Genomic DNA, 60,948 nt, shown 5'->3' with positions numbered 1-60,948 from the left:
CCTCCATTTCTGTGCCTCCCTTTATCATCCCAAAGACAGATAAACGAGACAAAGAGAAAACAAAAGAACTTCAAAGAAAAAGCATCTTGTTTCTATTTCCTGGAGTGTTTTTCTTTCTTTCTTTTTTTCTTTCTTTCTTTTTTTTTTTTGGGTCGGTCGTGGGGCCTGAACTCTGGGCCTGGGCGCTGTCCCTCAGCTCTTCAGCTCAAGGCTAGCACCCTACTACTTGAGCCACAGCGCCACTTCCAGCTTTTTTCTTATGTGGTACTGAGGAATCGAACCCAGGGCCTTGAGCATGCAAGGCAAGTGCTCTACCACTGAGCCACCTTCCCAACCCTGGAGTGGTTTTATTTCTAAAAAAGATAAATTATCAAGCCCAGATTGCTGATGCCTGTAATTTTAGTTATTTGAGAGGGTTGAGATTAGGAAAATCAAGGTTTGAGGCCATACTGGACTGAAAAGTCCATTAGATTCTTGTTTGCAATTAACCAGCAAAAAATGAGAAGTAGATGATACCTGTAATTTTAGCTACTTGTGAGGGCTGAGATTAGGAAATCGAGGTTTGAGCCCAGACTGGCCAGAAAAGTCCATTAAATTCTTGTCTGCAATTAATCAGTAAAAAGTCAGAAGTAGATATATGGTTCAAGTGATAGAAGACCAGCCTTCAGTGAAAAAGCCAAGCAAGAGCTTGAGGCCCTGCGTTCAAGCCTACGTGTGCATGTATACACACGTGCACATAAACAGTCGGTACAGGTTGAAAACTATTACTTATTTATTTTTATTTAATTTGAAGTTTAATTCAGAAAATAAAAATTCAGAAATTTTTAGTTTTTATTTTTATTATTTTTATTTATTTATTTATTTTCTTTTTTGGGTCCAGTCGTGGGGCCTGAACTCTGGGCCAGGGCGCTGTCCCTCAGCTCTTCAGCTCAAGGCTAGCGCTCTACTACTTGAGCCACAGCGCCACTTCTGGCTTTTTTCTTTTTGCTTATGTGGTGCTGAGGAATCGAACCCAGGGCCTCAGGCATGCAAGGCAAGCGCTCTACCACCGAGCCAACTTCCCAGCTCTTTATTTTTATTTTTATTGCCAGTCCTGGGGCTTAAACTCAGGTCCTGGGCACTGTCCCTGAGCTTCTTTTGCTCAAGGCTACCACTCTACCACTTGAGCCATAGTACTACTTGTGGCTTATTTCTGTGTATGTGGTACTGAGGAATCGAACCCAGGGCTTCATGCATGCTACGCAAGCACTCTACCACTAAGCCACATTCATAGCCCTCATTTTTGTTTTAAATATGTTGTTATTTTTTAAAAAGTCAGCAGTAGTAATAGGAGCATTCAAACAATGAATTTAGAGCTTAGACAATTAAACAGGAATATATAATGAGGTATACAATCACAAATAAACATATCCTATGTTGTAGTTATAGAAGCAATCCCAATTTCAGAGAGGCAAGGTGAAATACAAAAGATTGATTTTTTTTGTTCCTGATATTAAAATTTTTCCTTGATCTCTTTCTATGTCACCTTTGGTTTCTGTACAGACTATGGAAAGAAAAGTCTGAAAAGCTTGGACAAGCACTATTTGGAGAAGGAATAACATCCTCTCCTTGTAAGGATATTCAGGTGATCTCATTATGAAATCTTCTCTTTAGTAAAATCCATCCCCCTCATTGCTCATTTTCTATATGAATCTATTATTTTACTGCTGACTTTACACACCTTTTTTTCTTGTCGGTCATGGGTCTTGAGCTCTGGGTATGGGTGCTATCCCTGAGCTCTTCAGCTCAAGGCAAGTGTTCTACCACTTGAGCCACAGTGCTACTTCTGGTTTTCTAGTGGTTAATTGGAGATAAATCTCATGGACTTTCCTACCTGGGCTGGCTTTGAATCGTGATCCTCAGATCTCAACCTCCTGAGTAGTTAAGATTACAGAGGTGAACCCTAAGTACCCAGCTTTGTTTTCACCTTTTTAACAGAGGCTTCACAAGTACAGATATTTTTTTCGGTGAAATCTAGTTATCAAGTGTTCCTTTTCTATTATATATTGAATTCTTGTTATCAAATCCAAGGTTTCATACAGCATTAGGCCCTGGAAATTTCCTTCCTTCCTTCCTTCCTTCCTTCTTTCCTTCCTTCTTCCTTCTTTCCCTTCCTCCCTGCCTCTCTCTTCCTTCCTTCCTTCCTTCCTTTCTTTCATTCTTTCTTTTATTCTTTCTTTTGTTCTTTCGTTCTTTCATTCTTCCCTCCTTCATTCCTTCTCTCCTTCCCTCCTTCCCTCCCTCCCTCTCTCCCTTCCTTCCTTCCTTCCCTCCCTCCCTCCTTCCCTCCTTCTTTCCTTCCTTCCTTCCTGCCTCTCTCCCTTCCTTCCTTCCTTCCTTCCTTCCTTCCTTCTTTCCTTCCTTCCTTTCTTCTTCTTCTTCTTCTTCTTCTTCTTTTTCTTTCTTTCTTTCTTTCTTTCTTTCTTCCTTCCTTCCTTCCTTTCTTCCTTCTTCTCTCCTTCCCTCCCTCCCTCCCTCCCTCCCTCCCTCCCTCCCTCCCTGCCTCTCTCTCTCCCTCCCTCCCTTCCTCCCTTCCTTCCTTCCTTCCTTCCTTCCTTCCTTCCTTCCTTCCTTCCTTCCTTCCTTCCTTCCTTCCTTCCTTCCTTCCTTCCTTCCTTCCTTCCTTCCCCCCTCTCTCTTCTGTTCCTGAGGCTTGAACTCAGGGCCTGGACTCTATCCCTGAGCCTCTCTATATTTAAGGCTAGCACTCTACCGCTCCTGCCACAGTGCCACTTCCAGCTTTTTCTATATATGTGGTACTGAGGAATTGAATCCAAGGCTCATGCATGCTAGGCAAGCACTCTACCACTAAGCCACATTCCCAGCCCCTTAGAGATTTTATTTTTATATTTTCTGTTGGTTGTAGGGCTTGAACTCTGGGTCTGGGCACTGTCCCTCAGCTCTTCAGCTCAAGGCTAGTGCTCTACCACTTGAGCCACAGCGCCACTTCTGGTTTTCTGGTGGTTTATTGGAGGTAAGAGTCTCACAGGCTGGCTCAGTGGTAGAGTGCTTACCATGCATGAGGCCCTCAGTTTTATTCCTCAGCACCACATAAGCAGAAAAATCCAGAAGTGGCACTGTGGCTCAAGTGGTAGAGCACTCGCCTTGAGCTGAAGAGCCCAGGGACAGTTCCCAGGCCCAGAGTTCAGGCCCCACAACCGACAAAAAGAAAAAAAAGAGTCTCACTGTCTTTCCTGCCCTGGCTGGCTTTGAACTGTGATCCTCAGATCTCAGCCTCCTGAATAGCTAGGATTATAGGAGTGAGCCACTGGTATCTGGCCCCCTGGATATTTTCTATTAATTTTTTAGTTATTTTACATTTTTATTATATTTATAAAGTATCCTCTTTATAGTATAAACTTTTCTCCACAATTTTTGTTGCCAGTTCTGGGGCCTGAACACATGGCTTGGGCATTGTCTCTGAGCTTCTTTTGCTCAAGGCTAGCATTCTACTACTTGAGCCAAGGTGACACTTATGGTGTTTTCTATTTATGTAGTACTGAGGAATCAAATCCAGGGCTTCATGCATACTAGGCAAGCACTTTACCATTAAGCCAAATTCCCAGCTCTTTTTCTCTACATTTTATAATATATATTTTTTCTGTACTTTAAGTCCATTGCCTGTATTTTAGTATTTTTGTGTGTGATGAGATTTATGCTCAAATTAATTTTTCTTTTATGCCTGTAATTTTTTTTTTTTTGTCGGTCGTGGGGCTTGATCTCTGGGCCTGGGCGCTGTCCCTCAGCTCTTCAGCTCAAGGCGAGCGCTCTACCACTTGAGCTACAGCGCCACTTCTAGTTTTCTGGTGGTTTATTGGAGATAGGAGTCTCACAGTCTCTCCTGCCTGGGCTGGCTTTGAACCGCGATCCTTAGATCTCAGCCTCCTGAGTAGCTAGGATTACAGGCGTGAGCCACCAGCACCTGGCTTATGCCTATAATTTTTCACAGGCACAATAATTGTTTCATCACCATTGTTTGAAAAAAACTATCTTGTACTGAACAGCTTTTGCACCTTTGTAAAAATAAATCACTCAGGCATAACTGCATGCATCTATTTCTGAGTTTATATTGATCTTTTACAATGATTTGTGTATACTGCCTTATGTTTTTTTGTTGTTGTTGTTTGTTTGCCAGTACTGGGGCTTGAACTCAGGGCCTGGGCACTGTCTCTGAGCTTCTTTTGCTCTACCACTTGAGCCACAGCACCACTTCCAGCCTTTTCTGTTTATGTGGTACTGAGGAAATGAACCCAGCGCTTCATGTGTGAGAGACAAGCACTTTAACACTAAGACACATTCCTGGCCCCTTACAGTTTTTTCTTTATAGTTTTCTTTTATAGTTTTGTTTTTGGCAGTCATAGGGCCTGAACTCAGGGCCTAGGCACTGTCCCTTAACTTGTTTGCTCAAGGCTAGTGCTTTACCACTTGAGTCACAGCATCACTTCTAGTTTTCTGGTGGTATAGATAAGAATCTCATGGACTTTCCTACTGGGCTGTCTTCGAACCGTGATCCTCAGATCTCAGCCTTCTGAGTAGCTAGGATCACAGGCATGAACCATCAGCTTCTAGCCTTATAGTTTTCTTTTCTTTTTTTTTTTTTTTTGAGTCCGGTTGTGAGGCCTGAACTCTGGGCCTGGGAGTTGTCCCTCAGCCCTTCAGCTCAAGGCTAGTGCTCTACCACTTGAGCCACAGTGCCACTTCCGGCTTTTTTCTTATGTGGTGCTGAGGAATCGAACCCAGGGCCTCAAGCATGCAAGGCAAGCGCTCTACCACTGAGCCACCTTCCCAGCTATAGTTTTCTTTTAACAGAACATAAATATGTACAAAAATTAATGTCAAATCTTGTGATCTGGAAAAATAAAACAAAAAACTGTAAGCTGCTTTTTTTTTTTTTTTGTGCTGGTCCTGGGGCTTAAAATCAGGACCTGGGCACTGTCCCTCAGCTTTTGGTTCAAGGCTAGCACAAGCTGACTTTTTGAGGACAGGAATAAAACCAAATTACCAATATCACTGGTAGATTTTGTATTTGTATCTGACATAACATACAGTTCCATTTAAAAGTACTTTTATATTTTTGCCAGTCCTGGGGCTTGAACTCAGCATGGACACTATCCCTGAGCTGCTTTTGCTCAAGGCTAGCACTCTACCACTTGAGCCACAGCACCACTGAAAGGATCCGTCACATCCATCCCAGGGGACCACACAGAGGCAGGCAGGCACAGGAGAAAGATTATTACAAGGTTTATTAGAGGAGCCATATTTCCCCCAGGAGAGGGAGCACATGGCAACCTTCACTATCTAGGTCTGAGAGGTAGAAAGTGAGGTAGATGGGAGTTCAGGTAGTTCAGGTGGGTCTTGGTGGAGAGAGGGAGGGGCCAGCTGTATGGCAGGAACTCCAGGGCTGGGAGGAGCTCAGGTCTGGGTGGAGCTGAGGACCAAAGGTGGGCATAATACTAACAAGCACTTATGGCTTTCTGTTTATGTGGTACTGAGGAATCGAATCCAGGGCTTCATGCATGCTAGGCAAGCACTCTATCACTGAGCCACATTCCCAGCCATTAAAAGTACTTTTAATAGCTCTAATAGATTTTAATAGATTTAATAAATTAATAGATAGGAAGTGTATATGATTTTTTTGGGGGGTCCGGTTTTGGGGCCTGAACTCTGGGCCTGGGCGCTGTCCCTCAGCTCTTCAGCTCAAGGCTAGCCCTCTACCACTTGAGCCACAGCGCCACTTCCGGCTTTTTTTCTTTTTGCTTATGTGGTACTGGGGAATCGAACCCAGGGCCTCAGGCATGCAAGGCAAGCACTCTACCACTGAGCCACCTTCCCAGCTCCCATGTATAGGATTTTTGACCTGAATTTTATTAAAAAGTTGAATTCAAATATATTCAAGATGATGTTTATATTGCTTGGTATGAAATGCTTGCTAAATGTAGTAGAAAGATGATTGACATCAAGAACTTGGGCTAGGCATTGTTGGCTCACAACTGTAATTCTAGTTACTCAAGAGGCTGAGATCTGAGGATCATGGTTCAAAGACTGCCTGGACAGGAAAGTCTGTGAGACTCTTATATCCAACTTATTAGCAAAAGGCAGAAGTGGAAGAGGTGGAGGAGTAGAGAACTAACCTTGAGTGAAAAAGCCCAGTGAGAGTATGAGTTCCTTAGTTCAAACCCTATACTCTCTCTCTCTCTCTTTCTTTTTTTTTTTTTTTTTTGGGTCCGGTAGTGGGGCCTGAACTCTGGGCCTTGGCGCTGTCCCTCAGCTCTTCAGCTCAAGGCTAGTGCTCTACCACTTGAGCCACAGCACCACTTCCGGCTTTTTTCTTTTTGCTTATGTGGTGCTGAGGAATCGAACCCAGGGCCTTGAGCATGCAAGGCAAGCGCTCTACCACTGAGCCACCTTCCCAGCCCTCTCTCTCTCTCTTTCACACACACACACACACACACACACACACACACACACACACACACACACACACACACACACACACACACACACACACACACACACACCATACTCTGATAGAAAGACTCTGAGTAGCTGAGGAAGCGCATGGGATAAAGCTTGAGATTTGAGGGGGTGCAGCTAGAGACATAGCTAGTAAAGGGTTAGAAGGTAAGCAAAATACTATGGAATTGAGTCGTGGCAGCATTGTTGTGTATCTTCACCTGCAGTGACAAACTAAAGCCTCAGGATACCCTGGAACTAGACTTCACCACTGCTGTTTTACAGATGAAAAAGCTAAATCTCAGGGTAAGTCATATATGACAAAGGTGATATAGCTGGGCACCAGTGGCTCACGCCTGTAATCCTAGCTACTCAGGAGGCTGAGATCTGAGGATCACGGTTCAAAGCCAGCCTGGGCAGGAAAGTCTGTGAGACTCATCTCCAATAAACCACTAGAAAACCAGAAGTGAACTTAGAGCCCGGGTGTTATTCCTAAGCCTCTTTGTGCTCAAGGGTAGTGTTCTACCACTTGAGCCACAGTGCCACTTCCAGTTTTTGATCATCAGATCTCACCCTCTTGAGTAACTAGGATTACAGGTGTGAGCCACTAACGCCAGGCCCGAGAACTTTTTAACTAGGAAGTTATGCTGGGTTTGAAATCTACCTTGTGATTTTCAAATTGCTTTCTGCTGGGTCTTAGAGTACTGGACATGTCTTGTGTTTACCATGGAGGCTAAAGGAAAGGCTGAGTGTGTGAGGAAGAGTTTAATCAGGGCATTTCTACTTTTAATGTATTTTATGTGGAGACATGGATGATGAGGACAAAAAGGAAACACCAGGTAGGAATAGAATGACTCCCCACACCCTGAATTGTCTCTTTTTAGCAAAAGGGAAGAATTTATTTATTTATTTTTGCTGGTCCTGGACCTCGAACTCAAGGACTGGGTACTGTCCCTGAGCCTTTGTGCTCAAAACTAGCTCTCTGCCACCTAAGCCACAGTTCTACTTCTGGTTTTCTGGTGGCTAATTGAAAATGTTGTCTCATGGACTTTCCTGACAAGGCTGGGTTTAAGCTGTGATCCTTAGATCTCAGCCTCCTGAGTAGCTAGGATTACACATGTGAGCCACCAATGCCTGGTTTATTTTGTATCTTTAAAATTATGTTTTGCTGGGGGCTGGGAAGGTGGCTCAGTGGTAGAGCGCTTGCCTTGCATGCTCGAGGCCCTGGGTTCAATTCCTCAGCACCACATAAGCAAAAGAAAAAAACAGGAAGTGGCACTGTGGCTCAAGTGGTAAAGCGCTAGCCTTGAGCTGAAGAGCTGAGGGACAGCACCCAGGCCCAGAGTTCAGGCCCCATGACTGGACCCCCCCCCCCCGAAAAAAAAAGAATGGCCAATAGACACATGCTCAACTTCTCTAGCCACAAAAGAAATGCAAATCAAAACAACGTTGAGATTCTACCAACCATGTTGGTACAAATGACTGAAAAAAATGTGCTGGGTCTCTACCAAAGTCCTTGAGCTCAAAATGACCTTCTAGTGAATTAGAGCTTTAAACACTAAAATATAGAAAAAAATGGAATGAGGAGACAAGATACAAGCTCCACAAACTAAAAGGAAATGATTGTTTAATCACACTGTCAGAAAATAAAGGCAAATGGAGGGACAAAGAGTAAACAAAACAGCAGTGGTGACTGGGCGCTGGTGGCTCACGCCTGTAATCCTAGTTACTCAGGAGGCTGAGATCTGAGGATCACAGTTCAAATCCAGCCCCGGCAGGAAAGTCTGTGAAACTTCTCTCCAATAAAAAAAAGCACCAGAAAAACCGGAAGTGGCTTTGTGGCTGAAGTGGTAGAGCACTAGCCTTGAGCTGAAGAGCTGAGGGACAGTGCCCAGGCCCAGAGTTCAAGTCCCATGACTGACAAAAAACAAAACAAAACAAAACAGCAGTGGTACTTACTGGACACTGTTGGAAATGAACTATACAGTTTGTGTCTGGGGATGGGAGGGGAAAACTGAGAGAGAATGAGGGAAGGGGTGACATTGTCCAAAAAAAGAAATGTATGCTTTATCTGACTTATATAACTGTAATCCCTCTGTACATCACCTTCATAATAACAATAAAAATTAAAAAGAAAAGTAAGGCAAATAGGCACTGGTGGTTCACACCTGCAATCCCTGGTACTCTGGAGGCTAAGATTTGAGGATTGTGGTTTGAAGCTAGTTCAGACAGGAAAATGTGTAAGAATCTTATCTCCAGTTAACTACTGAAGAAAGCCAGAAGTGGAAAGATGGTTCAAGTGGCAGAGCGCTAGCCTTGAGCAAAAAGCTCAGGGAGAGCACCTAGAACCTGAGTTCAAGGCCCAGAACTTGCATGAAGCGAAAAAAAAATAAAGTAAGCCAACTTTTTTTTTTACACTAGAGTTAAAATTTTTTAAATTTATTAATTTTTTTTTTTTTTTTTTTGTCGGTCGTGGGGCTTGAACTCTGGGCCTGGGCGCTGTCCCTCAGCTCTTCAGCTCAAGGCGAGCGCTCTACCACTTGAGCTACAGCGCCACTTCCGGTTTTCTGGTGGTTTATTGGAGATAGGAGTCTCACGGTCTCTCCTGCCCGGGCTGGCTTTGAACCGCGATCCTCAGATCTCAGCCTCCTGAGTAGCTAGGATTACAGGCGTGAGCCACCAGCGCCCGGCTTAAATTTATTAATATTTTTGATTGGTCATGGGGCCTGAACTCTGGGCCTGTGCACTGTCCCTCAGCTCTTCAGCTCAAGGCTAGTGCTCTACCACTTCAACCACAGTGCTACTTCTGGCTTTATTTGCTTATTTGGTGCTGAGGAATCGAGCCTAGGGCCTCATGCATGCAAGGCAAGCACTCTACCACCGAGCCACCTTCCCAGCCCCAAGTAAAGCCAACTTCTAAACCTTTTTGCATGGCAAATGGAATAAATCACAACATTCAAATGCAATGGATATGCAAAGACAAACGATTTGGGATGTAGGTGATGATTTTTTCTTTATTTCTTCCATTTCTAGAGCCTTTATGCAAATCATCTGAAGAAAGGCAAACCAGCCCATAAGAGAAATGGGCAAGGGCTGGGAAGGTGGCTCAGTGGTAGAGCGTTTGCCTTGCATGCTCGAGGCCCTGGGTTCGATTCCTCAGCGCCACATAAGAAAAAAGCCGGAAGTGGTGCTGTGGCTCAAGTGGTAGGGTGCTAGCCTTGAGCTGAAGAGCTGAGGGACAGCGCCCAGGCCCAGAGTTCAGGCCCCATGACCGGACCCCCCCCCCAAAAAAAAAGAGAAACGGACAAGTCTACTGTCTGTTTTATAGAAAAATTGAATGCAAATGGCTAAGAAGCTTATACTCATCACAGTTATATTTAAAGTGGTTCAAACTAGGGCTAGAGTGTGAATGGTGGTGTGCGTCTGGCATATCTACAAGTATATTAGAGCAATGTCTCAGGATGACTAAGGTGTAGGAGACCCACATGGTGTAAGAGTAAATTACTAGGGCCGTGTGTTGGTGGTGTACACATAAAATCTTAGCTACTCAGGAGACTTAGACCTGAGGAAGTTTGAAGCCAGGCCAGGCAGGAGAGTCCATGAGGTTCTTATCTCCAATGAACCACCAGAAAACAGCAAATGGCGCTGTGGCTTAAAGTGGTAGAACACTAGCCTTAAGCAAAAGAGCTTAGGAAGAGCTCCTAGGCCCTGAGTTCAAGCCCCATGACTGACAAAATAAAGATGCTTTCACTTAGTAACCCTACTTCTAGAAATTCATGCTTCAGATAAACCTACTAGGGATTGCCAATAGGCATTTCCTGTGATTACTTGTGAACGAGCAAGCTCCTGGCAAGGATTGGGTAGTGGAGAGCTCCCTGTGAATCCTTGTGAATGAACTAAAATCATGTTGTCACAGGACAGTGTGTACAGAACTATAGAATAATAACTGTCACAAAATGAAATCTCTTCTTTCCTCTGCTTCCTTCTCCCCCTCTCCTTCTTTGCCCTGTACCATTCTCTCTGTGGCATTGTGGCACCATGGCATTTGTGGCACTGGGACCTCATGCATGCGAGGCAAGCAGTCTACCAAGGGAACCTACATCCCAGCCTGTTGATTCGCTTCTCTGTTCATCATGAACCAGTTTAGCTTATGGAACTGTAGAAATCCAAAGTTGTGCTGTGTATCCATGTTCTTAGCTCTCTGTCCATCCCTCCCTCCCTCCCTCCTCCTTCCACTCTTCCCTCCCTCTGGCCCCCCCCCCCCATCAGTATCTGGGTTTAACTCAGGACCTTGTGCTCTCTTGGCTTATCTGCTTGGCTGATGCTCTACCACTTGAGTCATACCTCAAGCCCTGCTTTAAGCCTTTTTTGCTGGTCATGGGGCTTGAACTCAGAGCCTGGACTCTGTCCCTGAGCTTTTTTTTTTTTTTTTTTTTGTCGGTCGTGGGGCTTGAACTCTGGGCCTGGGCACTGTCCCTCAGCTCTTCAGCTCAAGGCTAGCGCTCTACCACTTGAGCCACAGTGCCACTTCCGGTTTTCTGGTGGTTTATTGGAGATAGGAGTCTCACGGTCTCTCCTGCCCGGGCTGGCTTTGAACCGCGATCCTCAGATCTCAGCCTCCTGAGTAGCTAGGATTACAGGCGTGAGCCACCGGCGCCCGGATGGTCTTTTCTTCTTTGAAAGCCCATGGCTTCGGGATCCTCAGATCTGAGATTCCTAGGTAGCTAGGATTACAGACATGAGCCACTGGCTCTCACTGTGCCAGTTTTTTTTTTTTTTTTTTTTTTTGAGATGGAATTTCAGAGACTTTTCTACCAGGGCTGAGCATGAAACTTGAGCCTCTGAATCTCAGTTTTCTGAGTAGCAAAGAATACAGGTGTGAGCCACCTGTGCCTGACTCCATCTCCTTTTTAAATGTCAGTGCTCGGGGCTGGGAAGGTGGCTCAGTGGTAGAGTGTTTGCCTTGCATGCACGAGGCCCTGGGTTTGATTCCTCAGCACCACATAAAACAGAGAAAACCAGAAGTGGTGCTGTGGCTCAAACTGAAGAGCTGAGGGACAGTGCCCAGTCCTAGAGTTCAAGCCCCACGACTGACCGAAAAAAAAAAAGTCACTGTATATATCTCTTGCCTATGGAAATACATTGTTTTAGGGGATTTGTTGGTTTGTTTTTTCTTTTTGCTGGTTCTGGGCCTTGAACTCAGGGCTTGAGCTCTGTTCTTGAACCTCTCTGTGCTCAAAGCTAGCACGCTACCACTTGAACCACAGCGCCACTTCTGGCTTTTTCTGTGTATGTGGTACTGAGGAATGGAACCCAGCGCTTCATGCATGCTAGGCAGGTACTCTACCACTAAGTCACATTCCCAGCCAGTTTTGGGGGATTTGAGATGCTAAATTCCTAGGCCCGTGACTATGACACTTACTTTTGGTCTGATCACACACTATGGGGCTCCATTTTCTCTGTCTTTGAGGTTCCCCCAACTCATCTCCTTACCATGGAAACACTGTAGTTTTCTTTTTCTTTTTCTTTTTTTTTTTTGTCGGTTGTGGGGCTTGAACTCTGGGCCTGGGCGCTGTCCTTCAGCTCTTCAGCTCAAGGCGAGTACTCTACCACTTGAGCTACAGCGCCACTTCCGGTTTTCTGGTGGTTTATTGGAGATAGGAGTCTCACAGTCTTTCCTGCCCGGGCTGGCTTTGAACCGTGATCCTCAGATCTCAGCCTCCTGAGTAGCTAGGATTACAGGCCTGAGCCACCAGCGCCCAGCTGTAGTTTTCTTAATCCCAGAATTAATACATGTTTGTAAGAACCCCATACAATGTGGAAGATGAAATATAGGAAGTAAGGTTTTCCCTGTAATACATCCCTATTTTATTTTAATTAATCAATTAATTAATATATTGTTAGTCATGGGACTTGAACTCAAGGCCAGGGCACTGTCCCTGAGCACTTTTGTTCAAGGGTAGTACTCTAGCACTTTGACCTATAGCTTCCTTTCTGGTTTTCTGTTGGTTCATTAGAGATAAGAGTCTCATGGACTTTCCTGCCTGGGCTGGCTTTGAACTGCCATCTTGTACATCTCAGCCTCCTTAGTAGCTAGGATTATAGGTGTGAGCCACTACCAAAGCCTGGCTCCTCCCAGTAATGGATTCTTTTTATGTATATATAATTTTTTAGTGTAAATAGTATTATATATATATATTTCTATAATCTGCACTTTTATATTTGCTGAGGAATTTATAATGGGCTTCTTTCAAGTTCATTAGATAGATACATACTATATATTAATGCATACATATACAATATAGCTTATATCCATATTGAAAGGAAGAGAAGAGAGAAGAGGGAGAAGAGGGGGAGAAACAATAAAAGTGAGAGAATGCTTATACTTTTTTTTTTTTTTTTGTCGGTCGTGGGGCTTGAACTCTGGGCTTGGGCGCTGTCCCTCAGCTCTTCGGTTCAAGGCGAGTGCTCTACCACTTGAGCCACAGCGCCACTTCTGGTTTTCTAGTGGTTTATTTGAGATAAGAGTCTCACTGACTTTCCTTCCTCGGGCTGGCTTTGAACTGCGATCCTCAGATCTCTGGTGCCCAGCTGCTTGTACTTTTTTAACAGCTTCTTGCATTCTACTGTTTGTATAGAACATAATTTTTTTGTGCTGGTCTTGGGGCTTGAACTCAGTGCCTGGCTATGCCACTAATTTTTTGTTTTTGCTAAAGGCTACCCCTGTACCACTTGAATGACAGCTCAACTTCTGGCTTTTTGGTAGTTAATTTGAGATAAGTATCTCATGGATTTTCTTGCTTGGGCTGGTTTCAAACCTTGATTCTAGATCTCAGCCTTCTGAATAGCTAGGATTACAGGCATGAGCCATTGGTGCCTGGCTTAGATCATAATTTTTAAAACATCCCATCATGATCTGCTGTTCTCAGTTTTGTTTTTGTATTGTTTTTATTGTGAAAATACTGTACAGAGGGGTTACAATTACATGGGCAAGGTAATGAGTACATTTCTTATCAAGCATTGTTGCCTCCTCCTTTGTTTCTCCTTCCTATCCATTCCCATCTCCACCGCCCTCCTCCATTCCCCCCCCCCCATGTTTTTTTTTTTTTTTTAATACTGCCTACGGACTGTCTTTCAGGTCCCTGAGGGTTATGATAGAATAGGATTAAAAATAGTTTGTATCACACAGGGTTGTTGAGAAGATAAAAGATGCTTGTAAACTTCTTAGAGTACTGCTTAATATCTAATAGGCACTCAATACATGATAGTCATTATTGAATAATCATCTGTATATTCTTTTGTTTTTTTTGGGTCTGGTCATGGGCCTGAACTCTGGGCCTCGGCGCTGTCCCTCAGCTCTTCAGTTCAAGGCTAGCGCTATACCACTTGAGCCACAGCACCACTTCTGGCTTTTTTCTTTTTGCTTATGTGGTGCTGAGGAATTGAACCCAGGCCTCATGCATGCAAGGCAAGCACTCTACCCCTGAGCCACCTTCCCAGCCCCGAATTGTAAATTTTTGTGCTGGTATCAGGGCTTGAATTCAGGGCCTCATTCTCTTGCTCAGTTTTATTGCTCAAGGTTGGCACTGTACCACTTGAGCCACAGCTCCATTTCTGGCTTTTTGATGGTTAATTGGAGATGAGTCTCATGAATTTCCTTGCCTGGACTGTATTTGAACCATGATCCTCAGATTTCAACTTCCTGAGTAGGTAGGTACAATTACAGGTGTGAGCCACAGGTACCCAGTGTACTTAACTCTGTCTCTCTGTGTGTGTGTACACATTTTATTAAGAGCATTTTCAAGTTCAGTGAAAAGTGGAAAATAAATTCTGTGGTGAATGTTCCTATAATCCACAGTCTTGGTTTGAAGGCAAGCATTTTCTCATTTGATTTATTAGATAACTCTCTACCTGTCCATCCCAATACTGTTCAGTTCAATCCATGATTGAATGTTCCTGTGTTTCCTGCAAATTGGCACCTGGATCCAACAGTTTGATCTGATTTCAGAATTGGTTTCTTTGACAAAATAAGGTTATAGTGTGTTCTTTCACTAGGAGGCACATGATGTCTTTCTATCTCTCTTATTTTGTTGTGAGACCTGCACTGAGAAATCTGGGGGTGCACATCAACAGGGAAACAAAGCTGTTTCCTTTGCAGTGTCTCTCTAGCACCCTCTACTGACAAAATCTTATTCCAGTTTATATTCCTCAGATTTTTCAAAGCGCTAGAGTTTGGAGAGAAGAGGCAATATCAGTTACAGGTACACTGATCAGATAAGGAAGACCTTGTAAGTATCTCCAAATATCTCTCTGGGTGAAGCTCTCTTCCCTCTGTCCCACAATTCTAGTGTTCTTGGCCTCCCTGAAAGTTGAACTTGGTCTTCTCAACTCAGAGACACCACAGGGCTCTGCCTGGATACTTGCTTTGGTGCCTACCCTAAATTCTGTGATGGAAGCTAGAGACAATATTAAGACTCTCTTTTTCTTTTTACCATTCCTGGGGCTTGAACTCAGGGCCTGGGCACCGTCCCTGAGCTTCTTTTGCTCCTAACACTCTACCACTTGAGCCACAGTGACCACTTCTGGCTTTTTCTGTTTATATGGTACTGAGGAATTGAACTCTGGGCTTCATGCATGCTAGGCAAGCACTCTACCACTAAGCCACATTCCCAGCCCTCTTTTTCTTTTACTAGGTGCTTACTCTATTGTATTCTTTATTCACTAATACTAAAAATTGTGGCTTTTCCCCTCAAGACTGGTGCTCTACCATTTGAGCCATGCCCACACTTCCAGCTTTTTGCTGGTTAATTGCAGATAAGAGTCTTAAGGATATGTCTGCCTAAGCTGGTCTCATGATATTCTCATGTTTGCAGGACAAAGTTCCACTGTTCTGTTTCGTCAAAAAATAATTAATTTAGCCTGGCACAGGTGGCTCACACCTGTAATCCTAGCTACTCAGAAGGCTGAGATCTGAGGATCATGGTCAAAGTCAGCTTGGGCAGGAAAGTCCGTGAGACGCTTATCTCCAGTTAACCACCAGAAAAAGTGGAAGTGGTGCTGTGGCTGAAGTGATTGAGTGCTTGCCTTGAGCTGAAGAGCTCAGGGAGTGCGCCCAGGCCCGGAGTTCAAGTCCCATGACTGACAAAAAAATAATTTAGTGATAGAGTCTCAATATAGCTCACTCTGGCCTCAAATTCATGTTCCTCCCATGTCTTAAGTATAGCCCTTTTATTTTATTTTAACTTCAATTTTTGGTTTTTAATTGACAACAACTATGAATGTTTATGTTGTACAGTATAATGTTTTCATATGTGTACATTCTGGAATGGCTAAAGCAAGTTACCTTGCTTTCTTTTTGTATGCATTAAACTGGTAGGACAGGCAAAGTCACACCTGTCCTACCAGTTTAACTTTTCAGAACCTCTTTGTTTCCAATATGTCTTTCAAGGAAGTGGTGCTGTGTGTCAAGTGGTAGAGTGCTAACCTTGAGCTGAAGAGCTGAGGTATAGCACCCAGGCCCAGAGTTCAAGCCCTATGACTGACCAAAAAAAAAAACCCTCAAGCCCCCAAATATGTCTTTCAAATATGTTGATGATATTAACACATTGTTGTTTTGTTTTATGATATCTTTTTTTTTGATGGTGCTGGGATTTGTACTCAAAATCTCATGCTTACTCACTGGAGCAATGCCCCAGCCATTTTCTTTTTGTTAGTTTTGCGATATGATCTTGTATATTGTCTGCCCTCTGGGGCTGGCCTTGACTTATAATCCTCCTATCTATGCCTCTCTCTTTTTTTTTAAGCTGGAGTACAGATATGACCTCTGTACCCAACTTGTGGGTTGAGATGAGGTCTTCCTGACTGTTTATTCAGCTTACCCTTGAATCTGGTCTTGAACAGTGCTCTACTTGTTTGCTGCCTCCTGAGAATAGGGATTTCGGGCATGCACCCCCACATCCTGCTTTTGGTCTCCATTCTATTGAATTCTTTTGTGCTTTCTTTGGTATTTGTTTATTCTTCATTGTATTGATTCTTCTATACTATACTACATTGATTTTTTTATAAAATATGAAATCAAATTTGAACAAGTGGGTATCTCAACGTTTTATTGGCAATGTTTTTCATAACAGTTCATAAAAAGATGTTGTATAATTCACAGCATTTTAGACCCCATGAAATAGGATCTTTTTAAAAAGTAGGATTAAAATTTTTTTTTTTTTGGGTCCAGTCATGGGGCCTGAACTCTGGGCCTGGGCACTGTCCCTCAGCTCTTCAGCTCAAGGCTAGTGCTCTACCACTTGAGCCACAGAGCCACTTCTGGCTTTTTTTCTTTTTGCTTATGTGATGCTGGAGAATCGAACCCAGGGCCTCAGGCATGCAAGGCAAGCGCTCTACCACTGAACCACCTTCCCAGCCCCTAAAAAAATTTTTTTTTACATGGTTGGTGTCTCTGTATGTTTGTTGCTGTAATTCTTCTACTATTTAAGAGTGTTCATATCTGAATTACCTCTTTAGATAGATTCACACAGTTTCATTATTAGATATTCTGTTATGGAGTTTTAGAAGATCTTATTTATTTTGGCGGTGCGGGGGGATGGGGAGTCGGGGAGACAGGGCTTCACTGTGTAGCACAGTTGTGCCTCAAACTCCCCACATGATCCTCATTGGCTTCAATCCTCCTGCCTCCAATGCCCAATGACCTGAGCACTGTTCCTGAGCACTGTTCCTAAGCTTCTTTTGCTCAAAGCTAGCACTCTACCACTTAAGCCATAGTGCCACTTCTGGCTTTTTCTGTTTATGTGATACTGAGGAATCAAACCCAGTGCTTCATGCATGCTAGGCAAGCACTCTACCACCGAGCCACCTTCCCAGACAATTAGCCCTATTTAAAAAATACATCAAATATACTGAATTTAAAATTTTATCTGTAGCCAAGTACTGGTGGCTCATGCCTGTAATCCTAGCTACTCAAGAGGCTGAGATCTGAGCTTCCTGGTTTAAAGCCAGCCTGGGTAGGAAAGTCTGAGATTCTTATCTCCAATTAACTAACAAAAAGCCAGATGTGGAGAAGTGGCTCAACTGGTAGAGGGCTAGCCTTGAGTGAAAAAATTAAAGAAAGGGCAGGACATAGGTTGTGAGTTCAAGCCCTAATACCACCCACCCTCTCAAAAAAAAAACACCTTTTTTGTTATCTAAAATAGCATAGATGCCCTTCCTATAGCTCCCTCTGCTGGTTGCTTATGGTGCCATTTTTTTTGTTTTCTTTTTCTTTTTGCCAGTCCTGGTGCTGTCAGGTGGTACTCAGGAATCAAACCTGAGACTTCAGGCATACTGGGCAAGCACTCTACCACTAAGCCATATTCCCAACCCCATTTTTTTTTCTTATATGTTTCATTACATGCCCATTGCCCTATAAAATTATAGACTATCTTTTGAGTTCTAGGGTCAAAATGCTTTTCTGTAAAGAGGACTTTCACTTCTCAGAATGTCTTTGGAAAAGATAATATTGGAATATTGAAAATATCTTCATGAGTTAAAATCCCTCGAGTTACCAGGTGATAGGAATGTAGCCTTTACACTGGTGTTAGGGTTGGTTTATGGCCACAACTTTTTTTTTGTTTGCCAGTCCTGGGGCTTGAATTCTGGGCCTGGGCACTGTCTCTGAGCTTCTTTTATTCAAGGCTAGCACTCTACCACTTGAACCACAGCTGTTTATGTGGTACTGAGGAATCAAACCCAGGGCTTGATGCATGCTAGACAAGCATTCTAACACTAAGCCACATTCCTAGCCTACAACTTTTTAATATGCACTTTATTTTCTCTCCTTGGTTAGTATAGCATCCAGACACTCTTTGCTGGCACAAGGCTAATTTGTGTCTGGGTCCCCTTTACTGAATGCATTAGCATAGTGCAGGACCTGCACTTCACTTGCTGTGCAGAAGGTCTCATATTAGCCATTCCACTGGGCATGCCTGGGTGAAGATGAAATAGAATAATGCACCTAAGTGTTCATTATAGAGAGCCTTCCATAAATGCTAACTAACAAGTCACCCAGGCCTTTAGTCCTTAGAAAATAGGGAGAGCCAGTGCTGGTGCTCATGCCTATACTGTAATCTTAGCTGCTCAGGAGGCTGAGATCTGGATCCTGGCACAAAGCCAGACCAGGAAAATTCAAGAGACATTTATCTCTAATTAACCACTGCCCCTCAACCTGGAAATGGAGCTTTGGATCAAGCCTTAAGCAAAAAAGCTAAGGAAGAGCTAAAGGCCCTGAGTTCAAACTTCAGTCCTAGCACATCCATATCTGGAAGGGCATGCCATACTATGCTAGACAGTAGGCAAAGTACTATTGCCAGTTGATGTAGTCTTATGGCCCCCTGTAAAATAAATACTATTATGATGTCTACATTATGGGAAAGATGCCTGGTGCATACTGAGAGGTTACCTTCTCACGGCACGGTCTCACAAGTTTAATTGGCACATAACTAAGCTTTGAACTTGGCCAGTCTCACTTCAGCATCCGTATCATTAACCACTGTGCTGCACTATTCGTTCTCAGCATTTATCATGGATATACTTCATAAACCTACTAGCTGTATATTATTTCTGTTTTGGCATGCCATGATTTATTTAACTTAACAAATAGACATTTTTATTTTATTTTATTTTTTTTTTGGGTCCGGTCATGGGGCCTGAACTCTGGGCCTGGGTGCTGTCCCTCAGCTCTTCAGCTCAAGGCCAGCACTCTACCATCTGAGCCACAGCGCCACTTCCGGCTTTTTCTTTTTGCTTATGTGGTGCTGAGGAATTGAACCCAGGGCCTTGAGCATGCAAGGCAAGCGCTCTACCAATGAGCCACCTTCCCAGCCCCAACAAATAGACATTTTTTGCCTGTTTGTAATTTTGCAGTTTGAAACAGTGTTTTATTTATTTATTTATTTTTTGTAATTTTTTTTTTATTGTAAAGATATTATACTGAAACAGTGTTTTAGCAAGCAGGATTAGCCTGTGTGGCAACCTAGGTTTGATTCAGTCCACAAGGTCACCTGTCATTTTTTTCTTCGTGGTTGGAGCTCTACCACTCAAGCCGTGCCTGTAGCCCAGTGTTTTGCTTGGTAAATGGGAGATTGTTAGGTATTTAAATGTGCTAGGTTTAATTAGTGGCTGGTAAAGAGAACACCACAGATACCACAGAGCGCTTTCAGGCAGGGAGAGAAGTTTATTTTACTGAACTGCTCCCCCCCCCCCCCCCATGGCCTCCACATGCAAGGTAGAGATCACATGGTGGGAAGAAGGGGCAGGCTCAGGTCGGTGAGGACACACTGGATGCAGATGTGACAACAGGGTCTGGGACCATCCCCTTGATCAATGTGACCTCCTGGTGTGCCAATTACCTAGGTGATACAGTTACTGGGCCCAGACTTAGGCAAGAGGAGGGAGGATCCTGCCTCACCTTCCCAGGTTGAGCCTTGCAGAGATGAAATCTCAAGAATTTGTGTATCTACTCAGCTTCAAACTGTGATCCTCAGATCTTAGCCTCCCGAGTGAGTAGATAGGGTTAATCCTCTCCCCTTTCCCCCCTTTTTTTATTCTGACTGCAGTAAATGATGATCAAACTGGTGGGTTTATTTGTACTCATTTTCTTTCTTTCTTTTTTTTTTTTGGGTCCGGTCGTGGGGCCTGAACTCTGGGCCTGGGTGCTATCCCTCAGTTCTTCAGCTCAAGGCTAGCGCTCTACCACTTGAGCCACAGTGCCACTTCCGGCTTTTTTCTTTTTGCTTATGTGGTGCTGAGGAATGGAACCCAGGTTCTCAGGCATGCAAGGCAAGTGCTCTACCCAGCCCCTATTTGTACTCATTTTCTGAGGACTGAAGGCCTAGATGACATATTATCTAACATTTGTTAAAGCACTTGACTAAATCCTTTATATGCATTATTGTATTCAATCTCAGCAATTCATTCAATGGCCTCTTTGGAAAAATGAAGAAACAGAGGCTTAAAGTGGTTTAAGAAACTTGTGGGCCGGGCGCCAGTGGCTCACACCTGTAATCCTAGCTACTCAGGAGGCTGAGATCTGAGGATCGCAGTTCAAAACTAGCCCGAGCAGGAAAGTCTGTGAGACTTTTATCCCCAATAAACCACTAGAAAACTGGAAGTGGTGCTGTGGCTCAAGCGGTAGAGTGCTCGCCTTCAGCTGAAGAGCTGAGAGACAGCGCCCAGGCCCAGAGTTCAAGCCCCTCGACTGACCAAAAAAAAGAAAAAAGAAAAGAAAAAAAGAAACTTGTGTGTGTTCATAGAGTCAGGAAAAGTCTGTGGGCAAAATTTATATTCTTTTTTATTTTTTTGTCAGGCATGGGACCTGAACTCTGGGCCTGGACGCTGTCCCTCAGCTCTTTAGCTCCAGGCAAGTGCTCTACCGCTTGAACAACAACACCACTTCTGGTTTTCTAGTGATTATTGGAGATAAGAATCTCACGGACTTTCCTGCCAGGCTAGATTTGAACTGTGATCCTCAGATCTCAGCCTCCTGAGTAGCTAGGATTACAGATGGGAGCCACCAGCGCCTGGTTAAATTTATGTTCTTAACTCTTCTATTTGTTTGCTGGACCTGGAGTAAGAAAACAAGATATCAGGCTGGGAATGTAGCTTTGTGGTAGAATGCTTGCCTAGCATGTATGAAGTCCTGGGTTCAATTCCTCAGTACCACATAAATAGAAAAAGTCAGAAGTAGTGCTATGGCTCAAGTGGGAGAGCATTAGCCTTGAACAAAAGAAGTTCAGGGACAGTTCCCAGGCCCTGAGTTCCTGCCCCAAGACTGGCAAAAAAAAGAAAAGATAGCAGTAACTGGATAGCTTAAAAAACATAAATGAATTTGGGCTGTGAAGGTCACTCAGTGGTAGAGTGCTTGCTTTGCATGCATGAAGCCCTGGGTTGAATTTCTCAGCGCCAAATAAGCAGAAAAAGCCAGAAGTGGCTCTGTGGCACAAGTGGTAGAGCACTAGCCTTGAGCTGAAGAGCTGAGGGACAGCGTCCAGGCCCAGAGTTCAGGCCCCATGACCAACCAACCAACCAACTAATAAATGTATGTATGTATGTATTTGCAGTACTGATGTTTGAACTGAGGGCTTTGAGCTTGCTCAGCTGGCATCCTACCACTTAATCATTCCTTCAGTAATGTTTTTTTTGTGCTGGTTATGGGAATTGAACTCTGGGCCTGAGCACTGTTCCTGAGCTTTTGTGCTGAAGGCTAGTGGTCTATCACTTTGAGCCACTTTGAGCCTGTCATGGGGCTTTTTTTTTTCTGCTGCTGAGTAGCTTTAATGGTTTTTAATACAACATCTTGGTACTCTACACGATCAGTGAAATTTCTCTAGTAATGAACTATAGAAATGATCCCTGAAAGTATAGTCTTTGCCATGGGGCTTTAACTCAGGGCCTGGGCACTGTTTGAGCTTCTTTTTTTGGGGGGGGGGGTCCAGTCATGGGGCCTGAACTCTGGGCCTGGACTCTGTCCCTCAGCTCTTCAGCTCAAGGCTAGTGCTCTACCACTTGAGCCACAGTGCCACTTCCAGCTTTTTTCTTTTTGCTTATGTGGTGCTGAGGAATTGAACCCAGGGCCTCAGGCATGCAAGGCAAGTGCTCTACCACTGAGCCACCTTCCCAGCCTCTGTCTGAGCTTCTTTTGCACAAAGCTAGCGCTCTCTACCACTTGAGCCACAACGCCACTTCAGGCTTTTTTTCTGTTTATATGGTACTAGGGAGTCAAACCATGGCTTCATGTATGCTAGGCAAGCACTCTAGTACTGAGCCACATCTCCAGTTCCACAACACCTTTTATGGCTTTTTAAAGTAGTTAATTGGCTATAAGAGTCTCACAGACATTCCTGCCTAGGCTGGCTTTGAATCTCTATCCTTAGAATTCAGCCTCCTGAATAGCTTGAATTATAGGTATGGGCCTCCAATGTCAGGCTTGTTTCCTAATTTTGACATGCACTCTCAGCAACGTTTCCCAGGCTATCTTTAAACTGAAACCGTCTGGATCTCAGTCTCTTGTATACCTAAGGTTACAGATGTTAGCCACCAGTGTCTGGTCTTTTTAAAATCTTTAACCCAGAGCTTTACATTTGCTAGGTAAGCATTCCACCACTTGAGCTATGCCTGCAGACCTTTTTGCCCTGGTAATGTTTGAGATGAGGCCTTGCTTTTTGTCTGGGCTGACCTACTATGATCCTTCTATTTATGCTTTCTGGTACAGCTGGGATGGCAGGAATGTCCCACCATGTCCCTTTTTTTTTCCCTTCTCTTGAGGTAGATATGACAATCTTTTTTTTTTTTCTAGGTTTGTGTGGAACCTTCCATCTTTCTGACCTTAGTCTCCCACAGAGGTAGATAACAGGCATACTATGTTTTATCCAGCTATTGGCTGAGATGGAAGGTGATCTTCCAAATCATTTGCACAGATTGGGTTTGAACTGTGATCCTTTCAATATCTACCTTCCAAGTGTCTGGTATTACATACATGAGCCACCATCTGTAGGCCGAAATATTTTTTTTTTCGGTCTGGAAGCTAGAAATCTCAAATCAAAGTATTATCGGTATTGGTTTCCACTGAAGACTGAGGGATATTCTGTAGCAAGGTTGTCTTCTAGTCTCAGCTGGTAGTTAGCATCATTGGAATCCATTGGTTTGCAGCTGCACCACTCACATCTCTGCCTCTGTGATTATCAGGCATTTTCCCTGTGGGTGTTTTTCTTTGTCTTTGGTCATAAAACACTTGTCAGATTAGATTAACGCCCTCCCTACCTATCAGATCTTAACAGGATTCTTTGCAGAGATGTTTTTCTGTCTTATAGGCAGTTTCTGAGAGTTTGGCCATCAACACATTGTTTTAGGATACATAGTCCAACCCTGAAGAAATGTTATTAGGAAAGTGGCCCCAAAGTTCGTGGGAAAATAGTTATGTAATGTCCCTTAAGCACGACCACAACAGAAGTCAGTCAAGACTGTTCTGTCTTTTGCACTAGAGCAGTGCTTTTCGTTGTGGTCTGGAGCTAGGAATTTCTTACACATACAGAATGTCAGGCTTCAGCAATCTGCTTTCTCAACGTTTGCCTTTCAGCACAATGGTTAGTTGATAATTTGTGAGTTTTGTTTTGTGTTCAGGGCCTCACAGTCTTGGCTTTTTTGCTCAAGGCTAGCGCTTTAGTACTTGAGCCACAGTTTCACTTAACACCATTTCATTTTGTCAGTTGTGGTGCTTGATGTCAGCGCCTGGGTTCTGTCCCTGAGCTCTTTTGCTCTAGGCTAGTGTTGTACCACTTTGAGTCATACTATAGCACCACTTCTGGATTTTTGGTGGTTAATTGGAGGTAAGAGTCTCAGGGACTTTCTTGCTCAGGCTGGCCTTGAATTACAATCCTCAGTTCCCTGATGTCTCCTGAGTGGCTAGGATTCGATATGAGCTACCAGTGCTGGTAACCTCCAGGTTTTTTTTTTTTTTTTGTGGTAAATTGAAGATCCTCACTGAATTTCCTGACTGGGTGGGATTGAACTATGGTCCTCAGATGTAAACCTCTTGAGTAGCTAGGATTACTGGTATAGATTGTTGATACCCAGTTTATAAGTGTTGGTTGATGGATGTGATAGTCTTACTGACTGGTGAAAACGTGGTAGCGGAAGTAATATGGGTACTTGGTAGGTTGCAGGAGCTGTAGGAACCATGGGAAGGTGTGGTAGGCTTGGAAAGGGAGGAGAAAATGAGTGTAAAGTTTTTATTTTTATTTTTTAACCCAAGTGGGCCACAAGAGCTCCATGAACAATCTTGTTGTGCCATCTGCAGGTGGACAGGGTTATCTGCAAGTGTTTCGATACATCTTGATGGTCAGCTCCATTGGCTGCTGAAGAGGGGTGCATGGAAGGTAGTTGGTAGTCCATGGAGGCAGAGGATCTATGGGAGTGGGAAGTAGGGTGGACAGGGAAGAAGAAGTGGCTGGAAAGAGAGGGAGGGGCCACAGAAGTTCCATTGACATATTGTGCCCTCTGCTGGTGGATGCTGGTATGTACAAACAATATTATTTTCTGTCGTGATGGCCGCAAGTGGAACAAGGAAGCAGGGGAGGTGAGATGGAGGGCTATTGAGCTGTTCTTCTGATGGAGCTAAGGAAGGGGCTGGTAGGGCCAGGGATGGCCTGATGCAAATGGTCCTTGAGTTCCCATCTAGGATCTGCATGTTTTATTTGCAGGATACATCCATTTTGTTGGGGGAGGTGTATTACGAAGTGCCGCGTTTGCTTGCCGCGTCACCGGAAGTGTGTCCGGGTTCCCCTCCACCGCCCCCCACTCCCCTGGCCAGATGCACACTGTCCAGCAGACGTTTCTCTTTCTGCTCCCTGATTGACTCAGAAGTCCTTGAGAGGCTAGTGATTTGGTTGTTAGTGAAAATCCCATTTCTCCTACCCACCGTGGTCCTCACTGGAACCCCTGTTTGCTGGGGGCGGGGGCGGGGGGAGCATCTTGCATAGAAGTCCTGTCGCCATTTCATTTCACCTATAAGAAGCCTTGGGATCGATTTTGACATGGCATCTTGGAGAGTTTGGTCAGACCTGATGCTCAGCCATGATGAGGTTTTGCTAGATCTGAGTATTACACTTACGACAGTATTTCTTCATCGCCAGTTAGTGAGTGATGTGGAAGATATGCCAACACTCCCATGATGGCGGCATCAAAGAAGAACCCACACTCTGCACCACGCACAGGTAGGATTCATTTCTGTGCTTTGCCTCGGTGGTATTCACTGTTACGCTTGAAGGTAGAGTCCAGTGGGTCTTGGAAAGGAGACATGGGAGAGAGGAAGGTAAGGAAGTTGTGTTGCTTCCTGAAGATAGAGCAGGTTTAGTACCCTCTTGTCTCTTACAAAAAGTGTCGACTAAATGTCAGGATTAGCTAATGTTTGGAACTAATATTTGAATACCTAACAACAATTAGCATTCCCTAAATCCCTGGACAGATTGGAAAGAACCTGGATGATTTACCTTTTAAGACCCTGCACAATGTACTATATACCAGATCTCTATAATAAACAGACCAATGAATTGCGAATGGAAATTCTACATTGAGTGGAAGATTGGACAGGTAACCTTTAAACTTCCAACTGGAGGTTTCTTTTGAAGTCTAAAATAAGACTAATTCTGTTTAAATAAGAGGGTTAAAAAGGGGACTCTATCACTCACTGTGAATAGAATCAAGTATTTTAAGACCAGAAATATTAGTATACAAAATATTGACCTAAAACAGGGATGCAGATAAGCACTAGTTCTCTGAACATACAATAAGTAATTAGCAACAAATAAGACTTTCAATTTTTTTTTTCAAATTCTCTACCATTTTACTTCATTTCTCATAGCTTTCTCTAAACGGAAATAACAGATATATATAATACTGAACTTTTGACCCAGCATCAATTTTTTTTTTTTAATGTCAGTACCTGTGCTCAGGGCTTGGGCACTCTCCCTTAGGTTTTCTACTGAATGCTGATATTCTGTCACTTCTGGTTTTTGAGTGTTCATTACATGTTTTCTTTTTCTCATTTTTGGTGGTCATGGGGCTTGAACTCTGGCCCTGGATGCTGTCCCTGAGCTCTTCCTCTCAAGGGTGTGGTACTCTACCACTTTGAGCCACAGTACCACTTCTGGTTTTCTGGTAGTTAATTGGAGATAAGAGTCTCATGGACTTTCCTGCCCAGGCTGGCTTTCAACTGGGATCCTCAGATCCTCAGCCTCCTGTATAGCTAGGATTAAAGGTATAAACCACCACACAGGGTAATTGGATCTTGGTAAGAGTTTCATAGGAACTTTTCTGCCTGGGCTGAGTTCGAACTGAAACTGAGAGCCTCAGATCTCAGCCTCCTCAGTAGCTAGGATTATAGGTGTAAGCTACCTGCCTAGAAAGAATAGTCTTTTAAAATTAACAATTAGTGAGCTTTTATTACCAAAATGAAATACCTGATAGAGGCTACATCTGAAGATAAGAGGCTTGCATAGCTCATAGCTATTCTGACTTGAAGTTCAAGATCAAGCATGCCTATTGGTTTACCTTCCAGTGAGGAGTCATATATTGATTGAGGAAGGAGAGAGTTGGGTGGGGCATGGCTTGCTCTTTTTTTTCTGTCAGTTATGGGGCCTGAACTCTGGGCCTGGGCACTGTCCCTCAGCTCTTCAGCTCAAGGCTAGTGCTCTACCACCTAAGCCATAATGCCACTTCTGGCCTTTTCTGCTTATATAGTGCTGAAGAATCGAACCCATGGCCTCATGCATGCAAGGCAAGCACTCTACCACTGAACCACCTTCCCAGCCCCAAGCTTGTTCCTTTTATGACAACTCTCTTGCAACTCAATGGGTTCTATTCAAATTACCTTATGAGGACACACCCCCAATAACTTCAAAACCTCTCACTAGGCCCCACCTAAAGGTTCCACAGTACCTCTCAATACTGCTATTCTAGAAACCAAGCATCCAGTCACATGAACCTTTGGAGGACACAAGCCATATCTGATTCAGAGCAGGAGATATGTTAAACTTTTTGAAGTTATTTGTTGTTATAGGGTTTCACAAACAGGAAACGAAAGAGGAATGAAAAGGATAAGGGCATATTTATGAGTAACAGAAATAGCTATAACTGCTCAGAAAAGCCAGAAAATGTATTGCCATTGTCAAGGGCAATCATCCATGCTTTTGAATCTAGGACACCTGGCATATCTGGAAACAGAATTTTGGGATGATAGACTGTGAGGTTGGACTCAGCATGGTTGCTGGGGTTTCACATGATTTGATTAGAAAGATAGCAAACATACAACTATATGAAAATCAACCTTTTTGCTTTACAGTCACAACTCATATTCTTAGACTCACAGAGGAAAAAAGCAAAGAAAATAAATTTTTACCGTTGTTATTCTACACTGCCCATAGAAATACCTTATATGTGCATGCAATTATATGTGCATGCAATTATTTTATGTAATACCAATAAAGGCCCTCTGAGGACATGAGCCATGTCATAATTCATCTTTTGTGGAATTAGACAATCTGCCTATAGACTTTTTTTCCCTAGCATTGGCGACTGGCTAATTTCCTTCGTTGTCATCATAGTTGATCATCTGTTTTTCCTTAGAATACTTGCTTTAAGCCAGGCAGCCGGTGCCTCATGCCTGTAATCCTAGCTACTCAGGAAGCTAAGCTCTGAGAATCATGGTTTGAAGCCAGCCAGGCAGGAAAGTCTGTGAGACTCTAATCTCCAATGAACCACCAAAAACCCAGAAGTAGAGCTGTGGCTCCAGTGGTAGAGAGCTAGCTGTGGGAGAAAGAAGTGAAGGGGAAACACCCAGGCCCTGAGTTCAAGCCCTGGTGCTGGTATAAGCAAGTACTCATTTCATTTGGCTTCTTGGTGTGCAGTCTGTCTTGTTATTTTTCTGTCACTGGTCTTATAAATCTCACCCTTTTTTCCCAATCTCATAATGGTAGAGAGTCCCTGGCCCCAGTCTTCTGCCATTTTTTCTGCTTTATGTACACAGCTTGGTGATCTTAGCTTGTGACCTGACATTACCACAATGATCTTAGATCTCCACACTGGTTTGTGTAACTAGCTTCTTGACAAGCCTACTTGGATCTGTCCCTCCTGTTGTCTTTTCCATCTCAGCAAAGCATACTTTCCCAGTAGTTCAGGCTCCAGCGCCAAGGCATCACTGTGGATTCTTCACCTCGTTCTCTCGTCCTCCTTAGCTACTCTTGCTCTTGGGCAAACCTGAGCTCCACTTTCAAAGTAGACTCACACTCTACCAATTTTTACTATCTCTACCAGCACCAGATGTTCTAAGACAGCCTTTTGGTGGATTATCACAAAAACATAGTGGGTTCTTTGCTGTCATTCCCACCTTGCTGTTATCTCCTACTGACTTCTTCTCAGGATGATAATAAGCACATTTCTTCAGAATGGCAGCTTATGTCAGTTCTTTTTTCTTTTTTTTTGTTGGTCATGGGGCTTGAACTCTGGGCCTGGGTGCTGTCTCTCAGCTCTTCAGCTCAAGGCTAGCGCCCTACCACTTGAGCCACAGCACCACTTCCAGTTTTCTGGTGGTTTCTTGGAGATAAGAGTCTCACAGACTTTCCTGCCCAGGCTGGCTTTGAACCTCGATCCTCAGATCTTAGCCTCCTGAGTAGCTAAGATTACAGGTGTGAGCCACCGGGCACCCGGCTGTCATTTCTTTTTTCTTTCTTTCTTTTTTTTGTTGTTGGTTATGGGGCTTGAACTCTGGGCCTAGGCACGGTCTCTGAGCTCTTCAGCTCAAGGGGAGCACTCTACCACTTGAGCCACAGCGCCAGTTCTGGTTTTCTGGTGGTTTATTGGAGATAAGTCTCAAGTACTTTCCCGCCCAGGCTGGCTTTGAGACATGATCCTCAGTTCTCAGTCTCCTGAGTAGCTAGGATTACAGGTGTGAGCCACTGGTGCCTGGCTGTGTCAGTTCTTTTTTTTTTTGTCGGTTGTGGGGCTTGAACTCTGGGCCTGGGCACTGTCCCTCAGCTCTTCAGCTCAAGGCGAGCGCTCTACCACTTGAGCTACAGCGCCACTTCCGGTTTTCTGGTGGTTTATTGGAGATAAGAGTCTCACAGTCTTTCCTGCCCGGGTTGGCTTTGAACCGCGATCCTCAGATCTCAGCCTCCTGAGTAGCTAGGATTACAGGCGTGAGCCACCAGCACCCGGCTTGTGTCAGTTCTTTACTCAGAATCCACTTCTCAGTTCCCCTCCAGCCACACTTTGGAGAATGGCCCTTGGAGTTTTTGCCTCCCGTTATGTAAGGCTACTGATCTACTTTGGCTAGAGCTTTTCACACATCTTTTTGTGCTGCAAAAGCTCATATGTGAATTTCAGTATAGGCATTTTCTGTATTGGGTTCAAGGATGACACACTAAACCTTGATATGCATTATCAGGCAACCATTTCATTTTTCTTGTCAATGTTAAGTTTTGACCTTTGCCCTGAACAATTGTTAGTCTCTTTAATTTACAGTAATTTGAAAAATGTGTTCCAGCTCTAAATAGAAGGCATTCATCATACAAAAACTTCGATGGGTATATTATGTACCAGACACGAGGGTTACAAAAACAAATGCAGAGAGGCACCCATCAATAACCTTTGCAATTGTGAGTGAGCAGTTTTATTATGAGTATACACATGCAGACAAGAATCTCATAAAGAGTGCATAATATTCTTCAGACAGAAGCTAAGGGATACATTGTTTACTGAGCACATAAATCAAAAGGGAAACATTACTGTTTTTTAATTTTATTTCACCTTTCTCCTCTCTGTCCCTCTTTTACTTTTGTTTGGCTTTTTCTTTAGGTGTATTTTTTTTTAATCTTTTCTGTTTTGGAACTGAGGATCTAACCCAAGACGTTGCACTTGCTAGGTAAGTGCTTTGCCACTGAGCTACATCCCAGCCCTTTCTTTCACTTTTCAAGTAAGAAAAGAGTCTCCCTATCCCTGACCTGGCATTTGCTAGTTCTCTCAACCTTGTGTGGTTTTTTTTTCTATTTTACATTTACAAAATTTATTCTCAGCCAGTTGCTGTGGATGGAAGCCTGTAATCCTAGCTACTTGGCAGGCTGCAATCAAGGTCCAAAGCCATCCCAGACAGAAAAGTCCATGAGACTCTCATCTTAAACACCAAAAAGCTACAAGTAGAGGTGTGGTTCAAGTGGTATAGAGTATCAGCCTTGAGCAGAAAATCCATGCGACAGTATGAGGCCCTGAGTTTAAGTCCTAGTACTACCACATATACTTAAAATTGTACTCCTTTTCCAACACAGATATTTTAATGCCATTTTTCTTTTAAATTGACGCATAATAATTGCACATGTTAAATAATGCTGCAATAAACATAGTTGTGCTGGTAGCTTTAGTGTGGTCTTGTTTGTAAACATTTGGGTAAATGCCCCAAAGTGGGATTGCTGGGTCATAGGGGAGCTCTATGTGAAGTCTTTTCAGGAACCTCCATACTGCTTTCCAAAGTGGTTGAACAAGTTTACACTCCCACCAACAATGAAGTAAGGTTCCCTTCTGTCCACATCCCCTCCAGCATCTGTTGTTGTTAGAGTTCTTGATTATAGCCATTCTAACTGGGGTGAGGTGGTATCTCAATGTTGTTTTGATTTGCATTTCTTTTATGGCTAGGGAGGTTGAGCATTTCTTCATGTGTCTATTGGCCATCCTTCTTTCTTTTTCAGAGAATTTTCTCTTCAAGTCTTTAGCCCACTTATTTATTGGGCAGTTGTTTCTTCGAGGATTTGTTGTTGGGGGATTTAATTTTTTGAGTTCCAAGTATATTTTAGATATGAGACCCTTGTCCGTTGTATGGCTAGTGAAGATCTTCTCCCAATCTGTGGGCTTTCTATTGATCTTGCTAGCTATGTCCTTTGCCATGCAGAAGCTCTGCAACTTCATGTAATCCCATTTGTCCAACCTTTCTTTGATTTGTTGTGTTTCCGGGTCTCTATTCAGAAAATTTCGGCCGGAGCCAGAAAGAATGACACTGCCCCATTTGTTAGGAAATGGAAAAACTTGGAAAAAATTATATTAAGTGAAGTAAGCCAGGCCCAAAGAAACATAGGTCCCATGGTTTCCCTTATTTGCAATATCTAGTATATGTATGAGTCAAGCGCAAAAGGTCAGATAATGTGATGTTAGGAAAATGAACCCTTAGATATGTATTTTAATACTTTTTTATTTCATGCATTTGTTTCTAACGCATTTATAAGATTATCTCTTTGTTGCTTTGTATGTCCCTCCCCCACAGTATAACCCCTGCTTTCACTATATTTGATGTCAGTTTAACTTGTGGAGGAGATGGGGAAAAACAAGTCGTTTAAGGATACAGGTGGACCTGTTGCAACAATGAGAAGTACAAGGTCATGTTGAAAACGAGCTTTACAACGTTGGTGGGGGGGGGGGGGGAGGATTGGGTGGTGGGGGGGTAGGGGGGAGGTAGGGAAAGGATGTGAAGGGTAAACAAGGGAGGAGGCTGCAATGCTTGATAAGAAATGTATGCATTATCCTGCCCATGTAATTGTAACCCCTCTGTACAGTATGTGCACAAAAAAAATTAAATTAAAAAAAATAATTGCACATGTTCATGGGGGTACTGTGCAGAAATGAGTCTATAGGCACGACATCTAATGATCAAATCAGGATAATTAGCATTTCCATTTCTTCATGTTAGGAACCTTCATCTCATTCTCATTTAAAGATAATATTTGTGGGGGCTGGGAAGGTGGCTCAATGGTAGAGTGCTTGCCTTGCATGCATGTGGCCCTGGATTGGATTCCTCAGTACTATATAAGTGGAAAAACCCGGAAGTGGCGCTGTGGCTCAAGTGGTAGAGTGTTAGCCTTAAGCTGAAGAACTGAAGGACAGCATCCAGGCCCAGAGTTCAGCCCCCACGACCAGAAAACAAAAGATTATCTGTAGTTATCTTACTGTGCTGTACAATGCTAGGGTTGTTTTCTCCTACTCAGCTATACTTTATTTATTACTTTTTATTTATTTATTTGTGCCAGTTCTGCGGCTTCACCTCAGGTCCTGAGTGCTGTCCCTAAGCTTCTTTTTGCTCAAGGCTAGCACTCTACCACTTGAGCCACAGCACCACTTCTGGCTTTTTTCCCCTGCTTATGTGGTGCTGAGGAATTGAACCCAGGGCCTCATGCATGCAAGGCAAGCACTCTACCACTGAGCCACCTTCCCAGCCTGTAACCAGGCTCTTTCTATATGCTACTCTCTCTAGCCATCACTATAACTTTTCTTCTTGAAGATTAATGTTTTTTGCTTACACATGGAAGTACAAATGTGTTTTGTTACTCTTATGGGGCTGGCTTGCTTCATTTTACATAATTTCCTCCAGTTCCATTGTTTCTTTCCTTTGCAAAGGATGGGGTTTCATTATTTTTATTACAGTCTACATATACCACATTTTCTTTAGCTATTCATTTGCTCGTGAACACTTTAGTTGATTGCATATCATGGCTGTTGTGACTAGTGTTATAATAAGCACAGAAGAGCATGCATCTGAAATATGGGAACTTCACTGTCCTTGGATATATACTAGAAGTTGATGGCTGAATCATATAGTAAGTGTGTGTGTGTGTGTGTGTGTGTGTGTGTGTGTGTGTGTGTGTGTGTGTTGGTACTGCGATTTGAACTCAAATCCTTAATATTTTTGCTCAAGACTGGTGCTTTACTACTGAGCTATACCTGTACTTCTAGCTTTTTGCTTCTTAATTTGACATAAGGGTTTCATGTGTTTTTCTGCTTGGGCTAGCTTTGCCTCATGATGCTCAGATCTCACCCTCCTGAATTCCTAGAGTTACAGATATGAGCCACTTATTTTATTTTATTTTAAGGGTTTCCATATTTGCTGTACTAATTTCCATTGCCTTGGGTAGTGTATAAGTCTTTTCTTACTGAGTATGACTTTTTTTTTTTGGGTCTGGTTGTGGGGCCTGAACTCTGGGCCTGGGCGCTGTCCCTCAGCTCTTCAGCTCAAGGCTAGCGCTCTACCACTTGAGCCACAGCACCACTTCCGGCTTTTTTCTTTCTTTTTTTTTTTTTTTTTTTTTTTGGTCAGTCGTGGGGTTTGAACTCCGGGCCTGGGCGCTGTCCCTCAGCTCTTCAGCTCAAGGCGAGCGCTCTACCACTTGAGCCACAGCACCACTTCCGGCTTTTTTCTTTCTTTCTTTTTTTTTTTTTTTTTTTTGGTCAGTCGTGGGGTTTGAACTCCGGGCCTGGGCGCTGTCCCTCAGCTCTTCAGCTCAAGGCGAGCGCTCTACCATTTGAGCTACAGCGCCACTTCCGGTTTTCTGGTGGTTTATTGGAGATAGGAGTCTCACGGTGTCTCCTGCCCGGGCTGGCTTTGAACTGCGATCCTCAGATCTCAGCCTCCTGAGTAGCTAGGATTACAGGCGTGAGCCACCAGCGCCCGGCTTTTTTCTTTTTGCTTATGTGGTGCTGAGGAATCGAACCCAGGGCCTCAGGCATGCAAGGCAAGCGCTCTATCACTGAGCCACCTTCCCAGCCCTGAGTATGACATTTTTATCCACAATAGTCCTTCAAATCTCTGGGTGCTTATAAATATTCTTTGTGCTTCATCTATTTAATGTTCTAGTCCTACAGTTAAAGTCACAATGCAGTATATATAGAGTAGGGAGGAGGTAAAAGATGAACAATGACACTATTTGCTGCTTTAAAAAATGTTCTATCCACAGGCAAAAGGATTGAGTTTTGGGTTATATATTGAGTCTTATTGGAGTGGTGGGAATACTTAGAAAGAAGGGTATTTCAACTCAGAAAGAGTTTTAAGTGTAGAATGTAATGGAAATTCTATTTTTCTTAAAGCTGCTATTACATGCTTGAATAGCCCTGAATTGGAAATTTTACATCAGATTCATGGGAGAAATTCCTTTCCTTTCCATTTTTTGATTTTTATTAGCTATAAAAATTCAGATGAAAATCATTTCACTTCATAATGCATCCCTTATGGAAATTCCTGGAAAATATGTGGATAGGTTAAATGTGACTGACACATATTCAGTGAAATTTGAAGTTGGCATTATTCCATAGCATTGTTCTAATTAAATATACAAATATTGTGTACTTAGCCAAGCACCAATGTCTCATGCCTGTTAATCCTAGCAACTCAGGAGGCTGAAATCTAAGGATTGTGGTTTGAAGCCAGCCCAGGAGGAAAGTCTGTAAGACTCTTTCTCCAGTTAACTACCAAAAAACTGGAAGTGGGGCTGGGAAGGTGGCTTAGTGGTAGAGCGCTTGCCTTGCATGACTGAGGCCCTGGGTTCGATTCCTCAGCACCACATAAGCAAAAAGAAAAAAGCCGGAAGTGGCGCTGTGGCTCAAGTGGTAGAGTGCTAGCCTTGAGCTGAAGAGCTGAGGGACAGCTCCCAGGCCCAGAGTTCAGGCCCCACAACCGGACCCAAAAACAAAAACAAAAACAAAAACAAACCAAAAAGCTGGAAGTAGAGCTGTGGCTTAAGTGGTAGAGCACTAGCCTTGAGCACAAAAGCTCAGGGAAATTGCCCAGGCCCTCAGTTCTAGCCCCAGAATGGGCACAGCAAAAAAACCCAAATATCACGAACTTAATATTACACAGTGGGCACAGTGTATGTGGACACAGATGTATTTATACTCCCTATGAAGTTTTCAATGTTAAAACAATTTAATGGAAAATCAGGAAAGGAACAACATTAGCATTGTTGCATTTTAAACACTGGACCAAGTCCTTTGCTTTTCCTTCCTTCACACAGAGATTTGAAAAAGGTTCAAGGAAAACCATAGGGACCTCATCCAGGGCTGGCAGGCTGGCTGTCTCTGCAAGAAGAATGACTTACTAAAACAAGAATACCAGGCTGGAAAGGTAGCTTAGTGGTAGAGTGCTTGTCTAGCACGCATGAAGTCCTGGGTTCGATTCCTCACTATCACATAAACAGAAAAAGCCAGAAGTGGCACTGTGGCTCAAGTGGTAGAGTGTTAGCCTTAAGCAAAAGAAGCTCAGGGACAGTGCCCAGACCATAAGGTCAAGCCCCAGGACTGGCAAAACAAATAAACAAACAAAAAACCGTAAAACAAGGGAGAGACTCTGTACTGTAGTGAAGAGAACAAATACTAGAATTTGGCAGATCTGTTTTTGAAATTGCAGTGTGCCATTTTCTAGCTGAGTGTCTGTTCTTGCCATCATTTAGACCTCATTTTCACACTATGTAAATTTTTATCCTGGCATCTCACATGGAAATGCCTGTCATAATCGTGTGTGTGTGTGTGTGTGTGTGTGTGTGTGTATGTATGTAGGTACTGGGGCTTGAAGGCTGGACTGTGTGCTGTCCCTGAGCTTTTTTTGTTCAAGGCTTATACTCTACCACTTGAGCCACAGCTCCACTTCTGGCTTTTTGGAGATAAAAGTCTCACAGATTTTCCTGCCTGGTCTGGCTTTGAACCATAACCCTCAGATCTCAGCCTCCTGAATAGCTTAGATTACAAGCGTGAGCCCCTGGCAACTGGCTCATTTTAAATTTTTTAATCAATCTGTAGTAACTAACCATGTCAGTGGGTGCAGTGTGATATCTCAATATATTGGGATGATTAGCATTCCATCCCCTCCCACATGGATCATTTCTTTTGTGTTGCGAACATTCAGAATCCTCTCTCCTAGCTAGTTTGAAATATTCAATGAATTTTATTGTTAACCATAGTTATTCTATCGTGTCATAGAATAGAAATTAATCCTTTTTTTCCAACTGTAGCCTTGTACCTGCTTATCATTTTTGATTTGTGCCATTGATTGTATTCAATTTTATATCAGGCTCTTACTTTATAGTTTCATCGCCTATTTGGGGCTAGGTCTCCAATGCCTTCAGTTACAAATTATTCTTGGTTTGTGTCATTTCTGTGGCTAGCATGACAGCCATTATGACACAATTCTTCCTAATCTCATTCTAAAAGCAATTCTAGATTGGGGGCCTTTGCTTGGGTCCCTAGGTATCACCTACGGCAGTCATCTCCATTTTAGAAATGAGGATAGAGAAGCCTGGCGAGCTGAAGTCATTTTCTTAGGATCATGGCTAGCAGGCGGTAGAGGCAATATTCAAACCAAGGTCTGCCTGGCCCTCCAATGCATAGTTTTCCTACTATATCATTCTGGCATTCTATATTTAGGGTCTGCCTATAAAGTTACTGTAAAGGAAATGAGAACCACTTATGAATCACCTACCTGGAGGTCAGGATTACTTGAGCCTATATCCTGCAGTTTATCTAAGCCACAATCAGTGAAAGCAGGCAATTTACTAGGCCAGTAAATATAGTCTAGTCTTCTAGTCTCTGAATGAAATGCAGAAGTGTAATGTGAAATAAAATATAAGCTGGAGATTTACAAAAGAAATCTCCAATGATTGAAATAGTCTTCAAAGTCTAAGCAGTTATCAGAGGCTGATCAAAGAACTAAAGCCCTTATCCATTTTTATTAGTTATCAATCAGCTATTTAAAATTTAAATGTAGAGCCAGGTATGGTAGCTCATGCCTATCATCCGAAATACTGGGGGAGTAGGAGGATCATGGTCTCTGGGCAAAAATACAAGACCTATCTGAAAAATAATTAAGGCTAAAAGGGCAGGAGGCATGGCTCAAGTGGAGAAATGTTTGCCAAGTAATCACAAGGCCTGAGTTTAGATGCCAATATTCTCCCCAAAAGTGAAATGTGGAAACTCTTAAGTTTATAGTAAAAAACAAGGGAAAGCAAATCTAAATTGAACTTCAGATTCCTATCTGGAGTCCATATGCTCTGTCTGTCCAGAGTTGAAGTTCAAGTTCAGATGTAGCCCTAGCAAATGGGGGGGGGGGGGTTGGGGGTTAGGTCTCAGTCTTGTTTATTAGCACTCAAGAACTCTGGAATCTGTTCATTACAGATGTTCAGCAGACCCAGCTTTGAATCCTGGCTCTGCCATTTACTCTTTTTTATGAATTTCAGTAAATTACTGTGAACCTCTGTTTCCTAATTTATAAAGTAAGAATAAAATTGTCACCTCATGTGATTACTATTAGAATGAAATAGCTAATGTAAAATACCTAGCATAGTGTCTGGCTGTAGTGTATGTAAAGTGTTTCTCATTTCTTCTTTTAGATACAGATTCCCTAGACCCAGGAGTTTAAAAATGTCTTTTTTTTAATTTTTATTTTTTTATTTTGAAAATACTGTACAGAGGGGTTACAATTACATGGGCAAGATAATGAGTACATTTCTTATCAAGCATTGTAGCCTGCTCCTTTGTTTCCCCTTCCCATCCCTTCCCATCCCCCCCCCCCCTCGCGCCCCCCCCCAAGTTCATTTTTCGACATAACGACTTGTACATCTCATTGTTGCAATGGGTCCACCTGTATCCCTATTTAAACGATTTGTTTTTCCCCTTTCCCTCCACAAATTATACCAACATCAAATACAGTGAAAGCAGGGGTTATACCGTGGGCGAGAGACATACAAAGCAACAAAGAAATAATCTTATAAATGTGTTAGAAACAATCGCATGAAAGAAAAAAAACATTTGAATACATCTCTTATGTAGCCCGGTGCCGATGGCTCACGCCTGTCATCCTAGCTACTCAGGAGGCTGAGATCTGAGGACCATGGTTCAAAGTCAGACTGGGCTTTGAGTCTGTGAGACTCTTATCTCCATAACCTCCAGAACATCGGAAGTGGCACTGTGGTGGTAGAGTTCTAGCCTTGAGCTGAAGAGCAGAGGGACAGTGTCCAGGCCCAGAGTTCAAGTCCCACTATCGGCTGACAAAAAAATGTCTTATACAATGGCAGCTCTTGCTTATAGAAAGTGAGACCATGCAGTATGCAGTGAGAACATACCAAGCCATAGTATTTTTCTATATGCAATAGGATCTTACTAGTTCAGGCTGGCCTTGAGCTTGTGAAATTCCTGTTTCAATTTAAAATGCACTCAATAAATATGTGTCATAAAAAAGAAACAAAATATGTTCATTCAAACATTACTTAGTTAAAGCTTGATTTTAATCTTTTAATTAAGTAATTTAGGAATGCAGTTGAATATCTTCAGAAAAAAAATTACACATGTTCTCAGATGAATGTAAAATTTGGAGTTTAAAAATGTGTGTGTTCAGAATAAGGGATGACTCACTATTGTTTAAGTGAACACATTTGGTTTATGTTTTTATGACAAATATTTATTGGATGTATTTTATTTTATTTTATTTTTTTGTCGGTTGAGGGCCTGAGCTCTGGGCCTGGGCAGTGTCCCTCAGCTCTTCAACGGTAGACTAGCGCTCTACCACTTGAGCCTCAGCCCCACTTCTGGCTTTTTCTGCTTATGTGGTGCTGAGGAATCCAACCCAGGGCTTCATGCATGCAAGGCAAGCACTCTACCACTGAGCCACCTTCCCAGCCCCTATTGGATGCATTTTAAATTAAGTACTTATTATGTACTTATTGAGTACTTGTGCATTATGAATGTGGAATCCCTGTTATGAATGATTTGAATGCCAGTCTAAGGTGCTTTCATTCAGAATAATTATATTTTAAGGGACTATTTTTTGTTGTTGTTGTTGTTGGTCGTGGGGCTTGAACTCTGGGCCTGGGTGCTGTCCCTCAGCTCTTCAGCTCAAGGCGAGCACTCTACCACTTGAGCTACAGTGCCACTTCGGGTTTTCTGGTGGTTTATTGGAGATAGGAGTCTCACGGTCTCTCCTGCCCGGGCTGGCTTTGAACCGCTCCTCAGATCTCAGCCTCCTGAGTAGCTAGGATTACAGGCGTGAACCACCAGCGCCTGGCTAAGGGACTATTTTTTTTGCCAGTCTTGGGGTTTGAACTCAGGGCCTGGGAACTGTCCCTGAGCTTATTTTGTACAAGGCTAATGCTCTACCACTTGACCCACAGAGCCACTTCCAGCTTCTTCTATTTATGTGGTACTGAGGAATCGAACCCAGGGCCTCATGCATGCGAGGCAAACGCTCTACCACTGAACCACCTTTCCAGCCTTCCCTTACTTCTTTTTTTTTTTGTTTTGGGTCCGGTTGTGGGGCCTGAACTCTGGGCCTTGGCGCTGTCCCTCAGCTCTTCAGCTCAAGGCTAGCGCTCTACGACTTGAGCCACAGCGCCACTTCTGGCTTTTTTCATTTTGCTTATATGGTGCTGAGGAATCGAACCCAGGGCCTCAGGCATGCAAGGCAAGCGCTCTACCACTGAGCCACCTTCCCAGCCCCCTCCATTGCTTCTTGATCAGTCATCCCTTCCCTCATTCTCCTCCACCATGTATGTTCATGTCCCCCCAGACTCATTTCTCATTTCCTTCATCATACATGTATGTAGATTATTATGGTTGTATTTGTAATAATGTTTTATAACTCTTACTAGTTCTTCATAATAGTAAACATAATGAATATATTTGTACATATTACTTCACAAATATCAATATAACCCCCTAACTATAATATCAAGGAGAAATAAAAGAATCTTTTAATGAAATGATGTGCACTTTTTTGTTGCTGGGGCCTGAACACAAGGCATTTTCATGCCTCCAATATATAGTAAAGTATATATTTCTGTCATTGCCTGGTGCTTATATCTATGTGTGTTATTGTCATACATGAGTGTGACAACAGACAAATAATATTGAGTATTGGTAGCTCAAATACCACATTTGCCCAAACAATATCATGATTTCTTGAAATGTCAATTAATTTTGGTCAAGTTCTAAAATAAAAATAGCGCCATTTTCTTTAGATTTAGGCAGAGATGGTGACAGGAAATAGCACTGCATATGAAAATCATGTAAAAATACTTTATAAAATGGAGTTAGACTCAAGGACTAGGTAATCATAAATAATTTTTCACCTAGATGAATGTTGGTTGGAACATTTGAAAGATGTGTGGGACACAGGGCTCCATAGTGTGCGGTTCCCTGTGCCCTGTAGGACATCTATCCTTTGGTCTTTAATACCAGTAGCAGAGCATACATTTTCATTTTGCCCTCTAGGGGGTGCTGCTCTCCCTGCTGAGATCCAGTGCACTAGAAGATCATGTTGCCTACCAGCTTGGTTCTTTTAAATCCTTCCATGAATTTTTATTGAACCAGACCTATCTCATGTTACGATGCTACAGATTAAGAAGTTTACTCTTTGTTTTTTTTCCTTTGTTGCTGTCTCTCCAGTATTACCAACAATGAAGAGCTTTTAATAGGGATTTTTTTGTTTATTTTTTAAATTAATTTACTTTATTGTTGTTATAGAGGTGGTGATGTACAGAGGGATTACAATGACATGAGTCAGGTAATGAGCACATTTCCTTTTGTACAATGTCTTCTGTTTCCTCATTCTCTCCCACTCCCTCCCTCCCATCTCCACCCACGAGTTGTATAGATCCCTTTCACCCGTGTCCAGTGAGCTCCACTGCTGCACTTTTTCACCCTTTTTCCTTCGAGTTCTGTGTCCTCTCCCCAACCTCCTGAAGATATCCACATGAATACACACCATATATGAGGTAACGAAGACAGAAGACAGAATGATCAAAAACTATAAACTAAAAAAAATCATTTCCATATCTTGGGGTTCATTTCAGTATGTATATTATTTTATATACATATGAAGAGACACTTAGGCATTGTGCCTTTGTGTTTCGCTCCTAAGAGTATCCTCTTTTGGTCTCACTGAGGGTGAGGATTTTATGAAAGATGTTGAGAATTTAACATGTAAGCATAGGGATAAGTCATAATTTAAAACACATTAAAAATGGGTAGTTTGAAGCCAGCCCAAGCAGGAAAGTCCGAGAGACTCTTTCCTTTAATTATCAAAAAGGCAGAAGGAAGTGTGGCTCAGGTGGTAGAATGCCAGGTTTGAACAAAAAGGCTAAGGGACGGGTCTTGAGTTCAAGCCCCAGTACCTGTACAAAAAGAAATAGGTTCTATCACTCTGCTATCTTTTCGCATTTGTCATTTTGTTCTTCAGTGTGCCCCAGGATTTTAAAATAATTTATTTTCTTAGGTAAAACAATATGTATTATGACCTGTTATTTCCAGCAGATGGCAATGTTTGGTGCAAAAATGACAGCTTAACAACTGCAGATTGGGCTTTCTTTCTTTATATTTATTTCTTTATATTTAAAACTCAAACTTGGTAGTGTATATTGAAAGTATTTCTCTTCTATAAAAATTTAATTGAGGGGCTAAGAAGGTGGCTCAGTGGTAGAGTGCTTGCCTTGCATGCACGAGGCCCTGGGTTCGATTCCTCAGCACCACATAAGTAGAAAAAGCTAGAATTGGCACTTGTGGCTCAAGTGATAGAGTGCTAACCTTAAGCTGAAGAGCTGAGGGACAGCACCCAGGCCCAAAGTTCAGGCCCTATGACTGACAAAAAAAAAAAAAAAAGGAGACTTAATAGAGTTCATTCACTTAATGCTGGTGAAGAGATGCATGTAATTCAAGTTTAAGAAATGCAGACATTTATTTTTTCCAATCCTGGGGCTTGTACTCAGGGCCTGAGCGCTGTCCCTGAGCTCCTTTTGCTCATTGCTACCTTCAGCCTTTTCTGTGATTAATTGGAGAGAAGCGTCTCACAGACTTCCCTCTCCGGGCTGGCTTTGAACCACAATCCTCAGATCTCAGCTTCCTGAGTAGCTAGGATTATTATTATTATTATAATTATTATATTCAACTAATTATAGAAAAAGCCAGAAGTGTTACTATAGCTCAATTGGTAGCATGCTAGCCTTGAGCAAAAGGACTTCAGTAACAACACCTAGTCCCAGAGTTCAAGGCCCAGGACTGGCAAAATAATAATAACTTAATAATAATAATAATAATATTAGTCACTATAAATGATCTTGGATAACATTTTGTTTTTTCTTCTTCTCCTCCTTCTTCTTCTTTCTCCTCCTCCCCTTCTTCCTCCTCCTCCTTTTTGCTGGTCCTGGGGCTTGAACTCTGGGCCTGGGTGCTTTCCATGAAGCTTCTTTTGCTTAAAGTGAGCACTCTACCACTTGAGCCATAGTGCCACTTCAGCCTTTTTGAGTAGTTTATTGGAGATAAGAGTCTCATGGAGTTTCCTGCCCAGGCTGTCTTCAAACCATGATCCTCAAATCTCAGCTTCTTCAGTAGCTAAGATGACAGGCATGAGACACTGGCACCTGGCCTGTTTTTCCTTCTTTGTAGTTAGTTTTCTGTTTCTGTTACCTCCTCCACCATCCTACTCAAAGAAGTAAAAAGAAAACATATTTTACATAGACTAATATTTCTACTATAGGGAAAGGAACCTGAGCTGTCCAGTGTGCTATGTCTGCATGCAAAGAATATTGGAGTGAGGACTAGGGAGGATATAATCAGAAGTTGCACTAGGCAACAGATGCAAAACAGAAATGGAATTTTCTGTCAGTGCAGGTGGTCTCACCAAATTCAAGAGGAAGGAAAAACAGTAGCTAGCTGGGGTAGGAGTGTCACAAAGCACTGTGAATAAAGATAGTGAAAACGGAGAGGAATCTACATGACAACCTGATGACTTTATTTTTTTTGGGGGGGGGCCGGGTCGTGGGGCCTGAACTCTGGGCCTGGGCACTGTCCCTCAGCTCTTCAGCTCAAGGCTAGCGCTCTACCACTTGAGCCACAGCGCCACTTCCAGCTTTTTCTGCTTATGTGGTGCTGAGGAATCGAACCCAGGGCCTCATGCATGCAAGGCAAGCGCTCTACCACTGAGCCACCTTCCCAGCCCCCTGATGACTTTAAATTGGCCATGTAAGCAAGATGTGATATTAACCAATGATTGGGCAAGGTGATGTGTGCAGTGGTACATACCTGTCATCCTCAGCAACATGGGGAAATCATAACTAGGAAGATTGCACTCCAGGCTGGCCCAGGCATAGAGTGAGACTCTACCTTGAAACAACCAAAAAAAAAGAGACTGAGGTGGAGCATCTGCCTAGCAAGCATAAGGCTCTGAGTTCAGTCCCCAATACTGAAAAAAGAAAAAAAATACTTTTCTCTTACTTAAAATTTCCAATATCATGAATTCTTTTGTCATTATTCTTTTCTTATCTGGATTGGTGGTTGTGGTCATGTTAAAGATTGTCCATAGTAATATTATTGGATTTAATCAGAGGACCTTTTCTTTTTTTTTTTTTTTGGGGTCCGGTAGTGGGGCCTGAACTCTGGGCCTGGGCGCTGTCCCTCAGCTCTTCAGCTCAAGGCTAGCGCTCTACCACTTGAGCCACAGCGCCACTTCTGGCTTTTTTCTATTTGCTTATATGGTGCTGAGGAATTGAACCCAGGGCCTCATGCATGCAAGGCAAGGGCTCTACCACTGAGCTACCTTCCCAGCCCTCAGAGGACTTTTCTATGAGTAAAACTGCATGTATTTGATTCAATAAATATTTCAATATATTTGTACTTATAGCACCTTGACTATAATACATTTTCAGTACCTCGTAGGAGGGAGTGTTATAGTCTACCAAGTTAGAAAGTACAGAATTGTGTAGACTTTATTTTTGTCCATCATAGAGCTTGAACTCTGGGCCTGGACACTGTCCCTGAGCTTTTCAGCTCAAGGCGAGTGCTCTACTACTTGAGCCACAGCACCACTTCTGGTTAATTGGAGATATGAGTCTCATGGACTTTCCTGCCTGGCCTGGCTTTGAACCACGATCCTTAGATCTGAGTCTCCTGAGTAGCTAGGATTACAGGTGTGAGCCACCAGTGTCCTGCTTGTGTAGACTTTTTGAAAAAGCACAATTAATATTAATTTTGCAAATTTTTTATTGTGATTGAGTACATAATTTCACAGTATTGTGGGATAGTGATGCTTAGTTAAAGTCACAAACACTTTCTAACCTTCATGGGGCAAATTGCCTATCGTGGTTTATAAAGTTTATGAGTTCTATGGGCTTTGACAATACAGTTATTTCTTCCATATCAGGTGATATGAACATTTCTTTCCTTTTGCTTAGTGTCAGCTGTTCCCTCTTTCCCACTCATTCCCTCCCTCCCATTGCTGCCATTGAGTTGCTTAGTTCGTTTTTTTTTGTTTTTGTTTTGTTTTTCCTAGGGCTGAGGACTGAACCCAGGGCCTTGCGCACGCCCTTCCGCTGGGCTAAACCCCCAGCCCCTGCTTAGTTCGTTTTGATCAACGTCCAGTGAAGCTGATGGGTCCCGCTGTTGTATGTTTTCCTGTTTCCCTCTAGTTCTGTGTCCTCCTTCTAGTTTCCCTCCAGTGTGCACATATATTCCATATATGTGATCAGCAGCATGGGGTCATTTAGTAATGATTCGACCAGATGAGTGGAGGTCCTTTGTTTCTCAAGTCTTATTTACTTTGTTGTATTACCTTACGTTTTGGATTTATCATCCACTTATTAGGGAGGACCACGTGCTGCTTGTCTCTTTGCTCTTGGCTTACCTCACTCAACATGATTTCTTCTAGTTCCATCCATTTCCCTGTGAATGCCATTATTTTGTCCTTTCTGATGGTAAAAAGCACAATTAATATTATTATTATTATTTTTTGGTCGGTCGTGGGGCTTGAACTCTGGGCTTGGGCACTGTCCCTGTGCTCTTCAGCTCAAGCAGAGCGCTCTACCATTTGAGCCACAGCGCCACTTCCGGATTTCTAGTGGTTTATTGGAGATAAGAATCTCATGGACTTTCCTTGCCCAGGCTGGCTTTGACCTGTGATCCTCAGATCTCAGCCTCCCGAGTAGCTAGGATTACAGGCATGAGCCACTGATGCCTGGCTTAATATTATTTTTATATATTCAGTATGTGTTTACTAGCTTAAGTAGTTAAAATAAGTTAACTTATTTCAAGCCTATGGCTTGAACTAGGGCCTGGGCACTGTACCTGAGCTTTTTTCTCAAGGCTAGTGCTCTATACTTGAGCCATAGCTCCTCTTCTGGTTTTCTGATGGCTCATTGGAGATGAATCTTATGGACTTTCCTGTCTGGGCTAACTTCAAACAATAATCCTCAGATCTCAGCCTCCTGAGTAGCTAGAATTATAGCTATTGTTTAAATTTATTTATTTTTATTATTATTCAATAGTTGTACAAAAGGGTTTCAATTTACCATTTCAGTTTGTGAGTAGAGTGCACAAATAAAATTATCACAAAATTGTATTTGATTTACTCTGGTTATATTTTATATGTATTTCTGAATTCTCAATAATACTATTATTTTAAATTTTGTTGGATTTAAAGTATGTGATAAATATTCCAAATATTGCAAAATAGTTTCATTTAGGTTATATCATTTATACCACTCTTATGATATTTGCATATTGGTGAATTTTAAATTTTTGTAAAATTGGTTGAGTTCCCTATGGAGGTTAAGTCATTTTGCTTTCTTCCTGGAAAAGCTAACAAATTATGTTCATGTAATTAACATAGTCCCTCCAATGCAAAACTTAGAGTAACAGAGTGACTCATGCATATGGCAGGATCACATAGGCTCGAGAGACCTGCTAAATCTATGAGCCATTAGTTTCCTATTAGTCTATCTTGAGAGGAAAATTCCATTTTGTGTAACTTTCAAAGGTCTTATAACTTTCTTTCACAGTACTTTGAATGGCTATGAAAGAATTTCTCATGGGCAAAAGATGCCCAGGAATTTGGTTGGAAGTTGTTTCATAGGAATGTATTCAGGTCCCCAATAGGAGAAACGATAGCTGTCAGTCTTCCTGTGTCAAGGGACGTATGTTTTTTTTTTTTTTTTAATTATTGTAAAGATGATGTGTAGAGTGGTTATAGTCACACAAGTAAGGTAGTGAGTACATTTCTTGTTGAATAGTTTTACCCCCTCCCTCGTTTTCTCCCACTTGCCCTCCCCTCTCCCCTCACCCCAGTTGTAAAGTTCATTTACAACATAGTGTCTAGTGAGTCACTGTTGCATTGGGCATATGTTTTGGTGGTGGTATTATTTTTAATTTTATGAGAAGAGGCTCATAAAACTTAAACATTTGTAGTGAACTGTTGATATGTGTTAAACTTTGATTCATATGTGCAAAGAGCCTTTGAACATTGCATCCTCACATTTAAAGAAATTTGTGGTTTGTAATACGTTTCTGCTTTCTTAAATTAATGATGTCTTTTTTTAATTTTTATTTTTGTCTTTTATTTATTTATTTATTTATTTTTGGGTCCAGTCATGGGGCCTGAACTCTGGGCCTGGGCGCTATCCCTCAGCTCTTCAGCTCAAGGCTAGTGCTCTACCACTTGAGCCACAGCGCCACTTCCGGCTTTTTTTCTTTTTGCTTATGTGGTGCTGAGGAATCGAACCCAGGGCCTCATACATGCAAGGCAAGCACTCTACCACTGAGCCACCTTCCCAGCCCCTATTTTTAATTTTTTTTGGTTGGTTGTGGGGCCTGAACTCTGGGCCTGGGTGCTGTCCCTCAGCTCTTTAGCTAAAGGATAGTGCACTACCACTTGAATCACAGCACCACTTCTGGCTTTTTCTGTTTATGTGGGGCTGAGGAATTGAACCCAGGGCCTCATGCATGCTAAACAAGCACTCTACCACTGAGCCACCTTCCCAGCCCCAAAAGATGTCTTTTAGTATGGTGTCTCTATCAAGGACCTGTCATAGCTGCTTCAGTTCTACATAATGTGTTAAAGATTCCGACATATTTCTTTTTATTTACTTATTTTTTAAATTTTATTTTCTTGTAAAGATGCTATACGGAGGAGTTACAGTTACATGAATAAGGTAATGAGTACATTTCTTTTTTATTTTTTTGGTCAGTTGTGGGGCTTAAACCCTGGGCCTGGTCCCTCAGCTCTTCAGCTCAAGGCAAGCACTCTACTGCTTGAGCCCAACTTCCGGTTTTTTGAGTGGTTTATTGGAGATAAGAATCTCTCGGACGGTGCTGGGAAGGTGGCTCAGTGGTAGAGCGCTTGCCTTGCATGGCTGAGGCCATGGGTTCGATTCCTCAGCACCACATAAGCAAAAAGAAAAAAGCCGGAAGTGGCACTGTGGCTCAAGTGGTAGAGCACTACTCTTGAGCTGAAGAGCTGAGGGACAGTGCCCAGGCCCAGAGTTCAGGCCCCACAACCGGACCCAAAAAAAAAAAAGCAATGAAAAAACAATAAATTCTCAAGGAAGTAACTTTATAAATTGCATTTGTATGCAGCATCATTTATGCACTCTCATTAGAAAATTTCTTCATGTGTTGAATTGCATAATAAGTCTTAATGAGGCTGTGCTTAATTTCTTAGAAAGTCGGGACTATTGTTATCACTGGTTCACTGGTTTCTTATTTCTTTTCTCTGCTTTAAATGCTGGCTTGCCTTCCTTTTGTTTTCTCTACCAATGGGAAGTTCTGGAATGACCTTTGCTTTTGTGCTGTGACTTCTTGGGAGCCTCTGCCAGCTAACAAGTACACAAGGAAGCATTACTTTCAGTATCCCACACGTTGGTGTCATAAATATAGAAATTAGAAGGCTATAAAGTAAAAACTGAAAACAAACCGACAAACAGATAAATTGCATGTGGGAATTTGAACCAACATCTGAAAGTGTAATTTTTGCCCTGGTTACTCTAAAGTACTTACAAAATAGACTAAATCAAGTTGCTGCAGTAACTGTTCCCCTCCCCCACCCTTCCCCTTTAAAAATAATTCTTCAGCATTTTGCAGTGTAAAGTGGAAGACATATTTTCTGCTGACAGACAGTATTGACATGTCTCAGGTTGGTAGCTCAAATTCTCTTTAATCTGGATAATTCTACTCTCCCTTAGACTTCATCCTAGAAACAACCATTGCAAATTGTAATGGGGAGGGGACACAGGGAAAGAGAGAACAACAAGAGGGGGTTGTTCTGATTAAAATACAACATATGCAATACCATGATGAAATCCCTGGGTACAGTTAATACTCCCTTAAAAATTAATAATGGGAAAGTAAGAGAGGCTCTCTTGTGGGGTGATACCAGGGGGAATAGGAGGGCCAATGGAGAAGGTGAAGGAGGGGTCAATAAGTCCTTGATAAGCATGTATGAACCTAGAAAAACAAAGCCTGTTGGAATTGTTTCAAGAAGGGGGAGGGGCTGAGTGAGCGAGGGAGGGGGGTGAGGTTGAGGGGAGTGCATTGTATACATGTATGGAATTTTCAGAATGAAATCCTCCTTGGTCAGTAACTGTGCTAATAAAGAATCTTTTCGAAAGAGTAGAAAGGAGTTGGAAGAGCAGCGTTTTCTGTAGCTGCACTGTTCCCTGGCGGTTGTACCTGCATTCTTTACATCTTTTCATCCATCTTAATCTCTAGTTCAAAGCCATGGCAATGCTGCATGATTCTGTTTTGCTCTTTGGTTATGGAGCAGAGTTTGTCAGCTCTCATGCCAGTTATACATCTTGCATTCTGTATCATGATTTGCACATGCCATTTTGTTCTCGCATTGCTGTCTTCTGTATCAACTTCTTTCCTCTTTACCCCCTCTCCTGTAGCATCATTAGTGACTGCAGTTACAAGGTCAGTCATGGGTCTGTGTGGAGTGTGGCTGTTGCTAGACAGTGGCTGTGATTGCAGCTTCTCCAGTCCCTTAATTATACAGAATTTTTGAGCAAATCCAGGAACAGCTTGTTCAAGGTCAGATGTGAAATCAGTGACAAGGTCAAGGTATATAGAAATGTCTTCTTTCCCCTGCATCCCATCTCATCCTAGTCTGCAAATACTTCACTGTTCAGGAGTTAAATGGCTTAGGGTCTTACCTTCACATTCCTTGATTTGTTTCTCTCTCTTTTGTTTTGTTAGCTCAGACTACTATAACCACATGTCATAAACTCAGTGACTTCAAATAACATACATTCATTTTCACACAGTTCTGAAAGCTGGGAAGTCTGATCAGGATGCCTTTCATGATTATGATGTAGGAGTATTCTGTTCCTGTGTTCTTGACTTGCAAATGGCTGACCCCTCTGTGTATATGTATGAGTGTGTGTGTGTGTGTGTGTGTGTGTGTGTGTGAGAGAGAGAGAGAGAGAGAGAGAGAGAGAGAGAGTGTGAAAGAGAGAGGAGAAGAAAGAGATAGAGAGGGGGAGGGGGAGGGAGGGAGGGAGGAAAGAGGGTAGGAGGAAAAGTTGAGGGAGGGGTGGACAGAGGGGGGACAGAGAGGAGAAGGGAGAGGGAAGGAGAGAAGGAGAAATAGAGAGACAGAGAGATTGGTTCTTCATTGTCTTCTTTTATAAGGGCACTAATCTCATGGGGGCCTCACCCTTACAAACCTGATCTAAACCTAATTAGATCCCAAAGGCCCACCTCTAAATATCACACTGTGAGTTAGGACTTTTAAAACCCATGAATTTCAGGGAACTGCAATCCAGTCTATAACATGTTTTTATTGTTGTTGTTTTGTTTTTGTAGTGAGGGAAGTCTTATTTTGTTTTATTGGAAATAGCAATTGATTATATCTTACTGTTAACTGGTACTTCAATTGTGATTTGAAACATAATTCCCATGTTTTAATGTTCTCTGTGTTACAATAAGGAACGAGATCCTATAGTGAAAGGATTACAGGGCAGAATCACTGACCTAGCCATTATGTACAGATCAGTGACAAAATGAGAGCTAATGCTTTAATCATGCTTTGCCCCCACTGTAATGCCACCAGTGATGCAGTTCACTGACATAGTCTGTAAACTGGCGATCTTTCATCTATGTGCCTTGCTTCCCCTTAAACTCCAGGGAAAGTGATAAGCTCATTGAGTAAACCGAGCATTACAAGATTGCACATCAGTTTTTGGCTGATTGAAAATAAGCATAATGTACCCTTTTCCCCTTGCCTCTGTGAATAGAGCCATTTGCTTTTTCTATAACTCTTTTTTCAAAGGAACTAGAATAGTCAGGCATTTCTGAGGTGAATGTTTTAACACATTTATGTAAGAAAGAGATGTCCTTGACAATCTTTCCTATGTTTGTTGCTACATATTCGAGACTTAGATGAATCTGAAAATGGATATATTTGGAAACGAAGCGCCATAGTACAAAAGTCTACTGAACTGTGATAGAAGGGGTATCATGTATATACAGCAGTCAATAAACCATCTACAGCTTCCTACTTCTTTTCTTACTCATTTAGCTTCCTTACTGTGGGGTTTTGATTTTATTTTGTACTGTAACTTAAGGCTAGGTACTGTGAATGATAGAAATACAAAATATGCCTGAAACTCTGTCTTCAAATAATTTATAACTCTGGTGGATTGTTGGAGCAAAAGGAAGGAATGATTAGATATATAAAATAGTAACAATTCTCTTTGGTAGGTAAAGGGTTAAGAGTCACAAGAGAAGTATGTACAAATGATATGGAGGTCCACAGGGAGAAAAAGGCAGTCTCCTGTTTGGGCCACTTGGGAAGGCTTTGTAAAGATAAGCATGCTTAATCCATGGTTCAAAGAAGACCTAGAACTTGACCATTTCTGCACTTGATTATATTTCCTTCTTTTTTTCTTTCACAGCTGTTCTCAGTTGCATCTTCTCTCTCTGTGTATCATCTATTTTACCTGTTAATGAAGCCTCCTCCCCTTTTGTTAGTACTAGGGATTGGACTCAGGCCTCACAAGTGCTCTACCATGTCAGCCACCACACCCCTACTTCTTTTACGTTTAGTTAGTTTTTAGAATTTCTTACTTTTTACTCAGGCTGGCTACAGATGGGATCCTTCTTGCCTTTTCCCCTAAAGTAGCTGGGATTCCAGGCATGTACTATCACAACCAACACACCAAACACACAACACACAAACACCTGCTCATAAACTTAGACATTTCTTCTTTTTCTTTTTTTTTTTTGTAGGTCGTGGGGCTGAACTGTAGGACTGGGTGATTTCCCTGAACTCTCAAGGCTCAAGACTAGCACTCTACCACTTGAGCTATAACGCCACTTCCAGTTTACTGAATGGTTTATTGGAGATAAGAGTCTCCCGGACTTTCCTGCCCAGGCTGGCTTTGAACCATGATCCTCAGATCTCAGCCTCCTGAGTAGCTAGAATTACAGGTGTGAGCCACCAGCGCCTGGCTCGTTTCTTATTTTTCTTTTCTTTTCTTTTTGGGTCCGGTCGTGGGGCCTGAACTCTGGGCCTGGGCGCTGTCCCTCAGCCCTTCAGCTCAAGGCTAGTGCTCTACCACTTGAGCCACAGTGCCACTTCCGGCTTTTTTCTTATGTGGTGCTGAGGAATCGAACCCAGGGCCTCAGGCATGCAAGGCAAGCGCTCTACCACTGAGCCAACTTCCCAGCCCCTATTTCTTATTTTTCTATTCCCCAAACTCACCACTTTTTTGGTAGCTTAGAGGATGAAACCAGGGCCTTGGACATGTGACAAGCCCTCTACCATTGCACTACATCCTCAGCCTAATTATGACTTAAAACATTAGCATACGTTAGTTCCACAGGGTAGGGAAGGTTATCATTGTAACATTTCCACTTAATTTATGCCTTTAAAAAGGCACAATTGCAATCTTAGCTGCTTAAGAGACTAAGGCAGGAAAAAAAATCAATAGTTTCAGAGGCTGGGCAACTTAATGAGACCCTATCTTAAAATAAAAAGCGAAGGGCTCAGAATATAGCTTAGCATATGCAAGGCCCTGGGTCCAGCCTCATTACTACACAAAAGTTAGTGAATTTAAAATTTGCTCGGGGCTGGGAAGGTGGCTCAGTGGTAGAGTGCTTGCCTTGCATGCATGAGGCCCTGGGGTTCGATTCCTCAGCACCACATAAGCAAAAAAAAAAAAAAAAGCCGGAAGTGGCGCTGTGGCTCAAGTGGTAGAGCGCTAGCCTTGAGCTGAAGAGCTGAGGGACAGCGCCCAGGCCCAGAGTTCAGGCCCCACGACCGGACCCCCCAAAAAAATTTTGCTATATAATGATAATGTTGCACTTAACACCCAATGCAAAAAATACATAGGATTTAAAAAATAGTATTGACTATGCATATGTGTGTATGTGTAAATTAGAATCCATTCTTCTTTTTTAGGTCTGAGACTAGGACTCAAACTTGGTACCTAATACCTTCGCTCATTGGCTGGTGCACTACCAACTTAGTCATGCCTCCAAGGTTAGTTTTTAAAATTGTTTGTCATTGGAAACTGGTCATCAAACTTGCTATCTGTTCCTTCACATTCATTGGCAGGCACCCTACTACTTGAGCCAAGTCTCTAAGTCTAGAAAGCCATTCTTTTTGATGTACACTGTTTTGAGTTTTGACAAGTGCATAATCATGAAACCATTACCACAACAAAGATACAGAAAGATTTCATCTCTCAAACACCCCCTATATCTGTAGTTAACCCCTTCCTACTCTAAAATCTTAACAGCTGTTCATCTGTTTTCTACCTGTAGAGTTTTATCTTCTCTACAGTATCATAGAAGTAAGTCCTTTAGTGACTCATACAGATTCACTTCAGTCTGGTTTATTTTACTTCATATTGCTGAATAATATTCATTATATGTAGAGATAGTATGTATGTACATACGTGTAATACATATACTTTATAGCTAGTATACATATAGTTTATATATACAGTATATCTAATTATATAGTTTTAATATACACATACATTTGTACATATTCACTAGATTATACACATTTAGATCATTTGTAGATTTTGGGTGGTAATGCATAAACAGTGCCATAACACCAGGCTTTTATGTGAATGTACATTTCTTATGTTTCAAAGATGTAACATAGTGCATTCCTGCCAGTGATTTATGAGAATTCTGATTTATCCATATCCTTGTCAGCACTTGGTATTGTCAGTTTTTTGTTTTTATTTCATTCATTCCGATAGGCATGCAGTAGCATTTTACCGTGTTTTGAGTTTGTATTTCTGCAGTGACTGATGATGTTGGTCATGTTTTTGTGTTCTTACGTATTTCTCATCTTTGAAGTGTCTTTTGAAATGTTTTGCTTTTCTTTGGTTAACAAGTTTATTTTTCATTATGTTTTTCTTTTCCAGACAAAGTCTTGCTACATAACCCAGGAAGTTGAATCCTCTTGCCTACCCTCCCAAGTGCTGGGATTATAGGCCTTCACTACCATACCTGGCTAATTGTCCTTTTCTCCTCTGTCTTCTTTCTCTTCCTCTGTCTTCTTCCTTTCCCTTTCTCTTCCTTTTCCCTCCTCTCTCCTCTCCCTTCTCCTTCTATCTCTTCTTCCTTTGTAGCTTTTCCCTTCCCCTTTCCTCTTCCTGGTGATGCTGGGGATTGAACCTAAAGCCATGTGTATGCCCGAAAAGCACTCTTCCATTAGGCTGTATTCCTTTATCTTAGTGCTTGTTGAATTTTAACAACTATTTATATATTATTCATATAAATCTTTGTCAGACTTAGGATTCAATATTCTATCTCTGCTTGTCTAAATCTCTTGGCAGTATCTTTTGCAGAGCAACAGATTTTTAACATGAATGAGTCCCGTTTATTAATGTTTTCTTTTACAAATGTGCTTTTTGTATTGTACAAATTACGTTGATTTGATTTGTGTGTGTGTGTGTGTGTGTCTGTGTGCGCGTGCACATGTGCACATGCATGCACTCTCATCCTGGCGCTTGAACTCTAGACCAGGGTGCTGTCCCTATGCTTTTGTTCTCAAGACTAGTGTTCTGCAACCTGAGCCATAGTTCTACTTCCAGTGTTTTGATGGGTAATTGGAGGAGGTAAGAGTCTCACAGACTTTCTTGCCCAGGCTGGTCTCAAATTACTATCCTTAGATCTCAGGTGTGAACTGCCAGCATCTCACTGAATCATTTTTTTTATATGTGTGGTGCTGGGACTCAAACCCAAGGCTTTGAGTATTCTAGACAAGCATTATTACCATCATATTTCCTTAGGCTGATTTGTTTTTTCTTGTTGACTGGCCTTGAATTCCCAGGACTAATTTCAGTGCTTTTTATTACTAAATTTTGAGTAAAAACTCAAATTAATATCACATGAATTGGTTCAACAGAGATTGGATTGCAGTATAAACATAAATACAATGTTTTATCTAAATAACTTAGCCATAATTTTATATATTTTTATATTCAATTGCTAATATTTTGGTGAAGATTCCTAATTGTCCTATAAGCTTCTTTATATTTTTCCTTTTGTCTTTGTTTTGTTGTTCTACTTTCAGGAATTTGATTTTTGCTTAATTTCTTTTCTTCATGATTGTTCTTGAGTTTTTTTTTAGCTTCCTAGAGCTCTTTTTCTGTTTTCTGAATGTTTCTTTCAAAATGCATCTTGTTGCAGGACACAGCTTACTCCTATAATCCCAACTACTTAGGAGGCTGAGATCTGAGGATTGTGGTTCAAAGCCAACCTGGGCAGGAAAGTCCATGAGGCTCTTATCTCCAAGTTAACTACCAAAAAGGCACAAGTGGAGCTGTGTATCTAGTGATAGACTGTGAGCCTTGAGCCAAAAAGCTCAGAGACGGTGCTCAGGCCTTGACTTCAAGCCGCAGGATAGGAACACATGGAAAAAACACCTTGTTAGGGTTGGAGGTATAGCTCAATGGTAGAGCACTTACCTATCATGCATGAGGCTGTAGATTCCATCCCAGGCATGTATGGACACACATGTACACATGTGTCTATTTTGTGTGTTGTAAGAGTAATCCATATTACATTTCTCTTAAGATACCACTGATATGTATAGTTTTACCTCCATAGATTGGGTTCTTCCAATTTGACTTTCTTTTGGTTTCTATCTTCTGGCTTTCCTCAGGTCTACAAACTTTTGGTTATATGCATGTATATAGTTGAAAATGTAGGAATAAAATACCAAATGAGCATGTCAGGAGATACAGAGATGTGAAGCTTCACTGTATGTTGATTTGATTGTCAGGGTGTTTGGAGATGCCTTATGTTATTATACTAGGGTTGTTGTTTGTTTGTTTTGCCAGTCCAGGGCTTGAACTTAGGGTCTGGGCTCTGTCTGTGAGCCTCTTCTTTGTGCTCAAGGCTAGAGCTCTACCATTTGAGCCACATCACCACTTCCAGCTTTTTCTTTTTTTTTTTTTCTTTTGTCGGTCGTGGGGCTTGAACCAGCTTTTTCTGTGTATGTGGTACTGAGAAATCGAACCCAGGGCTTCTTGCATGCTAGGCAAGCACTCTGCCATTAAGCTGCATTCCCAGCCCTCTATATTAGGGTTTAATACTCCTTCCTCTTGTCATTCTTCCCAGGGAAATCTGCCCCAGTCTCCTGTCTTGTCCACCAGCATTGTCGGAAATCTAGGGGGAAGAGAGCCATCCTGCCATGTGACATTTAGTATGCCTATGGCCACTGAAATCTCTGGGTTATGGCTAGTAGTCCTTATCTAAGTCTACCATTCTCTACCCCAGATAGGTAAAACTTGGGACATTTGCTAAGTTTAAAGTGAGGGATGCCATAGAGGCATCTGGTTCTCTCCAAGTTCTCTACCTGTGGTTGCTCCTGCCTTGCTGCCTCCTCCACATTGAATGCCTGTTGTTGTCAGTTTCTCAGCCTTTTGCAGATTCTGTAGTGTAAATTGATTTTTTTTCTCAGCTTTCCCCTTGACTGCATGATTTCCTGTTTCTTCCCTCCTCCCCTTATTACCTGCTGTCCCATTCTGCCTGTCTGTGTAGATTTGAAAAAGAAATACCTTTTAAAAATAGTTTTACTGGGGTTTTGAAAGAAAGCAGGAATAGAGGTGTTTGGATTCAGTTTGTTATTTAACCTGGAATTTTCTATGTTAATATTTATTTTCGTAGGACACTTAGAGATGCAGAATGGCACAAACATGAAAATACTAATCACCTGAAATCCTATCTTTTTACGAAAACCCTTGCTAACCTGCTTTACTGTTCTGTGTCCTTTTTTGTATGCATATACATTATGATCTTGTAATGCATACAATTTTCTTCCAGCTTTATTCATTTAAAAATGTGTGGTTACATATTAATCTTAAACTTTCATGTGATCATTGTAAATTCACTTTTCAAAACCACAAAATATTCTACGGTATAAATAAAAATAATAACAATAATGGTACCTCATTTTAATATGAAGCTTACTTTGTACCAGGGATAATTCTGAAGGGGTGAGATATACCCATGTTAAAAACAGTTTTTTTGTGCTAGTACTGGGGCTTGAATTCAGCACCTCATGTCCTCACTTGGCTTTTTTGCTCACGGCTGGTGTTCCTCCACTTAAACCATATCTCCAGTCCCTACTTTTTGCTGGGTAATTGGAAGTAAGAGTATCTTGGATTTGTCTACTCAGGCTAGCTTTGAACCTGGATCCTCAGATCTCAGTCTACTGAGTAGTTAGGATTATAAGTGTGATCCATAAGTGCCTGGCAATTTTTTTTAAATATTTTATTAGTACATTAGTTATACAAGTGAGGATTTAATTGTCATATTTTCAGGCATGTACAGATTGTGTTCCAATCAATCCCCCCATGACTAATCCTTACCTTTCTTCCCATTTCCTAATCTATGCCTACTACATATATTTGTATGTAATATATACATATATACATACATATATGTGTATATATATGTTTGTTTATACATATACATATATATATATATATATATATATATATATATATATATATGCCCTGATTGTTTTTGGCACTCAAGGCTAGTGTTGTACTACTTGAACCATACTTCCATTCACAGTTTTTTTTGATGCTTAATTGGAGATAAGAGTTTTATGAACTTTCCTGCCTGGCTAACTTTGAACCATGACCCTCAGATCTCAACCTTCTGAAGAGCTAGGATTACAGGTGTGAGAAGACAATACTCAGCTGTGAATTATAATTTGACAAATATCATTTTTGTCAAGTTTTGTATACATCAGTTTATTTACTTACAGTAGATCCTTTGGACTACAACTTGCTGTTCTCCTTGCCCATCCTTTGGTGTTCCTGGGTCATTTGTTTTTCATTCCCAGACATCTCTCTTTATCTTTTAATATCTATTTTCTTTTTATTAAATTTTCTTTGTGATTAAATGATTATATAATTTTCACAAATTTCACAATATTGTGAGATAGTGATACTTAGTTAAAGTCGCAAGCACATTTTAACCTTCACAAGGCAAATTGTCATTATCATGGATTGTGAATTCTATGAGCTTTGAAAATAAAACTATTTCTTCCACATCGGGTGATATGTACATTTCTTTCTTTTTGTTTAGTGTCAGCTGTTCCCTCTTTCTCTCTCATGCCCTCCCTTCCATCGCTGCCCTTGAGTTGCTTAGTTCATTTCCATCAATGTCCAGTGCAGCTGATGGGCCTCTCTGTTGTATGTTTCCCCCTGTTTACCTCCATTTTCTTCAATACTAGCAGTTTGAGACTCTGGTCTAAACATGGTTTTTCTTGAGCTGAAGATGGCATCCATCCCCATACAAGATATACTAAACAAGAACTATATCACTACTCAGCTATATCCCTATACTTGAAGATCATTCTTTTTTTTTTTTTTTTGTCAGTAGTAGGTCTTGAACTCTGGGCTTGGTCACTGTCCCTGCGCTCTTCAGCTCAAGGCGAGCTCTTCTGCCACTTGAGCCACAGCACCACTTCCTGTTTTCTAGTGGTTTATTGGAGATAAGAGTCTCACAGACTTTGCTGCCTGGGCTGGCTTTGAACCGATTCTCAGATCTCAGCCTCCTGAGTATCTAGGATTATAGGCTTGAGCCACTGGTGCCTGGCTTGAAGATCATTCTTTTTTTTTTTTGATCCGGTCATGGGGCCTGAACTCTGGGCCTGGGCACTGTCCCTCAGCTCTTCAGCTCAAGGCTAGCGCTCTACCACTTGAGCCACAGCGCCACTTTCGGCTTTTTTCTTTTTGCTTATGTGGTGCTGAGGAATCAAACCCAGGGCCTCAGGCATGCAAGGCAAGCGCTCTACCACTGAGCCACCTTCCTAGCTTGAAGATCATTCTTGAAAGCTGACAAATATACTGCTTTCTTGACAAATTCATTGTCTCTGGCTTATTGTCCTTGCTTAGTCTGTAATCATTGGCCAACAACCAGTTATACTCATGTTTTTCAGAAATGGCCTTCTTGCCCACCACTGGTGGTTCAGGCCTATAATTGTAGCTATTTAGAGACTAATATCTGATGATCATGATTAGAAGTTAGACTACGCAGACAAATCAGAGACTCGTTTCCAGTTAACCATCAAAAAGCTGAAAGTGCAGATGTGGCGCAAGTGGTACAGTGCTAGCCTTAAGTGAAAAAGCTAAGAGTTCAAAGCCCTAGTATCCATGGGCACACACATTTATGTGCACACATCCACTCACATACATGCATACAAGAAATGGCCTTCTTGTTCATTGGTCCTATCATCATACTCTTCTAGTTCTTCTAGCTGTTGTTTCTTCTCTTAACCCTGTTCTACTTTCATTCTTCTGGTTACCAAAGGCAAATACTTAATACTTAATAGCTTCACCTCTTGGTGTCTCTTTCCTACTCCTTGACCTCATTCTTTTTTTTTTTTTTTTTGGTCCAGTCATGGGGCCTGAACTCTGGGCCTGGGCGCTGTCCCTCAGCTCTTCAGCTCAAGGCTAGCGCTCTACCACTTGAGCCACAGCACCACTTCCGGCTTTTTTCTTTTTGCTTATGTGATGCTGAGGAATCGAACCCAGGGCCTCAGGCATGCAAGGCAAACTCTCTACCACTGAGACATCTTCCCAGCCCCCCTCATTCTTCTTCTTCTTTCCTTTCTTTTGTGTGCATATTCTGTTTTTACATGGTGACCTCCATTTATATGCAACATAATCATCAATCCTTGTGTTGGAAAACTATTTTCATTCTATATCTTGTATCATTTTGGTTTTTCTATTCCTCTGTTTCTCCCTTCTTTTCTGTTATACATTTTCTAGTGCACTTTTCCCCCTTGTCATTTATTTACTATTTTTGAGCTATTTTCTTAGTGGTTGTTGATAGATAACAATATCTTGACAGTTTAATTTAGCTAGTATTAATCTGAACTAAAGTACTATATTACAATATTAAATATATACAAACTAGGGGGCTGGAGACATGGCCTAGGGATAGAGTGCTTGCCTGATGAGCACAAATCTGAGTTCAAATTCTAACTACAAACGAACAAATAAAATGATCAAAACTTTTGCTTATATGTATCACTTTTCCTTCCCCTATCCTTTGTGTTGCTGTTTTCATGCTAATTTCATTGTTAAACATTGTAGGTCCATCAAGATAGATTTGTAATTGTTTCATTATGCAGTTTAACCTAATCAAAAATTCAAACAAATAATATCCATTGGAATCTGGTTAAGTGTTTTAATTTCTCTAAGGTTAGGTTTCCTCATCTGTAGTACTATAATGTTGGTATTATTCATCTCATAGGATTGCTATGAAGATTAAGCAACATAATGAATGCAAGTGTAGAATCAAAAGTAGCTGTGGTCATTAGTTACTATTTCACCATGCTTTTCCCCTGCTGTTCCATCTATTTATAATTTATTCTCCTCAATTTCCCTCCACCAAATTTCTACTCATTCTTTAAATCCCAGCTCAAATACTACCATTTCAGTGCCCTCAACTTGTACAATATCTGTTATCATGATTACAACACATATGCACAGTCTTCCTTTGGTTTCAGTTATTTGTCATAGGTCTTTGCTCTCTTTCCAGGTTATACAACCCATGAGAATGAAATAAGTGCAATCAATGTGAACTGCATGATTGAATAATGTAAATAATTGAACAATGAAAGGCAGATTTGTGTTCCCAATTTGGTTAGTAGAACCTAGTACAATTTCAAAAGCATAAATTGTATATGGATTATGATAGAGGTATAAGATACTAAGATTCTTTTTTTTTTTTTTGGGTCCAGTCGTGTGGGGCCTGAACTCTGGGTCTGGGCGCTGTCCCTCAGCTCTTCAGCTCAAGGCTAGCGCTCTACCACTTGAGCCACAGCACCACTTCCGGCTTTTTTCTTTTTGCTTATGTGGTGCTGAGGAATCGACCCCAGGGCCTCAGGCATGCAAGGCAAGCGCTCTACCACTGAGCCACCTTCCCAGCCCCAAGATACTAAGATTCTTATTTCTCAACATTTGGTAGATTTAAAGAGAATTTCAGTGCCTTACACCTTATAAGTGAATTTAGATTTAGGTAGAAAAAGTATAAGATTACTGAATATATTTGTTTTCCCAAAGAATATGAAGATAGTAAGGCTTTTAAACAAGATATTTTCTTCTGTGTAACTCCAGCAGTGACAAGGAGGGCACTAAGTTAAGGATATGCTTCAGTGGTTGAATGTTTGCCTAGCACACCCCAGTCTTGGGTTTAACCCTCAGCACCACAAAAGAAAAAGACTATTAGGAAAGGGAAGAGGAAGAATATTTTGATGGGCATGTACTGAGACTTTTGTGTGTGTGTGTGTGTGTGTGTGTGTGTGTGTTCCAGTACTAGGGCTTTATCTCAGGGCCTGATCACTGGTCTTTACTAGCTTTTTCACTCAAGGCTGTCACTGTACCACTTGAGCTACAGCCCCATTTTTGTCTTTTTGGTGGTTAATTTGAGGTAAGACTCTCGTGGACTTTCCTGTCTAGGCTGGCTTTGAACCATGATCCTCAGGTCTCAGTCTCTTGAGTAGCTAGTATTACAGGCGTGAGTTGGGAGAAGAAAGTTGGAATTCTGTCATCAGTATTAGGTGAGCAACTTTGAATAAGTCTCATCACATTTCTGATTGCCCATTTCCTGGTCCATATGCCTATACCACGGACTTGTTTAGAGAAATAAGTCAATAAGTCAACTAATGGTTTGTGAAAATGTTTTAAAATTTTATTTTATTGTAAAGATGTTGTACAGAGGGGTTACAGTTACATGAGTAAGGTAATGAGTGTATTTCTTGTCAAGCATTGCTACTCCCTTTTTGAATTTTTTTTTTGTGAGCTAGAAAACATG

General features: G+C 42.0%; 1 pseudogene; it reads right to left on the bottom strand.

The window, feature by feature from the left end:
* Nucleotides 1–21,823: 21,823 nt before the first annotated feature.
* Nucleotides 21,824–21,904, bottom strand: LOC122097130 (annotated as a pseudogene).
* Nucleotides 21,905–60,948: the final 39,044 nt, after the last annotated feature.

This window comes from Dipodomys spectabilis, unplaced genomic scaffold (genome assembly GCF_019054845.1).
Source record: "Dipodomys spectabilis isolate Male_0828 unplaced genomic scaffold, ASM1905484v1 ptg000414l, whole genome shotgun sequence".
Classification (NCBI taxonomy): Eukaryota; Metazoa; Chordata; class Mammalia; order Rodentia; family Heteromyidae; genus Dipodomys; species Dipodomys spectabilis.
The sequence above is the reverse complement of the archived record's forward strand: the minus strand, read 5'-3'. Positions and strand labels throughout refer to the sequence as shown.